This window comes from Vanellus vanellus, assembly GCF_965231255.1.
Source record: "Vanellus vanellus genome assembly, chromosome: 15".
Lineage (NCBI taxonomy): Eukaryota > Metazoa > Chordata > Aves > Charadriiformes > Charadriidae > Vanellus > Vanellus vanellus.
This window is the reverse complement of record NC_138920.1, coordinates 11,186,471-11,258,559: the sequence shown is the minus strand read 5'-3', so window position 1 is coordinate 11,258,559 and position 72,089 is coordinate 11,186,471. Positions and strand designations below refer to the sequence as shown.

General features: G+C 42.6%; 1 protein-coding gene across 1 annotated transcript; it reads left to right on the top strand.

Annotated features, from left to right (window-relative positions):
• Positions 1-14,259: 14,259 nt before the first annotated feature.
• On the top strand, positions 14,260-69,125 carry BCAS1 (brain enriched myelin associated protein 1; the record flags this gene model as incomplete). Its single annotated transcript, XM_082491194.1, is given in 15 exon segments — positions 14,260-14,320; positions 14,323-14,399; positions 14,401-14,500; positions 19,716-19,789; positions 19,895-19,976; positions 29,555-30,138; positions 35,696-35,851; positions 36,442-36,486; positions 40,819-40,959; positions 44,111-44,146; positions 44,487-44,690; positions 52,922-53,089; positions 59,331-59,396; positions 63,188-63,454; positions 68,910-69,125. Coding segments are annotated over 15 exon segments (2,136 nt in total). The 3' UTR covers positions 68,985-69,125.
• Positions 69,126-72,089: the final 2,964 nt, after the last annotated feature.

The window sequence follows — 72,089 nt, the reverse complement described above, 5'->3', positions numbered from 1 at the left end:
AAGGCCGGGGATGGATTTTTTTCTGGCAATGGAAGTTGCAGGACACAGATGTCAGAAACAGTTGTGTAAAGTATGTCCTGAACCTCAGCCCCTTGCTGACACTCGGGATTGAGGACAGATTAGGCAAACGCAGTTTCAGACTACCCTATACCAGTTGCCAAATGAGTCGAAATCCCATGGCAAGGTGATCTCTGCCAAATTCCCAGACAGTCCAACTCTGTTTCCAGTAATCCTAGGTTTGACATTTCAGATGGCCTTTAGCTTGGTGTCAAGGACAGCATATGGCAGAAAGGTGGTTTCTGCTGGGAAAATTATGGAAATTGTACTGGCTTGGAAAAAGTTTGTTGGCTTTAACAGGACTTCACTCGAGGCATTGAATTCTTTCTAATCCAGCATTCATAAACTCACTGCAAAACAATTATGCAAAGATAAACACAGTGGACAGCTACAAATCAGACCGAACAGGTTTGGAAAGGCAAACTTTCAAAGGATGAGTTGAGAAGCCCAGAAGTCCACTGTAATGTCCTTCAGGAACTTGAACCTGGATTTGAAGAAAATACCAAATAATGGACAAAATTGAAGCTTGCTGGAACAACGGAACCTTTTGGTGGATACAGTGCTCTCATTTGTTGGAAATAATATGAAAGAAAATGGCTTGGAATGTTCTTCGTTACTACAGTTACCTAGATGCCACCTAAATTATTGAACAATCAGACCGTGGAACCATTGGAATTACTATTCCAGGTGACACCTTTGGTCAGTCAATGATCCCTCTATCTTCAGGAGTGATCCAAACCTTCAAAGCAAGGCAGGAGACATATGGTTTAGCTAGGTACCAAACATGTTATTCCTTATTAGCCGTCTCTTAATCTCTAGTAAGAGATTGTCTTAACTCCTAAAATGTTGTATTTAACACTATTTCAAAAGCACATCAGCAGGAACCATTGTTATCCTGGATTTTTGGTTGTTTTGTTTTGTTTTTTTTCAAGTGGCAGCCTATTTCCTTTGAAGCTTTCTAGAATCTTAGCTTCGTACAATCTGTGGTTCAGCCTTTGCCATTTGTAATGGTCACTGTGTTCACCCACACACCAGCATTTGAGAAAAGGAGATGCCAAGCCTGAAAGTGCAAGGTGTGAAGTCGTGAAGGAGAGAGGTGTGGCAGGAACAACATTTACCAAACTGATAAACTCTACAGCTTATCAGGGATACAAAGGAGCCAAAGGGTGACACAGGTATGTATCTCTGAAATACTGCTCTAATGATTAAATCCAAAAAAACCCAAGTCCATAACGCTAGCTGTGACGGCTCACCTCATGACATGTATAGCTGACCTTACTAATCAGATTGATGGGGAAAGTGAAATGCAAACTAGACGCAGCGTTCCAGGCACTCCCCAGTGAGTCACTGTTGCAGCAGACAACACCAATGAGAAATGCTGATTGCCAATTTTCCATTCTTTCCCCAGATACTGCTTCCTTAACGTTGCCTTTCACAAATCTCTCTTTGTTGTGTTGTGGAACGTACTCCTCTGGACCGCTCCTTCCAGTCACTCATCTGCCTGCAGCTCTCACCAGCTTTCGGCGTAACTGGGAAACGCAAGCGTGCGACCCAAGCGAGAGTTTGGCCTCCGAGAATCCTCATCTGTAATTCGGAGACCACACTCCTTCCAGCTGCCTACACCTCTCACTTGTAACTAGTAAGGCACATATTTTCCCAAATCCATTTATAGAATTTGCAGTAGCGGCCCTTAATAACGGCATTGCCAGACAACAGGCTGCCATTGATTTAGGGCATTCTTTCCCTAAGTACACACAAGTGTGAGAGTTACGTATCCATCATCACAGCAGTGGTAATAGAGAATGACCTTTCGTCGGGCTCAAACGTCCTGTGCTGCAGCGCGTGGGCTCAGCCAATTGAAAAGAGATGAATACAAAGTGATTCAAGGAAGGTTGCACAGGCAAAGGTGTATTGAGCGTGAGCATCGAGACAAAACCATCCTGTGTTTAATAAGGATTATGGCAAATTATTTTCAGCAGGTAATTCTTACACTGGCAAATAAAGTGGGATGGAAATTGTTCTTAGATGTGAATGAAAATACTTAAATCCCATGAACAATTTTGGCAAGAAAAAAAACAGGGAAAAGTATTCCAATAAATTTTGAAGTTTTGTTTTTATTTTGTAAAGTCTTGACATCTGTTTGTTTTTTTTTTTAACGTATTGGAGTGGGTTATGTAATGCACAGTTTCTGATCAAATAAAATTTTCCAGATGACCTAGCTCGTTTGAGGATTTCTTTTTCACTTTTTTGAGAAGTATTTTCATTTTGAGTCATGTTTTCCCTCATTGAACTGCAGTGCTCATCATTCGGAGTTAGATGTTTCCCAGATCACCTGGTGAATGTGTGACACAACTACGCAGAAAAAGAAAAAGGGGTTCCCATCTTTTAGTCTAATACCCCAAATGGAAAACCTGGCTATCTGAAGGCATTCTGTCTTACCGGGAACATCTCTGACCGTTCACAATAGCGCTGAGTATGTTGAACTACTCAGAAATGAGCATTTGCACCCAAAGCATCAGCACTCAGGTGTGGCTTTACCTATTTGGGAGATCGGGGCGGTTACGCAGCACTGAGGTTTAGCTCCAAAGCAGACAGACTCTAAAACCTCTCTAGTGGATGTTGCCTTTCAAATCCCGGGGACTGTTTCGCTGCTGCCTCTTTCGGTCTGAAACGCGGAGCCGAGTGCGGGACTCCTCCCGAAGCGCGATCGAAGGCTGCCATCTGCCGTCGGGCTGCCGCGGGCCGCGCCCGCCGGCGCCGGAGCATCCCCGGGCTCCGGCCCTCCGCTTTTCCCGGCAGAACGGGGAAAATGTTTCCCTCAGGGTAAATTCACCCCCCGTTTTACATTTCAGAATCGTTGCAGTATGGAAGTTGTGGGGGGTTGTATATTTTTTTTCTTTGTCTCGTGCGTTATAGTTGCCATCTTCTTCCTAATTCATAATTTTTTTTTTAAAAAAAAGAAAAAAACAAACCACACCACCACAAAAGTAGTGTGGGTAACTCACTAATTTGATGATAGTTTCCAAATAAAATCTATAGGGTAAATTAGCTCGCGTACATGAATAAATTATGTCAGTAGCAGCAACAGCCTGATCTGTGCTCTTATTCTTTGGGGAAAAAAAAAAAAAAAAGTCTAGTTTTTTTTTTTTTTAAATGCTGCTGGGAGGAGTTACAATTTTTAATGTTATAGTGCCTTCAAACTACAGTTCTGGACTTGCATTCCCCTGAACTTTGTGCCATTTAAACACAGTGCAGGTTGTTTCCTACTCCATTCAATCTTATTGTGGGACTAAAGGCAATAGAAGAATGGGGCAGAGAGGAATAAAAGGTGCAAAGCAGACAACAGGCCACGTATAATTGTGAAAGGAGGTGCCAAAGGTTATCAACTCCCATGAGAAAATATTCTTACTACCAGCTGGAGAAGCCTGCTAAAAGGAAGATGCTTAAGTCTCCGTAGTGGAAGAGGTATTAGTGAAGAATTAATTTCTTCTTGTCTGTTTCTCAGCACAACCCCTAGGTAAAAGCTTGGCCGTCTTTCAGAGGGCTGCCTGAGCTTGTAAATACCCAGGAGGCAAAAATTAGACAGCCTGGGTGCACAAAGAGCTTTTTTCCTGTTTGTCACAATAGACCTATAGAAAGCCTGGCGCTAGTGGTAGTTTTAATTCATGTGATTTCTCACTAGCCCTGACTCACCTGACAGTGACTCAGCTTGTTCAAAGTAAACTTTCTTTTTATTGAAATGGCAGGAAAAAAGTGATGTGGAGAGCAGCCACCATTTAGTGCGGTGCTGTAAAGAGCCTATGAAGAAGCAGCTTAGAGGATAAAGAATAGTTCACACTGGGAAAAAAAAAAAACCAAAACAAAGCAGACGTAACTATGACAAAAAAAAAATGCTTGAAAGTAGAGACCTGTGGGGAAGAAGAAAAGCAGAACACAATCAATGAAAAGGCACAGGTAGCAAAGAATAGAAAATTCATCATTTGACTTATAGCGTAAGTCCATAAAAGGCTTTTAAATATATCTCAAGCTGCATTCATAAAAACAAGTTAACCTCCTTGTGATTTCTTTGGAATTAAGGTGACATTTATGCATTTAGTCTATGTGCATCATGTCCAAATGGGCAAAGGAGAGAAAGGTCCAAGTATATTTGAAATGAACTGGAGCTTGGCGGAAAAAGAAATATTGAAAGAAGTCTCAAGTCTTTATTAGAAGCCATAAGAGAAAGGTGTCAACAAAACAATCTCTTACACAACTCTTGCCCTTAAGCTACTCCTACAAAGGGCGGGTTGGGAGAAAAAACTGCTACATGAGTCAAACATTTGCCCTCTGTATTTCATATTTTTATGGTATGTAAGGAAATCCTCTCAATTAAATATTTTAAAGCCAGACTGTCTATTTTCTACTGTAAAATGGGGGAAATGCCAGGAACCGTTTGGAAGTGTTTTGGGTCCCTTGCAAGAGCATGCTGTGCAGGACAGCCCCCGGTGCCACATGCAGGGGCGCACTCCCCGTTCCCTCGGTGGGGAAGAAACACACACCCTGAGGCTTCCTGGGAGCCACCGAAGGGCCTCCGGTCTGCGCGGGGACCCAGCACCGTGCCACCCGGCTTAGTCACAAGCAGAGGCAGGGCTGGACGCTGGCGCACGCCAACTCCCCGCTCTGCAAACAGCCCCGTCTGAGAGGAGCCTCAGTAGAGGCTGTGCGACTGCGGGAGCGAGAAATGAGAGCGGAATAGACCCTTGTAAATTTGGGATCGCTGTGTTTTCACCACACCATCTCACAAACACCTATTTTGGTATAGTTCCTATTGTGCTGAACTTCTCTGGCAACAACCCACCTTATGCTGTTGTGGAGTTTTTTTACGTGCAGTTGCTTCCACGCAGTTATATCTTTACTTCACCCTAATTAGCGGTGAGAGCACCTAGGTGCAGCCACCTACACGTGGGGGCTCACGGGAAGGTAGGAGGATGCCCCGTCCTGCGCTCACACAGGCTGGTTTGTTGTACGTGGTGTTGCCGGCCACGACATCCCAGCCATTTTCAGGTATCGGTCAGTGTTTATTGCCGGGGAGGAGGGCTAACTCGCGTTTCTTTCCATGAGCTGTGCCTGGATCTGTGCTGCTGACAGTTCACCTCCCCACCGGAGGATTAAGCTAGCGGAGGCATTCCCTGCGTAGTCTCAACCCAAGCCAGGACTGCAGCTGGTCGGGAGACATGCTTTTCCAGCCCGAAGGCATTCCCTTTGGCACCGGTCCCAAAGGCAAAGTGCGATCACTCCGTGTTAACAAGACCGATAGGTGCTTTCACCCAACCCACATTTGCTTCTGGGCTTTATCTGACGTATAATTTGCTTGCTTTTGTGAGCGCTACTCATTCAGCTATAGCCTGGATTGTTTTGTCGTATTTCCTCAATGTCAATTTTTAGGCACATGAATGACTTTGTGATACTATACCAAGGCATTAGGGATCCGGACAATATTGGCTAGTGGGGGTGTAATAGGAGAAAATCTTAACATTTATGACTTTCAAAGTCCACGAAATCAAAGGGAGTGTTATTTTGGTCACCCGTCTGTATAATGAGCTAATTCCAGAGAGCCCGACTGCAAAAGATGTATTTTCTAAATACCACCGCATTCTAAATACCACACCTGCATTAGAAAAACCTGTGTCACAGCGATATCAGCACCTCTAACTCAGTTGCTAACATGCTTTAGAATTTGTTGACAAATTAATGCAGCATCTGAAGTCAACCAAATCCTCTGCTGCCTAGCAGGGAGCGCAGGAAGGAATCCCCACTGTTTGCCCTTGGAGGAATACCTGCTCGGGTTTTTAACCGGCAGTCAGAACACCACCTCTGCCCTCCAAAGCTTGTCTGGGAACCGAATTTTGGGTGTTGTGAGGACTGCAGTGGGGCAACAGGGAAGAAAAGATTTGGTATTAAGTTCTCACATTAAAAAACCTGCATCTTAGACATTTTCAGGTTAATTTGTGAAGGAACACGATTTAACTAGCTATTGAAGAGCAGGCGATCGACAGTGTTTGGGGATGCATCTTTGAAATGGGGGAAGAACAAAAGTGTTTGTGTTTCTTCAAGAGTCTGTATGTCTTTTTCTTGAAGCCCAAGAGTAAGGACTTGAGGTTTGGCTTCTCTTTGGACACTTGGGAGTCCCTTTGCAGTAACATCTTAGTGTCTCCCAGGCCTCTGCTAACTGATGCTGGGCATGTGGTTGGAGGTAAAGTTGTCATTCTGTTTTACAAGTGGGCAAAATGAAGGACAAAGTTGAAGGTTGCGTGGAAAGTACGAATCCCAAGCCCTGGCCACGGGGGACAGGTCAGATCATCCCCTGGTCATCGAACAGCACCCTGTGTCAGATAGGAACCTGTCCCTCCTGGAGACCTCCACTTAAACTAGGTGAACCTTCTTTGTTTAAAGTGCAAAAACCGATGTATGATTTTGAATGCAAAAGTAATTGTTCCAAGCTGCATCAGGCCTAGGAATCAATATTTTTTTTTACTAATTTTGAATTCGAATTTGACAAATTAAAATCAACTCAGTTTCATTTCTGCCCCAGAAGTATTGCTCCTCACTACAAAATTAATATCAGAGAGCTTTCGTGCAGCACTGATCACTTGTGGGAGGAATCACACTGGGAGGTCAGAGCTGATCTGCAGTGTCAGAGCTGCGGACAAGAGGAATTTGTTTAGTTTAGCTGCTAGCTTTCTTATGTGTAGCTCTCACTTTGAGAAGTCACAGTTTTAAATATTAAATTTAGTTATGAAGTTGCTATCTGGTAATATTATCCCTTTCAAAAATGTATAATATTACTGAGTTGGAGTATTACTGATTTTACTGATAATGAGTTAGAGTTAGACTGTAGATGTCTTGAATTGCAGTCTGAATTCTCAATATTTGATAACTCCTCTGCTTCTTTTACCTATTGACAATACTTTCACATTGATAATTGCTTTAAAAAAAATGACAAACGTATCAATATATTCCTAAATGCATTCTAATACAAGCACTACTGAATCAATAATACTATGAAATCCCAAGATGCGTGTCATATATTTTTGTACATAAAACAACTGGTTTCATGAATTAGGAGGATTTACAAGAAGTCCTCCCGTGCTGCCCGAAATTCCTGCTTTGTTTCTCCCAGCTGACTTGTGTCCTGTTTGCTATCTGCTGAGCTAATCTGCCGGGGTAATGTCACCGGCTTCCCTCGAGCTGTGCTGAAGGACAGGGCTGTTCTGCTGAAGCTGGGAGTTATCCCAAAATAGAGCTTTAGCTGGTAACGATCAAGAACTTGCTGAGTAATGTGGCGGGGTCACGGAGTTCAACCGAAGTGCTGAGGTGGTGACTTCAGAAAGGGAAAGGGGCAGTGCAGGAGCTGGCAGGGGTCATAGCTGAGATTTCAGTGGAAGCTTATCTCCAGCGGTAGCAATAAAATTATATAATATTCTTATACTTCACAGCCATTCACTGAAACTAATGTTTCCTTGCAGAGTTTAAAGCTTTTACCCCCTCAGTGTACTAAAGTTAGGGCTATCCATGCTTATGTTTTCACTTCACACAAGTTTAGCAAATGATATTTTTCCAGGAAGAAAAACTGGCTCCAGCTGTCCTAATCCCGCGGTGACCCAAGGGACCTCTCCTGCGCCAAAGAGGGACATTAACTCAGCACACCGCGGCAGCTGCAGGAATGCACAACTGGAGCTGTAGGTAGAATTTTCCCAGATCGTGCCCTGGGAGCGTGAAGCATCAAAATAAAAAAATAATTAAAAAAACCCAAATACCACTCAATATGGTTTTCTTGGGAGAAGTCCAAAGAAAAGAAAAGAAAATTTGGACATTTTCCTCAGCCCAAAGCCATGAGGGCAGCTGGTGGTGAAATAAGTCTTTAAGAGTAAGACCATGACAGAACATCAGGACCGCCGACACCGCTTCACCTCCGTGGCAGTCGGCACCAGGCGTTTGCCCAGCCGAAACCTGACTGTGGGGACTTTCCCTCTGCCTGAAAGCCAGCACTTATCCCCAGCTCAGCCCATCCCATCGTCTGCTGGTACAGTCCTGGCTCCTCCTCAGGACAGAAAAGCATCCTAGACATGATCCGCATGGATCAAGCGCCCTCTGAAAGATAATTACTTCTCTTATTGATGATGCTGCTGCAGGTTCATGCTGATGGTGACCAGGCTAGTTTCTCACTAAAGCGAAGAATGAAACACATAGTCTACAAAAAGCCTTTTTTCCCCTACTTTTTCTTCTTAGTAAGCCAAGCTCCTCACATTTTCTATTTCAGGCTTGGGAAGGGGAAGGGTGATAGACTGACGGGGGGAGAGCACAGCCAGCAGGCTGCAGCGTGTGGCAGCTGGCGAAAGTCGTGACCCAGCCTTTGCAGAAGCTGTATTAATGAAGTGAAATATTTAACATAGTATTGTTATCACCAGTGCATATTTGATGGAGACATAAAATGCTCATACAGGAGAATAATTGTGGTCCAAATGCCTGTCCCACCCACTAAGGCACTATGTGTACAATCACTCTCTGTTTCAATCCTGACACAGTGACCTTTTATCTGTTCTAGAAGCTCCCACATGAAGAAATAGCTGGTATATATTTGTAATTCTCCCTCTTTAAAAAAACAGTGACAGCAGCAACCTGGTTGTTTTGTGATGGGGGAAGGAGAGACAATAACAGATTACCAGTCCTCTTCCTACATCAGCACTGTGAACCACAGTCAGCGTCTGGAGGAACTGGAGGTTGCAATACGCAGTTTGAAAAATCGTGTTCAGGCCCTTTCTGGTAAGCAGCAGGAGCCAATGTTCCTCATTCAGCACGGCGCTCCAGCTGAAGCGCGTGAGCCAAATTCTGCTTTCCCATTAGCGCGAGACAGGAGGGATTCCGCTGGGTTTGGGGGGTTATTTCAGAGCGAGACCACAGCAACCCAGGCTGCAGCCGCGCTGGCGGTCCCCGCTGAGAGGTACGGGATGCATGGTAGCAATTACTGATGATTCTGCTTCCCTGGAGCTCCCCGCGCTGAAGCAATTATTCTCTCCTTTTCATTACCCGTTCAGACCGCATTGGCTAAACACAAGACAGATTCAACGATTAATATGGACTCCGTAAGAGACAGTGGGGAAAACCTACTTGCTGAAAACATAATTCTTCAGTAATCACTAGGAAGCGCTAACTGTAAGGGAGCCAGATCCAATAAAGCTTAAAACTTAAGCAGAACTTAAGCAGAAACAGTTTTCCCTGTAACTCTGAGTCAGGCATTTGAGTTTTGGAGGCATGTGAGTTTGGATGCGCCTTTCTTTGTCCAGTTCAAAACAACACCTGCTCTCCAAACGAGGGGGGTGTTTGCGTTGCTGGTGTGATGTGTCTGACTTTACCTCCGCGCCATCTTCTGAGCCCGCGTCTGTCCCTGGATTTCACTCCAGGGATCAAGCGTACAGGAATGCCAGCATCTTCTTCTGGGGTACACCAGTCATTGAAGCCCCAGGTCTGTGACACTCAGCCATTACGCTGCCTCTGAGTTTCTGGAAACCTACTTTACAGTGGGTTTTTGAAGTAACTTACATTGATCTGCTAATTCTGAACGTCAGAGGTCTCACTCAAAGTTTCCTAGAAATGCGAGGTTACACCTGAAAACGAAGAGCTGCTGTGTTGTTTGCCATCTGCCATCTGCTCTGAAGGGTTAGATGGGACGGAGTCTCTCCCTCTTTTCTGAAATGCCTGTGCCAGTGTGCAAAAGCTCTCACTGCCAGGACAGCCTTCCCCGAGATATGGTATTAAATGATGCGTTTGGCCAACATTTTCATTGGGGAAAATTTCCACTGGGATGTTCAGATGGTATTAAATGCGATTTGGATGTTCAGATTAAGCTGAAACCACAGAATGGTGGAAAGGGAGATGGTTATGTAGCTCCTGGTGGATTTGTTGAGTTTCCATGAGAAACGACTCTGCATCACCAAGTCCCCTTACTTGGGTGTCTGCTTCCTTCCAGGGCTGGCTGGGACCAAATCACCTATTTCAGACTTGCAGCCCTGCTGGCTTCCTTGTACCTCAGCCTGTTTCTCTGACCAGAGAAGGCAGAAACATACCCAATTTACTCTTTCCACAGTCTTCTTGCACAAGAATGAAATCGAACTCAAGGAACCTGGCATTTTTCACTGTAAACAAAGCATCTTTTCTTTCACAACTCATCCCTGTTTACGGCTGTCACTCAGCCACCAGTGCAGGGGGAACCCTGCAGACTCGGAGGTCGGCGTGTCCCCCCTCGGGCCGTCAGTCCGTCAGTCCGAGGCTGCCTGGGCGCTGAGGGCAGGCGGGTCCTGCTGGGGGCTGGCCCGGATCTGGGATTTAGGTGGCTCACACACATCTCCCCACTATGGGATCCGGGGTAAATTAAGCAATGCAGATGTTGGGCTGGTCCTCCCTCACCTGAAAGGAGAAGGAAGTCCGTGAGGAGGACTTCATCCATCCTCTTGGGACTGAAACGGGAGAGGCCGAATCAAAGTTTCATTTGTATTTTGTCTGAAACTGTCAAAATTTGACTGGAGTTATGCCTAATTTTTTTTGTTCTTCAGCTGTTCTCCTGTGGGTTCCTTCCCTCGGCTCTCTCTGGTGTTGCTAAAGGTGTATCGCTGCTCATCCCTCCTGCTCCGCTAAATAAACCCTGGCCGTAACAGCCAGATGTCAGTCCTCACCTTACGTTGCCACATCAGCCCCTTTCAAGACCACATATAGCGAGAGGAGATGCAAATATAGAGCAACATTAATCCGCTCTTCAATTGTCAATATTTGAATGGTGTTGGCTCTCATTCTGGACAGTAATCAAAGAAACTGGCTAATCATATATAATTGTTGGGAGCTCTGTGCCATTAATTAACAGGAAGTTTTATGCAGCTGTCAGATGCACAAGCTGAGTATTTCCTGCAGGGGAGAAAGATTTATTTGGTGACAGTTTCATTATAGATTCTGCATAGAAAAAATAGCATTTTGATCACTGAAAAATTATGAAAGAAGCACAAAGTTTTCTCTGCTTTGGAGAGGATTCTCCTCTGTGCCCAGCATGCTCCCGCCACCGCCACCCAGCTAAATAATTCCCAAGCACGAGGCAAAGCAAACTCACCGTGTGCACCTCTGGTCTGTCCTTGACGAATATATGGGATGTCAAAGAATAATAAAACCAGAGCTGAAATACGCCTCAAAGAATGGATGGATAATTGTCCGTTAGGATCACATAACTGGGAGAAATTAAATCGGTATAAACCTCGCTCTGATCTCGCTAATTTAATAAGGCTAAACCAGTGTAATCAAAAGAGCATCTCAGTGGCTGCACATCAAATTAGCTCTCAGTATAATTGCACTGACGTTGGAGGAGTCACAGCAGAAAGATATTTCCTCTGATATTTGCTGTAGTTATTTGTGTTGTTGCAAGTGCTGCCAGACCAGGTCAGAGCAGGATGAGCTAGAAGGAGGAGGGGAAGGAGAAACGGCTTTGATCTCAACGCGAGTAGCCTTGATAGTGTGGAAAGACCCATGGGGACACTGAGAGCATTCACATTGCCTGCTTGCAGGTATCCAACTCCTCTGCCAAAATTCAGGGATCAGACTTGAGAGAGAAAAGCACTTCAGACGGGTGTCACAACCTCCTGATTTGTCCAGGTGAACGCAGATTCACAGCACATCCCCTCACGTAAGCACTTATGGTAAATGCCCCAAACTAAGCGGTAACCTTTTCTTTTAAAAGTGTCTAAATTATTCCTGCCCAATTCAAGTAACGAAGAGGAAAAAACGCCTGGATGAATAAAGGCAAACACAATTCTGTGGAAAATAAAGGAAAGTGTATAAACGTCCTTCAGCAATACTGCCATCTGTTTGGGCTCGATTCTAAGAATAGCTTTTTTTGAGGAAAAGCAGTATTTTTATTCTTATATTCACAGCACATGCCATAAGGTGAAGTATATGATAATCCAGATTATTTTTTTCATGATGCACATTAAGTTTTAAAGGCTGTATTTGATGACTTTTCAGGAGTAAATAGAGCCATGGAAAGCAAAATATGATGCAAACATATACTGAATCTTAATGATATTTTCTTAAAGAAATGAAGTACTTCTGGAATGAAATATTTGTATCTTACATTTCAAAATTACTTCATGATAATATTTAAACCCAAGGAGAAAGACCAAAATATTAGAAAAAAGGGGAGTGAAAACTAGTCCAGAGTCACTGAATGGGTGACTGGTTTCACAGACAGATTGGTATTTTGGGCCTTAGCCCACAGATTAATTTTGTTGCCACCATCACATGTTCCCAAAATCAAATTCTTTCTCTGGACAGCATTATGAGACTGAACTTGTCAGGTATCATCCAAGCTTGTAGGCAAGGATTTGCAATGTCTAAGGTGATAAATTAAGGGAAAAAAGATAGAGAAGCCTGACCCAGTGCTTGAAGTCCTGAGGGAATCAGAATGTCCACTCATCCTCCCATGCACTGTGGAGCTGGTGGACGTAATTGGAAGCTCTGTTTTCATGCTTACAGTTTCTTCATCATCCTCTGGAGCATGTGACACCATTCACAACCAGCACACCCCCCTTGTTACAAATCTGTTTCTTTTTCATGGCTAATAACAGAATTATACTCAAAACCATAAAGCAGCACAGAAATAAAAGTGCCATGCAGGTGATGTAAGCAAGTCAATAGGGAAAAAGATCATGGGGATTGCAATGGTATTCCAGTTTATCTCAATCTCGAGACACACACTGTGCAGACAACGCACTGCTTGAAACAAGCTGATTAATACATTTGAACACTCGAAGCCGACAGTCAAACGTTGTACGTACACCAGGCTTGGATGAAAGGAAGCCTAAAGGGAACTTCTGGGAACCCCTGGCCTCGGGATATTTCATTAATAATTAAGGAGAAGTTGACATTGCGCTTTCAGTATCTTCACACGGTGACAGTGTTAACAGCATTGCTGCTGTCACCTGCTGCGCTGGGGAGGAGCGTGGTCCCTCTCGGAGCCTTGCAGCAGCAACTCCACCCAGTCCCCAAACTGGGTTATGGTATCGCCCTCTGTGAGCCTTTCACAACTCTTTGCTATTGCTTTCTCAAACTATAAAATAAGGAAATTTTTGTTGGTGTTACGACGGTCTGTGGGAACCCCAGTTGCCAAAACCAAGTTTTATTGGCTGAGGCGGTGTGAAAACCCGGGACAAAAAACCTTTCCCTGCTCCAGACACCCCCAGTCTGAGCGTGGGCTTAGTGACGTCAGGCAGCAGTGAATTGTGACAATAGGTTTAAAATATAAACAGTTAGTCAGTTAGCACATTATGGAAGGATATTAAGATCCACTTTGACTACAGCAAACAGTTATGTCATTGAAGATACTTGGGTTTTTTCTGCCATTGTGGGAAAAATCCGTGTTTGGAAGGGGATTTTAGGTGTTCAGTTCAACATCGCACTTTCCAACAACAGAGCGTTTGTGCTGGGCTGCCCCAAAGCCATAAAGCTGAGTATGCGTTTGAACAGGTTTGGGTGGCCAGAACGCTCAAGAACAGAAAATATTTCGAGAAGGTCTGGGAAGGTGGACTACTCCACCCCTCTGTGTTTGCGCCCGGTGTTTGTGAGCGCTGCCGGGGCTGATTACGGGAGACAGGGGCCGGGGCAGAGCCGCCGGCGCCGGGCGAGCAGCACCTCTCCCTGCCCAGCTCCGGCTCCGGGGCTGCGGGGTGTCCCGCCGCCCTCCCCCGGGGAACTCCTGCCGCTGCCCTTGGTTTGGCTTTTCTTGGGTTTGGCTTTTCTGGGGTTTGGCTTTTGCTCTTCCTCTGCCGCCACTTCTGTCCCACGCTTGAGTTTGGTCTTGCGTGTGCTCTTGTGCTTAATGATCTTGGGAGCTCCTACAAGTGCTTGGCTTATTTTGTTTGGGCTTTAAAGTACCGAATATAAATTTTCCCTTTCGGTGCACTGGCTTTTTCTGCAAAAGGACAGAAGAATAAAAAGCTCGGTTTCTACCAGCTGGGTCGGGATTGTTCACCTTCGCGGCATTGTTGAACCGTTCCCTCCCTGAAAGCCCAGGGTGTGAATGTTTGAACTATTTTGTTTTTCCCATTTAGCTACAATGCGGAGCGGCTGAAAGAATTGCATTAAAAACTGCCCTTAGAGCCTTAAGGACTGCAATTCTGCGTGTCCTGGATGCACGGCCAGCTGCCAGGTTGCTGTTCAAATTGTTCTTGGGTGTTTCTTGTTTGCCCTGGGTGAGTCATCTCAATCCTTCCTTCTCCTGTCCCTTCACTACTGTCTGTTGTGTGTCCATTTCTCCTCCTCAGCCACTGACAGTGCTCAGATGCATTTGTCCCCTGGTTTCATCACACCCAACACGTGTCTGAGTTACCTTTTTCTGCAGGAGAGCAACTGAGAGCTGCGCTGAAGGAAGGTAAGGAGACTTTCTAAAACCCTGTCCTATTATGAGTCCTTCCTTGGCTCCACGTGAGTCACAGCAAGAGCTCTGCCTTTCTAGCCGGACACTGAGGGGTCCCCATGCCCACCTGCTTTCCAAGGGGCAGGATAAAGGGCCGGGATGTACTAAAGGATTTAGGATCCCGTCCTTGCCCTGCGGCCGCAATGCGGGCTGCTTTTTGCATGAAATAATGCACGCCGGGTCCTTCCTCCGCCTCTGGAATATACTCCAGTTTATTTAAGTCTTTCCCCGACACCTGCGGAGCGGACGTATCAATAATGAAATGAGACGCAAAGCCAACTAAGTAAAGTTGATTACTTTTTCTGGCATTTAAGTACAACATATGGGCAGTTTTAGTGAGGAATTAATTGTGTACTTTTTTAATTAATAAACGCCGTGACACAGGTGGTTGTTATATTCTAGGTTGGTCAATACATTAGAAAGGTCAGGCTTGCCCGGCTTTTGCCAGAGTACACAGCAGATCGCAGATTTTGTTGTGATTTTCTGTCACGGTGTTCAAAGCTTTTACCGCTCTGCCAGGACCAAACCCAATTCTTTTTGAGAGTGAGAGAAAAAGGAGAATTTTACCAAGCCTTGAGCTCACACTCGGGGCACGCTACAGTTCATACAGAGTTTAAAAAAAATCTGAAAAATGCCATTTTGATTTTGGATTATTTTCTGCCTTACAATAGAAGCAGTGAAGCATAATTTGGGAAAGAAACTGCTTCAGAGCTGTGTCTGATCTGGAGGCTGGCAGTTCATGTTCCTTTTTAAACCAGTCGGGCTGCATTCCAGCTGGTCTGAATGAGCCCCCCTCGAGGATAATATCCTTGAAACTTAATCAAAAAATCTGTATCTAGAGAGGAAGCCTAGGGATGAGAATGAGCTTACTCCGGTTCCTCTTGACTTCTAAGGGTTTCCTTCTCAATTTGAAAAATGTTCTCGCATCAGCATCGTCTCTTTTCCCCTCTCAGTTCCCGAAAATTGTCTTGTCTCTGTAGTCGTCGTCAAATCTCCTCTCGTAAAACAGACATGTTGCCGACAGCACCTCCCAGGTTGGGTGGAGGTTTGCTGCCTACTCACAGCTTACTACGGAGACCAGCTCGGTGCTTTTCAGACACAGAACAAAAGGCACAAACACGTCCTGCCTGGTGATTGTACCACTCATAAATCACCATGATTAATAACCACGACAGAGCAAAAACACCCAATGGAGAGACGAAGTCGGCATCCCCAAGAGATAGCGTGTGGTTCACAGAGGGCCTCAGTGGTTGGCAATGTCTGATTCTATCCATGGGCAAGAAGTGCGTGGGCAGATCCCGAGAGCTCCCCAAGACTCGGGGTTCTCAGGCAAGTCACAGCTCCCTGGGCGTCCGCAGCATCTTTTGACTATCCGTTTGCTTGTGTGAGGATTTTAGCTGTGTGCCAAAATGGGGCTTGGTGCTCGGCTCCTGGCAGCCCAAGTTTAAAATGGTGGTCTTTGTAAAGATATTGGCGAAAAAAGACACCAAATGAGAGCTTTGTGGGTTTCCTAAAACCTTCTGGGCTCCACTTTTAATAACTTTAGCTTCAAGAGAAGGTGTTTCAAATGAGAGAAAAATGGATTTGTTAGGATAAACTAGAGTCCTGAGCACTTTGGGGAAAATGTGACCGTTTCATGTTAACGACAGAGCTGGAGCAGAGCTCCTTTCTGTAAATCTAGAGCCACAGGCGGGTGCGATAACATGCAGCAGCAATTTCTAGATGCGATGGCAGAAGCCAACAGCTGTGCCATTACTTGCTTGGAAACTTGAAACTCTGCAAATTTGATACCATTTTGTCTGTGCATATTGTCACTTCGGCTGATACTCAGTTTTGTCTATAGGTGGCAGTGACCTTTCATTTTTTCTGTAAATTAGGGCAGAAGCTATCATCTATACCTTCTTAATTTTACTAAAGGATCTGGGCCAGGACTGTGAGGCTGTGCCATTGACTGAGCTCTGCGCCCAGAGGAATGGCCACAGACTTGTCACCTTTCTTCAGTAGCCTCTTTGCCCCAGAGCATGCCAAATGTGTAGTTGTAATACTGCGCATACAATGCAAAAACCAGTGCAATACGATAATCAATTACTGTTGCAAGGAGGGAAACAGTCTGAAGACATATTATATATATATATGGAGAATTGCATTTGGTGTTTTGGGATCACATTCCCGAGAGGGCTATGTAGCAGGTTTTTCCCATTTTTAGCAAAAATAGCCGCCAAGCCGTGTCCAGCTTTCTATGAGAGAGAGGGTTCCGGTGAGTGAAAATCTTTTAAAATTCCACACGGCCACTATGTGTGTTTTATTTCAGTGAGAATTATAAACTTGATTGTGGAGAATGGGTAATCTCTCCTAAAGCGAAATATGGCAGAGATCCGAGCCCACGACCTCTGCTCTGTATCAGTCAAAGATAACTTACCTGACGTGAGTAGAGCTGCACCGACAGGAAACCGGAGTAATTGAGAATCAAGCTACAAATCATTGTCAGAATAAAAAAAACAAAGGAATTTGCTTCTCTGGCTCCCCGCAGATATGTACTGCTTTTACAGCACATGTGAAAAAGGAAGCACGTAACCTGCAAATATTCCATCCTCTGCTTAAGTTGTCTTCTGGTATAAACCAGGTGGCCTTGTGAATGGAAAACAGAAGTAAATCCTCCAGATTCAACCAGATACTAAATTTACCATCGAGAGTAAGCAGTAGGATTTGAATCTTGTTTTCTTCTTTTCCGATAGGATAATGCTTAAAGTTGCTAGGAAACAGAATTACATAGCAAGGACAAGAGGCCATTGTACATCCATGGGGAAACGCTGGCTGTTTTCCACCATAAATCAGAAGTTCGGATTTATGGTGGAAATATCAGCTGAGAAGATAAAATCCCTGTGAAATAACTCTGCGCTCTGAAATCAAGACTCAGTCCTGCAGCCCCTATTTATGCAGCGACTCTCAGCAGTGCACAGCTGCGGTTCACGTTCAGCATCAGTGGGGGCCGTTCAGTGCCCAGCGCGGCACTAAGCACTTCGCAGAGAACAATAACCATCTCTGGAGAGAGGCCCAGCTTGGACTGCACATCAGCTGGGATGCAACATAAAACAGAAGCCAGATCTGGACCATCCCTGTAAAGCAAAGGTTTGTAGATTGGAGTTAGGAAACAGCCAGCTTGAGCTCTGCGGACAGTGACTGGAAGCAGACACCTGGGGCTGCGGGCTGAAAGGAGAGCTGCCCCCAGGTCTCACGGTCAAATCCTAGCGAACATGATTTAGCAAAACTAGCCTTTTCCATCTTTTCTCCAATAGCCAAGAGATGTTTAATGAAAACGCTAAAGAAGTTGCTCTCCTCCACACCTCTGCAGCTTCCCTGATTCATGCAGGCACAAACCGGAGCAATAATAAACCAGAAGAGCACCTGGTACCCAGGGTGGCTGGGCGGGACATGCGACAGGATGGAGGACAAACCTTATGAGGAACGACTGAGGGAACTGGGGTTGTTTAGCCTGGAGAAGAGGAGGCTGAGGGGAGACCTTATCACCCTCTACAACTACCTGAAAGGAGGTTTTAGAGAGATGGGAGCTGACCTCTTCTCCCTGGCGACAAGTGATAGGACAAGAGGAAATGGGTTCAAGTTATGTCAGGGCAGGTTTAGATTGGATATTAGGAAGCATTTTTTCACTGAAAGGGTTATTAAACATTGGAATAAGCTGCCCAGAGAGGTGGTGGATTCACCATCCCTGGAGGTGTTTAAGAAAAGGGTAGATGAGGTGCTTAGGGACATGGTTTAGAAGTGGTGGTGTTTTTATCAGGGTAGGTTAATGGTTGGACTTGATCTTAAAGGTCCCTTCCAACCTCACTGATTCTATGATTCTATGATTCTATGATTCTATGACAGCACAAGCACTGCGGCTGGAGCTGGCTCCAGCCCTCTGCCTTCTCCTCTTCGGAGACTTTCCTCTTTCAAGGTGTGGCTCAGAATAGTTTCTCCTTATTATTTATTTGTGTAGCTTTAGCAGTAGGTGTGCATATATATCCTGAGTCAAAGTCAATAGGAACCTTCCTCTTGACTTCAGTCTGGTTTGCCCTTCAACCATGTTGCAGGGAATGTGTTTGGCCCCAAATAATTTAGAGTCCTGAGGCACAGCAAGTTCAGAAGGTACATAAATGTATTTTAAATTGATGGGAAAAGAAAAGAAAAAAAAAAAAAACAAAACACAAAAACCCCAACAGGTTTATGTGTAGTTGTACATAGGAAAGAGGCTAAAACTGAATGAAATGCATTGCTCCTGAAACAAAGTTTAAAGAAATCAGAACAGTTTCACTAAGTGTTGAATTATCTAATGCACTAATAGTAATTAGCTAGCTAAGATGACGTCTGGACTGCAGTCAGAGCTGTGACTCCAGTGGATATGAACATAAGAAAGCCATTTTAACCCGACTGGCTTAGGTAACAGTAGCGCTGCCCCTGTGGCAACACAACATGATGGGAAAACGCATCCAGGACCCCAGACGAGTGCTGCGGTGGCTGGTTCATGTTGTCTCTGACTTGCTGCAGCTACAGGCCTGGCAGTGCTTGAACCAGACGAGGAAACGCAGCTCAGTCAACTGGTGAAGCTGTCTAGAGCAGGCAAATACGTCCCCAGCCACAGGTGAGAATTTGCCCCGGAGGATTTGATAGACACAACTGCAGGACATACAGCGCCTAACTTGCAGAGTTTACACGCATGACGTCTTTACGTGCTGCCTCTTTTCTCTCTTTTTTTTTTTTTTAATGAAAACCAAGCAAAAATATAAAACTCCACCAAGCTGCTGTGATTTATTCATACATTTTGGTCTTTTTTACTTTATTCTGCCACTAACTCCATGTTAGGACATCTACTGAGTCCTAATGAAGGATGCAGGTGTGATTGCATCCAGTTTTCCTCAGCAAACAAGAAAAGTTTGTTCGTTTGTACCATTTTTCGTGAGCAGCTGTGAGCCCCTGCACATAGCTGGGTTTGGGTGGGACTGGTTGGTGCAGACTGATGACCAGGGCAGGTGCTTTTGGGAAAGCAGGTGGGGCTTGTTAGGAATTTAAACAGCCTGACAAAGTCTATCACCATTGGCTGTCTCTTAATTTGAATTAGGCAGTAAGTTCATATAAATGAGTAAGAAGGGTTTTTTTTCTTTCCACCTTACAGGAGCTATGGGGAATACAATGAGTGTCCCAGAGGAAGCTGAAGAAGACAATACATGCACAGTAAAGAGCTACCAGGTAAGCAAGAGCTGCCCACTCTCACCTTCCCTGGGTATCGCACATTGTGATTTTCAAGTCCTGTGATGTACCCAATCCTAAGAACTGTATTATTTGCTGCTTCAGGCTCTATCTGAATCTCCTGACAATATTAAAAATGGATCCGCTGCATTTGTTCAGATTCATTCTCCTGCAATGAATGGTGAAGGTATGTACTGGGAAAGGGTGGCATGTTCGCGCTTCTGTCAGCAGGTGGGCAGAGGGAGGTTTACACTGGAGCAATAATAAATATTGATGCATGGTCTCAAAGTAAAAGATGAGCTTGTTTCAGCTCTTACTTGTGAATCAGTACATGTGGTTTTTCACAAGCTCAAAAGTTTAAAGATAATAAAGGGTAAAAAAGGAAAATATTTCCAAAGTCCTCTGGAAGCTGTTTGTTTAGTTGTTCTAAGAATTTGGTTCTGTATCCGGTCCACAAAAAGCGGTTTTATAGACTGAAGGTTTTGGTTGGCGTGAAGCATCACAGGGCAGGAGTGGTTTGGTGCTGGTGCCCTTCAGGGTGCTGCCCAAACCTTGGGGTGTCCTGCGATAAACTACCCCCGCTTGGGCTCTGGTGGCGGTAGTGCCTCTAACAAGCCTTGGGGAACCGTTGCTGCAAGGAGCACAATTTGGGGCTCTTGAAAGGGGCATAATGCGAGGATCAGTGGCCCGTTAGTGAGGTTTTGTGTCTGGGGGGGACACAATAGAATGCTCTTCTGCAGCCTGCAATGAGAGGGCGGTTCATGTGGTGGAAGGGAGAGCGAGTTGTCTTCAGATAATGTCATGGCATCCCCGCTGCTAGCGGGGAGCTACCAGGCGATGTCGTTGTACTGGGATGCCAGATTGGAATACCCATTGGTGTGAAAAGTGATAGTCTGGAGGGGATGTAGGAGACTGCTAAAAAAAACCCAACCAAGCACGCAAGGGGACTGGATGCATTGAAAAAAGTAAACTTATGCAGGCTAGAAATTAAATGTGTTGAGCTTTAAAGTATTGCCCAGCTCCTATGGAGGAGTAACTCTTGTGAGGCTGATGTTTGTGCTGTTGGTCAGGCTGCTTTGTTTTGCCAAACCCATCCTCTGGTCACAGTGGGCACGACTCTGGGACTGTACAGAAAGCGGGCTGTTATATGGAAAGCTGCTATAATTTTCTGTTTATAAAAAATCAACAGCGTGCTCTAGACTTCAGGGTCTATCCCCAAACTGTCTAATAACAATGCCTAAAGATAGGCAGGGTGGAACAGTACAAAGCTTTGCAGAAATGAAGTATCATGGGATGGATAGAGCAGCTAAGATGGTAATGGGCCAGAAAAATGATTATTGTGATGCTCCAGGTAACACGGATCTGCTCACCAATGAGCTCAGTGCATCTTGTTCGATTTAGGTTTTGTCAGGAGCTTGAGGAAGGGGTCTCAAGGGATACCTGAGGACAACAGGAGTTCAGCCTGCTCGTCTGGCATTTTAGCTGTGTGGCCTGAGGGGGGCTTGCCAAGTGCCCCAGGTTGTGACAATACGGAGTGCGGGAAAGGGTGATGGCATCCTGCAAGCCCCAAAGAAATGTATTAGTGTAAACTACTGAAAGCCCAGAGTAATATTGTATGAAGGTGACAAAGAGAAAAAGAAGGGAGTAGGAAACTGTTTGGGAGGGATTTCTTTTAGAGACTGCAATAAAATACTCTTTTGAAACATTCTGCATGCACTCAGTCTTCTGGGGGTGTTTTGAGCAGTTTAACATTAATTAAAAAAAGCAAAATTCTTTGCAAGCTGGTTACAAAACATGGAAATAAAGTTAAAAATAAAACAAAATCCAGGTCCTAGCTACATGTTCTCATCCAAAAGATTGTAAAGTCTTAGAAATCACCTCTGCATTTTTTTTGTGAAACCATATTTCTGATCCTTTCAGTAGCAATTTCAACAAATGATATGATAGAAATGTGAGCACCGCTTTGTTCATCTAAACATTTCCATCTTGTTCTCTGCTTTCTGGTCCCGTTTTCTTGAGTGAGCACATTGCTTTGACTTCAAAAATGCCAAACAATTATTTGTTAATGACAAAATATGTGTAGGGATATTCTTTCTTCTGGAAGAGAGCAGAGTACACGTAATCTGCAGTGAGATCTCTGTAAACAAAATTTAACTGTGTCAACTGCCTGTGTTTGAATTCTAGAGAATTTAGGGTATAGCACAGTAATTTATGGAGCTAGATAAGCAACTGCTGGGAATACAGCATGGCTGACAACATTATTACCGAGAGGTCAGCCCTATTTACCAGGATTATTCAAACTCTGTCACAAGGCTGGTGGTGTAACTCTGACCACCTCTCTCCTGTTACTGTTATAGGATGTATTAGATATTGCTCAACTACTGCCAGGGCCACAAAAGCATGGTGCCGGGGGGACAACAACTTTCTCTTTCTCTGTACACTAATGACATAAAGTTGATATGCCCCTATTATGTATAAGCTGTGGGTGTTAGTGTAGAATAATTGGTGGAGATGTGGGTGAATCACTATTCAGTAAGCATGTCCCATTTCGGACCTCGTTGGGTGGTGTTCCTGGCAGGACAGCAACCAGGTTTTCGAGGGATGTCACGGGTGGCAGGCTGGACCCTGGGCTCCCTGTGGAACAGCCCCTGCCCGCAGCCGAGCCCCACGTCCAGAGCTGACGTCTTGAGAATCTGGTGTGAACTACATGGCCTGAGCATTAAAAATCTGGCCCCGAGTAGTTTTGGAAAGTTATCTCCACATATTCACGGGCAGTTGCTCTCATCCACAGACACGTGTCTCTCTCCTTATGTTTCAGCACCTCATTAATTTCTCCTTCCACCTCTTGTTGGCTTTGGAGCCTTCCTGAGCAGCATTCAGGCAGCTCTCATTTGCTGCAGTGATGCTTCAGTTCACATCTCTGCAGCTTCGGCCACATTAATTTTACCAGTGTTTTCCTTGCGTTGGATTTCTTTCTGTTTTCAGAATACAATAAAAACCCAACAATTTTCTTCAATCTCTGTAAGGAAAAAAAATACTATTTTCTTATTCATTATTAAGAGAAGCCTCTCAGGCTGTTACATCCCATTGAAAAATCGAAGCGTAGCCCAAAATAATCAAAGGCTGGTATGGCAATATACAGATGGTACTGATTACCGTTCAGAATCCCTGTTCCATGGCTAATTTCCTAATTCCATCTAGCTATAATAAGTCAGTTTAAACGATTGCCTACTAGAAAATAGAAGCCTGTAGCTGTGTGTTTCTACTGGTGTAAACCAGCGGATTTCTGGGAAGTAAATAAAAGCCAGATGATTTACACTGTCTGAAGACCTAGAAAATAAGTGTACATTCTACTTTTTATACACAAAATGAAGCATACGGCATTGTGTTACTTAAATGGGTTACCTAATTAATGTAATTACTAAATCAGTTTAAGTAGCAAGTTGAAAAAATGGACTGTCCTGTGTTGATATTATTTGTATTTTAACTTCATTAATCTTTAAAAAGCAGTAATAATCATTAACTACTTGGATACCACAGAAATCTCACTGGTTTGTGTAATGTAATCAAGGTCTTGGTGAAATAAAAGTGCAAGTGCTGTTTGGAGATAGAAGTTATTCCTGTAGAAAATGTAGTTGGTAGTATTTCTAAAATGAAATAATGCAAGAAGTAGTACTGTGATCTATTTTATGCACTTCTGCAGAAGAAAAAAGAGCTGCAAAAAAGGCAAGTGAAGCAAGGGGATTTTATTAATAGTGTTAGATGTATGTTTGTGGTCTTTGTCTTGTTAGTTTGCATTTCTGTGATTGCCCGTGATCTGACCATGTGCTGTGCATTAAATGGTATAGTTGATAAATGAGCCTATGAAATCTATATCTGCTAATATAATGAAAAAAGAATCCAGAGAGTTAACTTAATACAACCAGAGGAAGTAATGCTATTTGGAAGAGCCCTGTCACCATCTGCTTCACATCTGGGGGAGCAGATTGGTGACTGGTTCCCTACATTGGCTGCTTCTCCTCAAACAGGCTGACAGATGTGTGGACTTAAGGATTCTTTCCATGACTTGCCTTTCCTGCCCCTATTGATTATCAGGGCTGCAGACACCGCACAGTGCTAGCATCCACCTTCTCCTCCTGTAATGCCATTTAAACAGCAGTGGTGCCCTTACTGCTACTTGGTGACGTGTTGCTTTGCAAGCAAAAGGGTCGCGAATTTGATCCTGACTTTTCCTAATGCTTTGTGTTGGCCTTTTTGAACTTTAAATAGTACAGGTACTTGGTGGACAACGGGTAAAGGGAAGAAGGCTAGAACTAAAAACTGTATATCTGAGATTTGCCCTACACGGAGCAGAAATGTATCAGGAGGGCGAAATGGGAAAAGTTTGTTTGTGTTTGGGTAGTAATTGCATGCAGATTAGAACAATGACTCGCTTATAAAAAGAAAGGTTGCATCTTAACTGAACTTTTCTTCTTTGTGCAATTCCTTTGTTCCAGAGGATAAATCTGATTCAGCAAATTCTGCTACTAGCCAGTGTCTAACAGAAATGGGTATAGTGCTATAACACTCTGTGCCTTTAAGGTGTGGAACACAATGCATTTTAGTTATTTTTTTTTAAAGAATGATCATGGCTATTCTTGCTGCTAGCTTCCCTTCCCCCATTTCCATTAACTTCTGTAAATCTGTTATGTAAATAACAATGCTAGTTAACTCGGTGAAACAAAATTATTCTTGGAGCATAAATGTATTGTCAACTTCACTTGCATGGAATAATCAAGAAGGATTGTAAAAGAATATTAGTATGTTAGGTTTTTTTTAAGAAAGGGTGAAAATGTCTTGTTTTGGAATCCTCTAATGCTTCTGAAAACTATCATTTAGTCTTGTCACAACAGTTTTTGGGGGTCCCCCACAAAAACACAAGGTGTACTTGAAAATATGAAAATTCTACTTCTACTGTAGCGTTATGATACCAACCCAGTTCTAAATAACGCAAGAAAAAATTAACCGACACAATATATAAAAAAAATTATCAGAAATGTAAATTAGAAAATTCACTCTTTGTTTCTAGGTATTTAGATTTTTAAGCCTAGTATTTGCTGCAGTAATTCATTCAGGGCTATTATAATCCATTGCGCTGACCTACACTGATGGACTTCTGAGTGCCAAATGTTGCCTTGTAGCCCTTAATGGTTCCTTCATGGGCATCAAAATCTATTGTCTCCATGATTATCTGAACTCCAGGGAACAAAGTAATTGCATTGCTAAGTAAAATATCTGTTTGTAACTGGCTTGTAATCAAAATAGCCAAAGATACTAAGACCACAATTGTAGCTAATGGCTTGCTTAGTTCACTTTCAAAAAGAACCTGATTTTTTTTTTCTATTGTCAAAAGAAAAAACATCAGAAAACATTCTCTCCCAGCATTTATTTTATGGTGTGTTCACATGGTAGTGGCCTACAGGAGGAGATGTCTCTGCTGAAGGCCTTGCCAATTCACGTTGTTCCTCATTCAACAGCTAAAAATTACTGGCACTATGAAAGAGTCAGTAGGAGAAATGGCAGGAGGTGAGAAGCTGCCAATGTAAGACATCACAGTACTTTATTTTATATATTTCCTACGTGTAAGTATTAGCCGTGAGGGTGCATATAACAAGTGAAACCAGACTAGCAATCAAAGGCTAAGGAAAAGGAGCGTGTCTTAAGAAAGCATCTGAAGGGTTTGACTTGGGCAAACTGAGCATCAAAAATAGATGCCTCCCTAGTACGTGGCTTAGGCTGCCGCCAGGAATGAGAAGAGCAAACTGAGCTTCAGAGAAAATCAGGCTATAGCGGAGGAGGGGGGAAGGCAATCTGGAAGTGCTGGACGGAATTGCTTTTGGTCCCAGTTGAGGGAATTTGGCTGCCATCTGTCATGTGCACCAGGTTGAAGTCTGGTTAAATTCCCACTGATTAGCAAAAGCATATCAGCTGACAAAAGCTCAGGCAGCCTTTTCATTTATATCGGACTGGCGGCTCCGAACTTCCCTTCGTGTCAGCCATATCCTCAGGATTCCTGCCTGCATCTGCCGTTCCCTCTGGCAGAGTGCTGCATCTTGGTCCCAAACACACGTGAAAGTGGTGCTTCACTGCAGGAGCTCTACACCGATGCTTTCTGAGCTCTGCTGCCCGCCTGTGGGGTTCTGGGTACATTATGTCCCATAATGAACAGAAATAATTCCATTCCTATGTGGTTGGTTTTGCAGCTCGCACGGGCGACTCAAAGCCTGTGCTCGCCTTAAGGCTTTGGCCATTATAATGTATTTGCTGGCTCTGTCTAGTAAAACCTAAGCACTCATTTTTTTAAAATTCAGCGCCAGTTCTGCAGACTGGCTGCCATTCTGTGTCAGCAATCGTAGTGCTGCTCTTCACTCTCAGCCTATGGAAGTGCCTAAAATCCAAAGGTCAAGGATGTAAAAGGAAGGGGGAGAAAGTCTGTCAGCAATTACTCCTGAGCAGGGAGATGGTATTGACATAGCATTGCACTAACCATTACTCTCCTCTGAGGTTTTTCTTATGAGTCAAGGGAAAAAAAAATGTCAGTTTAGTATAGCAAATTTCTGAAAAAATATCCTTATTTTGGGTGTGTTCTTGCAGAAGAGGGACTTTGTGCAGCTATAGTCTTGCTTTTTCAACATGTCCTGATGAAGTGAAGGGAAAGGAAGGACAAATCTGTAGTGTGACTGTCTTTTGTTAAATACTTGAAAGGAAAAAAGTCTGTGTAGTAGTAGTATGAAATGCAATCTCACAGCAGTGCTGTAAATTGTATATTGATCTTTGTCTCGGAGCAGTTATTAATCTCATTCAGAGTGAGCAGCTTTGATCTACTCGCAGACCTGGCCTAGAATTTGGGAGGTTTTGCTTCTATTCGTAATTCTGCCTCTGGATTGTGGAATAACTTTGGAAAGAATGGCACTTCTGTGTCTCTTTAAAAACAAAAATATAATGCACTTGTCATCCGAATACTGTAATTTCAAAGCCTTTCTCCTTCAGATTGCTGTGAGCATGGCATGAGTCAAACTCTTCTGTCCAGCCCACCGCAGCAGTGTCTCCTCTCTGGTGGTGGGATCTGCTTTGCCTGTGTCTGAGCAGACTTTCCCTGAAAGAGTTTGAACTGTTTTGACACAAGAGACACGCTGCAGAGCTCAACCGGTGATAGCTTCCAGGTCTTTCATTCTTTCCATGATAATTAGAGATAAAAGGAGCTTGATAGGTTCATGAGCTACTTCTTGTTTGGTTGGCTCTCTTAATGATGAGCTTCTATTCCTATTTTTGTACTAAAGACAGTTTTCCCGTGTTTCTTTTTTTATCTGTTACATAAAGCAGAAGTTTAGTATCTATTACAATTATTTTCCAATGGATATTGTTTCTGCATTCTTTAGCTGGGAAAGCTTTTGCTTTTTACTTCCTTCCCAAGTTTCCAACTATAATTAGAAGTGCTTCAGTCCTTTTTCGTGTAGTACTACAGGAGGCTTAGGAAACTATAACTGATAGGTAGCAGCCCTGACAGAATAGGTGGTTGAGTAGGTAGTTATTTGTACCTTTTCTTTGCATGTCGGTATGTTGAAATAGGTGCTCGTGAAATATTGCAGGAGAATATTACCGGCAAAGGATTCTTGCCGGGGTGAGTTATTTTCTTACATGAATAGTAACAGAGAGAATCCAGGGAAAGAAATTCTCTTTATTAGAGCGCACACAAAGAAGCGAAAATCTCTTTACCTGGACAGAAGGGGTTGTACTGAGGCACTCTGGCGCCTCTGCGTGTTTGCATATGCCCAAAACACAGTAAGAAAGCAAATGTCAGATTAAAACTGTTAGACGTAGAGAAGCTGGGAGCCAGCTCCCCAGCAGCTGGTAAAGCGCTGGCTGCGGTGGCGAATGCTGACACCGCAGCCCTGACGCTGCCGGCCGCTGCCTCCGCTGCGGCCACGTATTGCCGTAGAGTCACTCGAGACTCACGCCGGCGCTCCTCTCTCGGGTTTATGGAAGCTCCCACCCCCTGCTAGTCAGGGGGCCCGGCGGGGACTCTGGGCCACCGAGTTCAGGCCGTGGGGAAGGGGATGTCAGGGCTGGATGTCACCAGGACGTCCTCCTGTGGGCGCTGCTGTGGGAGGACAGTATGAAATGGGCACAGACCACGTTACGCAGCGCCTGCCGGTGCTGGCCTGGTGTTATGCAAAATCCTCGCAGGAACGGAAAGGATTGGGGTAATTGGGGTAAGCAGTGGAAAGCCAGGGTGATTTTGCTGTGCAAAGCAAAGAGGTAGTTTTGAAAGCTGTGATCTAACAGCGTTCTGCTTTCCTTATCTTAAAAAGGAATTTAAAAAACGAAGCTGAACACTGGAGATGTGTACTGAGGAAGACAGGCACTTTAGTCAGGTTTTGTTGGTATCTGGGGTTTTATTTCTGTTAAAGCAAATGTGACGGGCATAATATTGACTAGACTATTACAATTATCATTGGAAAAAATTTAAATTTTACACTGAAACTGACAATTTTATAATTCTAATTTAGCAAGCTGGTTTGAGACTGTCAGCTTTTCACAGTTATAATTAAGTAGATCTAAATTCATCCTTAATCTGTGGTGGTGATTGACAGGGGAGTCGGATATATCTTCTAGCCAAAGTAGAGAAGAGAAGCTCAAGCTGAGGGGAAGCTGTAAGGTTTACCTCTCGACAAGCCTCCTCTTGTTTACTGGCGTTTCACACCACATCACTTGTGATTCAGTCTCCCATCCACAAAACAGATACAAGAAAGATTTGGTTTTTTGCTCTTGTCTCTTGTTTCTTTTGTCTTCTGTAAAGCAGGAGCCTTCCGCTCCCGTCTGCATATACAGTATTAGGGATTTTCACCTCAGCTGTATTATCAAAGTGCCATTGTAATATAAAATCATAAAATATACTTTTAAGATGAAAGATTTCTTCACATCTGAAGTATGATTGCCATGTGTGTACACAAAGGGGAATTATTTGTGAGAATTTTGAGGGAGGGGAAATGTGATTCGGAGCCATTTCTTGGGGGTAAAAAGAGCCAGAAACGTAAGGCTAAGACGCCTGGCTCGGACGTGATTTATAAGTATTCAAATCGGGCTTAAACTAACCTACAGACAATAGAGGAGGAGCGCAAGTAGAAACTGCGCTATGGAGAGTAGGCAGCGAGGCAAGGAACAGCGCTGGAAATACGAATGAAATAAGTTATGACTGCAAAGCCCTGTGGGGAGTTTGGCAAGTCAGGAAACCAAATTAGTCCTCGCAGTTTCCGTTCTTTTTCCCATTTAGCTCTGACAGAGGAAAGCATAATATATTAATATGTAACTTTTTCTCAAGTTTTATTGATTAATATTTTTTTTTTTGCATATCACTACTTTAACTTTAATTGGAAAGTAAAATATCCTCGGCATGCCCGCTGGGCGAAGTAGTGAAAAACCCGGGCTGCTGTCTGACTCTGGCAGGTGAGAGGGGGCTGTGGGGATCATAAAATTTGCACTGGCTTCAATAAGGAGTGACAGGAAAGAAAATCAGACAGGCAGGTCTGACAAATGAGTGGCAGCTCGTATGTAGCGCAGGAAGACGACGGGGTCTCTAAACAAACTGCGCTCTGTGTGGTCCTCCCCAAGGCTCCACGTTTCAGAATGAGTTTATTAAAGAGCGAGGTCACCACGATTAATTGTACAACCAGTATAACTCCTTTGCTGTGCTGGATAATTACTGTTTTATGCTTCTGTTCCTAGTGGATGCAAAGGCAAGTGTTGCACGGGATAATGTGGCCGTTTCTTCCCCGAAGACAATGGAGCAGAGCCCCGTTCCTGATGCGGGCGGGCAGAGTCTCGGGAGCGCTGCCAGGAAAGCTCTGCCATCTGCTAAATCCCGCTCTGTCTTCGCGTTTTCATGGTCTGTACCAGGGCGTACTGAAGATCCAGCTACGGATTCATCGGTTGGACCGGCAAAACTTGATGTCAGCTCAGAGGCGCCCGGAGTGAACAAAGCTCCAAGTGACAGCGCGGAGGTTCCCGCAGCAGCTGCGCGGGAGGAAGACGCGCATAAAAACCTGACCCGGGCCCCGTCGGCAGCGTCGCTTCACGACGTCGATCTCGCAGCGTCAGGGACACCTGAGGGAGAGGATGTGGCCGCCTCAAAGGCAAAGCAAGTGACCTTCTTTGACAGGATCTTCAAACTGGAGAAGGGAAAGGAAAGGAGTAAAACGCAAACTGATACCCGGGAGGAAAGGCAGACTGCAGACCTCCCCGACAGCCGCATCCCAGCGAGAGAGGCTGCTGCGCTACAGAGCACATCAAACAGTGTCCCGCAGGGGAAGGCAAGTGCTTGAGCAGGAATATCCATTTCGCTCTTAATGAAACCTCTTAGGAATATTAATAGCACGGGACAGCTTGATGTCATGATGGCTGTGTGAATGAATTGGTGTCGCTCTTAAAGCGATTGCAGGTAACCCCCGTGGGGTGGCTGCACAGAGGTGGGAGAAGGACCTATGGTGGCGTGGTAATAGCGCTGACGAAGCTCATGGCGAAGTGCTGGCGTCTGCCCTTGAGTTTAAATTCATTTGTATTTCTCCGAAAGGTTTGGGCGAGCTGGCTGTGTTCATGCTCCAACTGCCAGGATGATGAACAGCAGCCAGCTGCAAATGAAAGCAAAAATACCTCAAAGTAAAATTTTTTTTCTTATGCTTTAGGAGCTTGGAGTTTGACGCTGGATGAGTTTAAAGAAGTTCTTTAGCATGCTTTGTGCCATTCTTAAAATAGTCACTCTTTGTCAGCAATAGCTGCTTGTTGCATACCCTAAATACCAGAATAAGGACTATTACGCAGTAGCAATTTTTGTGCTCTTGGCTATTCTGATTTATTATTTTTTTTTTCAGCCAAGGAAAAGTGGCCCCTTAGAATTGACTTTACAGGATGAGAATGTGATATAAGAAATTAAGTAAGTTAGCTGAGAGAGCATGCTAATCGAAGAAAGGAGCTGAAAACAGATGTGAGTTTAGGTTTTACACTTCCTACAAAGTTTGATACCAACGAGTATATTATAGGATTGATTTTCAGGTAATTAACTACTGAAAAAGTCCATCCCCTGGCTGGGGGTAAGTGCCATAACTCGTATTGGTTTCACTGGCGAGGTGCCAGTGTACACTACCTGGTGATCTAGCTCAAATCCTGTCCAATGTCAGGAAGAGGAGGGAGAAATGAGCTCCGTGGCCCCCTCACCAGAACTGATGTGTAAATGCCATTTTATAGTAACTCCTCTTATTGGCCTAGTTCAGGCTTACAAATTAGACTGCTGTATGATCCCGTTCTTTGAATAGTGTTGAACATAGTTCACAACATCCTCACTGCCTGCACTGACAACACTGCAGGTTATCTCGATCTCTTCAACTTCTATTGTTCTAATTTATCTTGTGTCTCCTCAAATTTGAAAATCACAGTTCTTGTGTAAACTTATAAATTGTAATATTTTCCTGAAGATTCAATTGTAAGACTAAACAGTTGCATTTTTGACTATTGCCCTTCAAAAGCAGCGCCCATCGCTAGTATTTCAGACAGCTATATATGTGCATTTAAAGAATCCGTAGTCTCAACCTAGCAGAACATAAAGTCATTTGCTACATAAACAGAACAGGGTGAATAATTCGGGATGAATAATCTGTTCAGTGCATACTGGCACTTCTGTTTGTAGCTTATAAGGCTGAAGCTTTTCAACACTTTAAATTCCTGCGGATATTTTTGACTAATATGCACAAAGAATAAGTTTTGCCTGTAGCTCGCAAGAATTGTTCCTTTTGCAATCAAATGAAAAATTCATAATTTCTTATTTTGCTGTGATTGCAAACTACAGAGCGTGGAAGGTCACAGTTCAAGGTCACAGTTCATGCTGTTGAAGTAGTCTGGTGTGAAACTCTAATGAAATAACAATTTGAAGTAGCTTTAACAGGAAGTCAGTTGATTATTTGCTACCAGCAGATGTTTATGTTGGGAAAGCTCAAGTCAACAAGTGTTTGTAACGAGCAACTATCAGAAATAATAATCCAAATCTTATTCTGTCACTTCAAACAGATACTAGAAGAACTAGTCAAGCTTTTTATATCAATAATGCCTAGCTTTCCCATTAATTTTGAATTCTGGTGCAGTTTTAATGTTATACTTATCCACACCCTGAACCTCACTAATAGGAATAGTCTGGAAATCCCGGGCACTCATCAGCTGTAGGTTCTGTTTGGGGGGGTGTAAGCGTTCGCAGGATCCTAGCCCACGCAACAGCTTTTTGGCGCCTGGGGACCTGCTTGAGGACATGTCCCCTGTTTAACAGAAGTGCCTGTACATCATCTACACGTGTGCTTAAAGGTGTAGCACTGAAAATCTTTGAGGACTCACAAAACAGGGGTTCAAGTTGCTCAGTGTAAATGAGTGGCAGAACCGTACCACAGGGGAGAGTCAAATTTAACCTTGTCCTTGAATTTCTGGACTGTAATTTTTGTCTTTCGTTCTTCAAAGATGAAAAGGAGTATATGTTGGGGGCAGAGAGGAGTTAAGGACCTTTTCTGGGAAAAATATATCGACTAAACACTCCTGATACGTTGCCAACCTTGCTTTAAATCAATTTCTAAAACAAAGGCTGTGGCTCTGCCTTGCAGCACAGTTGCCTTCTGTTCCCGCTGAAGTTGCTAGTTCTCATGTAGGATGGGAGACTGACCAAGTCTAATTTAATTGCTGTTACTGCAGTAACTACAAACTGTTACCAAATAATCATACTAAAAATCCAGATACTGCTGCCAACAGCTTCTTTTTTTTTTTTTTTTTTTTTTGGTGGATTATGACTTGTAGTATCTGTAAAAGCTAAAAGCAAAGTTTCCCCGAATTGAGTGCCAACACAAAACAAACAGTGTTGCTGGTAAGTAGGAGAGAGGCTCCACAGTTGTAGCTTAAGAGCTGCACAAACATTCTGTGTTTGGTGAACCACTCTTTATTTTTGTGGTCTACAAAACTACATTCAGAACACAGCATAATTAAAACAAGGACAGAATTCATGAATTCGTGAAGCATTTACTATGTAAGCCAAAGAAAAGATAAATTATATGCCTGAAATGTTTCACTGAGCCATGATTCATACAAACAAAAGTGCTGGCAGGAATACATTCTTTTGATATGTTTTTCTAATGGTCGAACTGAAACTACAGTATAAGTATTTAAGGTGTTTATTACCCCCCAAATTTGGCTCCTCAAAGAAATGAATTGAACATTTACATAGTATCTGTTAACTTCTAACTGACTTTCTTCTGTTATTTCTAGAGGTTTTCTTTCATTATTTGCCTCCAGGGCTTTCCACAGCGTACTGTGCAGTGAGCTGCTACAGAGGATTTTGTGGTTATTTGACTGTGGCTCTGAAAATGTGATACCGTAGGACTCCACATTATCTCTCCCTGATTTATATGCTGACGGACTGAGTCTGTGCCCTTTCCTACAGCAGTGCTCCCATGAAAGCGCAAGGTGGATCACAGCATCTATCGAAGTCCAGGTCCGCGTTGTGCCTGGGTAGCTAACGGCAGCCTCGGCTTGGGAATGCTGGAGTAGGGTTCCTCGTGCAGTAGTGGGTCATTATGGGGCCCAGATGTGCTCTGCAAGTCAGAGTTCAGGGATTTTGGGGCGGCATCACACCTCGAGCTCTGCACAGTCTGCAGTAGCTTTTACATCTGCTGGTCAAAGTGTGGCTTTAGCAGGGCCATGCCCTGGAAGAGCTGGTGCTGCCAGTGGTGGTACCCATCACCTCTGCAGCTGTCCCGGGTGGTATCTGCTGCTGGTAACAGCTGCGTTGGCTCAGAGCTTAGCAAAAACATCCCTTCCTCCTCAACAGAGTTCGGGCTCATGTGTGTGTAAAAATAAAGTTTGCTTATTTTCGTTTGATAACATGAAGTAGTGGAGAGTTCGATGGCATAAGTACTTCAGTAATGAAGCTGGTTTTGTTTTCGCAACATATCTTCTGCCTCCTGCTTCTTTGGTCTCTTGTCTCGCGCCTTTGTTGCCCCTTCAATATCTGAAGCAGAGCCGGCATTTTTCATGTGGCCTGAGCTCCTTAGATGGCATCCCTGGAAGCAGGGCTGCTGGAGCTGGCGTGGCCACGCATGTTCTGCATGGGACATATTGTTCTTGGAGCCACTCTGGCCTGTAACTGGCAGCTGGACAAAGTGGTGTGTTAGACCCTTGTGAAAAAACTTCTAAATAGCCTGTTGAAGCACTCTGAACTACTGTGCTGTGTTTCTTCCTGGGTAAACTTGGAAAACAGTGGGTGGAGAATTAGACAGAAGTCTGTTCTTGCAAGTAAAGTCTTCTGTATTTTAACTCCTTAAATGCTGCATGGAGACTGGCTGCTCCACGCTCATCTTTCTCGATGTCAAATTAGCCCTCTGAAGTTTTCACTCACTTGTGCATCTTTAGTCTACCCTTTCCATTAGTGACCTACAGATATATGTCCCCTCTGCAAATCCTATATAAATATTGTTTGCAAATCTCCCGGTACAGGGGAAAGCTCTCAAGACTACAGTTCAAAATTTTCCTCGTAAAAATGGCTCTGAACGAGTACCTCTAATTGGCAGGTCAGGAAAATATCCTTGGTGCCACTTAAACCTCCAGGCAGGCTTTGAGAGGCAGTGATCAAAAGATGCATTTTACTGGGGACACCTAGATGGGCGCATCTGTTTTAGTTCTTGTCCTTTTTTTTTTTTTTTCCCTGGAGTAATGTGGGCATCTAGCATCCTCACTGCTGCTTCTCTAGTCACTGTTTCTTAAGTGACCAGATGTGTACAGCTGTCTAAATAGTTAGGGATGATAACTTCTCCTAAAGAACTATGGCACTGCTATGATTGCCCGTTCAATACTGTCTCAACCCCCCTACCAAAGTCGAGGCCACTGTAATTGATAGATCCAGCCCCGCACTTGCAATATAGACAGATAGACAAAAGGGAGGAGGATTATCAGTAATGGACTCGGATATCATTAGCTAGGTGTAGGGTTGTTTAAATATTAAAAAAAGGACATGAGGACTTGTCTCAAGCTGCTCTGTCATGCACGACGTCTGTGTTGGCTTTACCTGGGCAGGCTCGAGGCAAAAGTGTCCAGACTGGCAGGCAAACTCGGGGTGAAGGGGCTCTCCAAAACTGGTCTAAGAGGAGGGTTGGTTGGTTTTGTTTGGTTTTGGGTTTTTTTTTTTAAAAAAAAAAAAAAAAAAACCTTTGTTAGGTGTCTGAACAGAAACTGAGTATATTACATACTTGTGAGTGCTTGAGCACTGGAAAGCTATTTTGGGGCTCTGGGAACCGTAATTCTAGGAAGAGAGGAGGCAGCTCCATCTGGCTCAGAAGAATTACTTTGTGTTGTTGCTTTTGTCATTCTTTTCATCTGTACCATGTTTGTGTTTGCTAGATAAAAATTATTTCTGGAATTGCAGAACACAGAGTATCGGAAGCAATCTTTGTATGATAAAATCATGGCCACCAAAGGCCAAAATTTCAGTGTTTGTTCCTATTCACAAGTTCAGCCTTGAAAAGAGAAAAGTGGTGTTGTTTGGGATGCCGTGTGCACTTTACTTGTGTTTGTTATACTTGGTAGCAGAGAACAACGTTCCTCCAACCAACGGCAAATGCTGAATATATTAGAAAAGAGGGAAAAGAGATGTATAAATGCTCAATTGTTCTGAATATGTAGGCTGGAGAAGTATGGTTGGAATTGGGGTTGTGACTCTCAGAGCAACATAACGCAAGTCACAAATGTTACGCTTGCATTTCACTGGAAATTAAGCAAGCTAGGATTGGGGAAACTCTGCCCTCTTTTCTTTCTTTTCTCTCTTTTACTTTTTTTTTTTTTTTTTTTTAGGAGATAGATGCATGCAACCAGAAAGACCTACTGCAGGACTCGGCACATGTCAACGGTCTCACTGCTGAGCAACCTGAGAAGGCAGAGGTAAAACAAGAGAACCCCCAACCAATTGCTGCAGTAGACAACTCCGTCATGAGTTTCCTTAAAACACTGGTAAGTTTTTGCCTTTCCTTTTCATCTCTAGGCTATTTGCTTATAAAAATCCCATGTTGGACATGTTGAACTAAGTGTACCGTGTTTGCTGCCAAGGGCACTGAGAAGTAATGAAGCCAAACAGGTGCCTTGGAGGATGGCTTGAGAGTGGTAGAGAGATGCGTAGGAACACTGTGGTTATGATCAAATGATGATGACCTACTCCAGAAACTTCCACTTCTGCACGATATTTGTAGACCTGGAGATATTTAGCTGTCTCAAATATTTTCTGCATGTTGAAACTTTTTGTAAATATCTAAAAGTTCATTTTTACAGATGAATTGGATGTATAAACTTAAATAATATAACTTTTGTCCAGATGTTTTTCATTTTAGCTGTTGACTTCAAGTTGCAATCAAGAAACACTTATATTATAAACTTTCCCTCATGGGGAGGAAAAGCAATATTTGTACTTTCACACTTCTTTCACAACTGTGCTAGAAAAAAACTGCTTGTTTCAAACAGATGAGCTTTCAGATCTTTTGAAAGACTGAGTTGGGTGTGACTGGTGTTGTCTTTTTTTTTTTTTTTTTTTCTCAAATATATTTAAGGTCTCCCCAAGCAAAGCTGAAGCCAAAAGTGATTCTGAAGACAAGGTAAGCAGATTCCTCTTTCTGTCACTGATCACTAGATGTTTTTGACTCGGGTATTTTTCTCTTCATTGTGTTGCTTTTTCCCCAGTTGATGATATAATTTGAAGTAATTTAAAATATTTTTCCCCTGAATAAATTTGAAAGGAAGATGAACATAAACAGTACAACTCTTTGTATTGTACATTACAATCAAGATCTGAACTGTGGTCTTTTCTGTAAGGCTGGTGATGACCTGGTCCTGCTCTGGGCAGGACTGGTGCCTGCAGGGAGGGCTGTCCTTCCATCACTGCTCAGGAGTCTCTTTCACATGCAGAGAGGAGGATTGGGGAGTTTTAAGCAGGGTGTATCAAACACTCAAGCTGCTCTAATACAGCATGTCGGGTTGATTGCAAGTGTGTGTGAAGTTCCCACCAGGAGCTGAAACCCGTATTGGCCGGACAGGTACAGAACCAGTCTGAGAAATGCCCCTCTATGTAATGGGCAGAGGTGGCCCCCTGCTTTCCTTTTAACAAACTGTTCTTGGCTTCCACTGGCAAGAGGAAACTTGTTTTTAGCATTCATGAGCAGCAATAGTCCTTTATATGCAAATTCAGAGAAGTTTCATTATTATACTTCTATTTTTTGAGAGAGATTGAAAACATCAGATTGACCCAATGTATTTGCCATACTTTAAAACAAACAAAAAAAAAACCACTGGGGAAAAATATAAACTGTAAAAATTTGAAGCTGAAAACTTAATCTCTTAAAATGGAAGAATGTACGTTTTCAAAGACTTCTCCTTTCCCCCTTTTTTCCTGTTAAGTTAGTGCCAAAACTTAAAATAGTTTCAACAGAAGCAGAACTAAGATGATTTGTATTAAGCTGCTTTCTATCTTCTGGTGTTCCAGTGGACTACAGGCATGTCACTGTCTGAACAACTGGGAACTTCCAGATTAAATGTCCTTACACATTGTTAGGACCAAAATAACTAAAGCTTTTCTCGCAATGCCTGTGATAAAAATTAATTAATGCATAAAGAATAAAGCCCTAAAAAAAGGAAATGGACTTTCCATGCAACTATTAAAAATCCCAGTTGGCATCTACATTTTTGTTTTCATCCCATTTTTTTATCCCTCTTGTCCAATTTAAATTTTTATACAGCCTGGTACTAAAATGGTGAAGTCAGTCTTCCCAGAAAGCTGATGAGTATATGGGGGGACACATCTGTCCCTGATTATAGCTGAGTAATTCTGTAAATCGTCAACCAGGACTTCTGAGATATCCAGAGAAGGCAGCGATCCAATTGCACTGTTCCAGTGAGACTTGTAGCTCTTGCAACAACTTGCGAAAAATCCAGTTGTTCAGTCCTGTTTGCATACCTGACCTTATCAAAGGCGCCCATGTGCTTCTGTAGCAGGTGACTGTTGGTGCAGGTGCGCTGTAATTTGGAAACAAATATGCTGTTTGGGTTTGGTTTGTGATCACGCCTGTGAGGGTCAACAAACCCAGATGACTACCAGGATATGCAAACTCATTATAGAGAAGATAAATGGGAGTTGTTTTTTCATGAAGAATTCCTTTATCTTCACTAGTGTTTTCCTGATACAAAGATTTTTCACTGTATTAAAGGAAAAATGTTATAAAGGTTAATTTGACCACTGCTATATAGAAAAGCTGCAGATTTTCCAGCTAATATTATGTAATTAAATAATGGTCGTTTTTCCCTTGAGAAATAATTTCTGTGCCAGTGGTAAAGATGTGCTCCTAGGTGAGGCTTTCCCCTGAGTGCCGTGGGGCTCTGGCGTGGTTTGGCTGGCCTGGGCACCGCTGTGCCTTTGGCTCCTGGTCCCACTCTCATTTTGGCTGCTCGCTCAGCCCCTTCGCACGAGGAGCTGGGTTTTATCACACGAGGGCTGGGACGTTCCCAGTGTCTCCCAGCAGTGCTCTCCTGTGGCTCAGAGGACAGCCGAGCTTTATGGTGTGGGGGAGAACTTTGTAGAGTAGGGTAGATGGTTGGACTCTGATCCCAAGGGTCTCTTCCAACCTAGACAATTCTATGAGTCTATGAAATCTGAGAAAGAGCTACAGCCCGCTGCAGCGTGGCATAGCAAAAAGCAAAAAAGCACTCCCTCCCGCTGAAACGCAGAGCGAAGCTGAACCCGGCGTGTTTGCAGCAACGTGCTGTCATCGGCGATGCCTCTGGCTTTAATCAGCTGCCTTCAGCAGCCCGGGCACACCCTTAATGGTTGTCACTCCATCCATGTAAACACAAGGGTTTCATGTGAGTTGAGTCATACTTCCTTGGATTAATTGATCCTCTGCAAGTTTATGCTACCCAGCACAGTGCTCGGATCGCATCTGCCCCGAACCACCTCTTTGACCCTTCTGTAGCAGATCCTGACTTGTTCCTGCATCGCCGTATGTTTGGGAACACTGGGAATGGTACAGAGTACGAGGGAAAATGGCCAATTTTGAGGCGACTGGCCACAGCCTCTTCATAGTACAAAGCACTTGTAGGAAGGATGTAATTGCACTGAATGAAACCGTAATTGCACTGAACGAACAGTCCTGAGACCAGTGTCTCGACTTCACATGCCCACACGTGTTATGTTCTGGGTTCCGGACCTTTCCTCCTGACCTGTTAGTTGTGGTCAACCACAGTGCTTGATACTTCACATTTTAAATACGGCAGGCTGATTGTTTCTTTGGAGTTTGGGTCCCTTCACATTTCTGCCGTTCCTGGAAATTTTTGCCAACTCATTTTGAAGCTTTCTACTAAGATGGAAGCTTTTCTTTTTGCCTTGTTCAAGTGCAAAAGAAATCGGACTGAAGCTTGTAAAAGGATGAGCTAATTACCTAGAGGGTGAACACTGGGGTCATTTTTCATTGAAATACAACTTTACAAATTTTTATTTCTTGACTATATATTAGTCTGATTCTTAATTAAATTGGGATTTAAATTGCCTGAGGGAGATCGGAATGAAGTCCAGGATACTAGCAAGTAGTAAGTAAAAGAAATACTACATTCTCCTTTATACTAGGTAACCGAAGGCATCTCGCTACTTTAAAACATCACACTGTGGCACTGAAGAGCGAAGAATGCTACCCCATATCGTTTGCCATTTGTCATATGTTATGGGCATTTGTACACTGCAGTTACCATAGAACAGCCTCTTGTGTACCTCCTCTCAGTTAAGCAGCCCTGGAAACCTCTGGGTTTGTGTCCCCCTCCTTTTTTATTTTTGAAAAGATGAGAAAGGTGAGGAAGTAAGGGGAAAACAAACCCTATTTTTCATGACATGAAAACTTAAGCTGCTTTTCCTCCACTGATAAATCCAGATGGTTGTGTTGAAGACTGGGAGGGCGAGGGAGGGGACAGCAAGAGTGACTTGAAGAGTGATGTTTTGAGGAGGTACTTGAATTATGATTTAAAAAAAAAAATCCAATGCTGTGAAAAAGTAAATGGAAGACTTTAGCAAACATTAGTCAAGTTTTTCCAAGACTTGTAGAAATGCTGTGTATTTGAATAGGCCACCTCTACCCTACGCAGGGTACCTTAGTCTGCAGTGAGCTGCAGGGAGTCCACTACCGCTTTTAAAAAATAACCTGATACTACTTTTTTCCCATACAGACATCTATCACTGTTTCTACATTTTATAGCCCTTTGTAGTGGATTTTTAAAATGTGCTGCCTAGTTTTTTAGAGGTTTTTCCAGTCTCCAACATCAGTAGGGAATGATTCCCAAAACAAGTGCCTCCTGCAAATGGAATTAAAAGGAAGCAGCACTTTCTGATTCAACGATTTTGGTATCTATCATTATTATTTTTCTGATACTTTCTTTTCTAACCAATTTAATGAACATTATTGCAAACTTGAAATAGTGTATGTAGCGTGTACTGTGAATAGTCATACTCCCATTTTCCTAAATAATATATTATGCAAAACATTTTAAAGTCCCTATAACACTGCAATAAAAAGGATCTAGGTATTTTCAGAGACTTATGCATCTGCCTATTTTAAACTCACAAATCCCAAATTTAGTTGCTTACTCATGAATTTGAATACAGAAGTCTCAGTCTTTGTGGGATTTGGGGTTCGATTTAATGAAGAATTTGAAGGGCAAATTGTGGTTTAACTTTTAGTTAACTGGATTGTCCTAGCTCTTATATTTATTTCACTACTCATGTGAAAAAGTCTGCGGAGAACTGAGTAATTAGAAGAAAACAGAATTTGTTGTCCAGGGCAAAAAGGAAATGTTTGGTTTTAATACTACACGTATGAGTGTTTGAATGTTTTTCGTGAACCAAATGAGAACTTTGCAGTAAATACTCAACTTCAAATGCTGTTGTACAAAAGGGACCGAAAGCGGAAAAAGGCCATGGTGGGCAGCCTGCTCCGAAGACAGCGGCAGAGTCCCAAACTAAAGGGGCCAAGAAAAAGAAGGCAGAGAGTCCCAAGCTAGGACACAGTACCTTTAGCAAACTCTTTAGGCACAAGGTCTGTATGAAACGCCAGCGAGAGCAGAACCCTGAGCAGTAACAGATGGCTTCTGTCACAGAGAGACGTTATTTAATTGGTAACCGAAATCAGCATCTGGCCAGCTGTGCGGTGCTCCAAAAACTACTGGTGTGAGCATTTGTGCCACGCGTTAGGGAAAACAATCTTCATCTGCAGTGTTTCTCTCGTTACACCATCTGTGAATTCAGGATTCTGAAACGATTCCTCTACCCTTCCCCGCTACCTGCTTCCCAGTTACACTTACTAATGCCGACTAAACTTCCCTGGCCGCTTAAAATAAAAATAAAACTAAAGGTACTGGCAAACAATGAATTATGCCGATACGAACGGTGCCTGCCATTGTAGGACAGGTTTAAGAGCTCATCACTCCAACTACAGTTACAGCTTTATGATCTCTGTTGCCTTAACATGCACTGTCATGTGGTTAAAATTGGTGATTTGGTGAACTGGGGCGTCTGATACGGCACAGAGAAGGCTGGAATGTGGAATTTCCTTCAGAAACAGTTGCTTTTCACTGAAAACAAGAGAAGTAACTGTTGATTCAATTCTAGGTTTAGTTTGGCTTTCCAAGGATACTTTAAAGTTGTTCAAAATGCACGCTTTTTATACAAATGGCTGGTTTAGAGCGTATTAGCTTTTATCTTTAAAAGTTTTCAGTTTTTTAATCAGCTGTAGTCTCGAGTTTCATATTTGGACACTTCTGTGTTCTCTGAAGATAATCTGCCATGATGTTCTGCAGCAGGGAAGCAAAGAATTGTAGCTTTTTAGCCCAAAGAATGCACAAGCAGAGACCCTTCCTCTGGGGGAGGAAAGTAATTAATATTTAATGCTCACTCAAAACACCCACATGGAATTTCTGGTGAGTAGGGGGCTTTATAATCAAGGGCACGAGGCAAAGGGAGTTCTTTAAGATACTTTCAAAACAAAAATGTTCTTTCCACTGTCTCATTTTTGAGATAAAAAAAATGCCATCTGTGTATTACTGCAAGAATAATAATCTTCCCAATGGTTTTAAGTCTATAGTCCTTGCCAAAAGCTTAAAGTTAAGATCTCGTCTTGTATATAGTACATTGGTAGCTAACAGTCTTGATATTTAATACAATTAAAATAAGAATTATTTGTTCACAATGCATTAGGGCTTCCTGGTACAAACCAGCCCTGGCTAGCATCTTCTAAGGTGCTGAGTCTCTTCTCCAATAGTTCAAAACCTCACAATGAGTTGTTGGGAGAGTTGATTGGTTTTCACTAGGCTATCTGACAGAATTTTAAAGACTTTTGGTCTGGAATGAAAGCAGTTATTTTAAAGGAATGCAGCAGTGAATTTTTACACCAATAAAATCTGTCTTATAAAATGCCATTACTTTTTAAATAGTTTTTTCTCATTTCTAAGTTTATTTTCAGATTTTTTCCACATACAAAATACAGAAGTAATAAGTAGGGTATCATTTATGACACACTAAGAATAAAGGAGATGGATTAAAATGGTGCCAACAGTTTGCTTGTAAGGCTGATTGAAAGTGGAAATTCAAATCAGAGCGGTGATGTGACAGGCAAGCCCTGAAGCTATCACCTGTAGGGTTTCGTTTTTTTTTTAAAAAAGTGGTTGTTTCTCTCTTTTCATTTGAGTTTCTCTCTTTTCATTTGAAATACATTAGCATGATGTGTCAACTAGATGAATAGGTAATGAATTCCTTTATTTGAAATGATCATTTTAATATAGTAGTCATATTTAATTTTAAGCACTTCACTCTCTCCTCTGAAAGTTCTGTCGCTGCAAGTCTTCCAAAATGCACTTCTCAGTACCTCAGTTAAGAAAAGATTTACAAGTATGTTAGCAAACATTGCTTTCCAGTCTCCTGTGTTTACATAAATACTAACTTTAAAGCAACTTTGTGAATGTTGTTTTCAAACAGCAATGTGCATCCTAATAGAAATCCGTAACATGTGAGTGTGGATGGCATTTGACAGCTGGGTCCCTGTTGCTTCTTTTGTTCCCATCCATGTGTGTTTCCCTTGCATTGCACGCCGGTTTTCCAGTATAACTCTACTTATTTATGGAATTTGGACTTGGAGGGGTTAATCACTTATTTTCAGCATTAGTACTGAAGCCAGCTCGTGGCATTACGTTACTTCTTAGCACTTGCTCTGGATCTTGTTCATTGGAGCTAACCACAAAAAGAAGTCCTTGGCTCCTGCAAAACACCTCTCGCCTATTCACACAAGAAATCTGCAAAGCGTGTGGCAGGCTGCCTAAACCCAGGGCTGCTGGGCTGCTGTTTGAGTTTGTGGCTTGCTGCGCCTCTTTTCGTACAGCTCAGACACTCATCTTCAACGTAAGCGATGTTGGATGTTAGGGTCAATAGATACTGATATCCATCACCGGCCGGAAAGGATTTTAATGACCGCGATCCCTCCTGGCTTCATGTATTTCGATGAAACCGGGAGACCCATCACTGCGAAGGATTTTTTACAGAAGAGTAAATCCCCTCTAATGCACAAAAGTGAGTGCATGGACTAAACCAACCTCCAGCACCTGCAGAGCTGCTCTTTGTAGAGCTGCCACTCCTGCGTCCAAGTTATAAGGCCGCTGCTGTTCTGTGCCCTTCCTTTCCAGGCAGTCCTCGGCTGATATCTTGTATCCCTGAAAGCAAAGCCTCCCGCCTTGGAGGCAGTGTTGGCACATCCCTGACTGGTACGCAATTCCCCCTGTGGGAAAGACCCAGCTCCGGTTTGTGTGTGTGCACTGGAAGTTGCATGTGCAGACCAGCTCAGAAAAAAAAAAATTATGCTAATACCTTAAAACCCTGTGCAATGTCTCACCTGGAGAAACTGGGAATTCATATGTTAAATGAACATATTTTTGAAGAACCAGTTGAGGACTGGAAGCACAGCGGCCCGAGCACAGAGCGATGCAACAGCCGGCTGCCGCAGGTAGAAGGTTGGGAGCCGGCAGCCCCATCGGGCAGCCGCGCCTCTGCCGCAGCAGTTCCCATGGTGGCAGGAGCCGGGACTTTCACCAACATTCACTAAAAATAAAATAATTTGTGACACAGACAATTCCTGAACTGTGTAACTGTGAGCGCTGACATTGCCAGAGACAGACTTGTCTTTGTGTTTTGTTTCCCTCCAGGCTGCAAAAGAGACCCGACAGACGACTAATACCAAAGTGAGTAGGATGATTCAAGTCATCTGTATGAATAATGCAGTCAAAGGGTAATTATTCTCACTGTCATTTTCAGTCTCAAAGACGGTGGTTTAATTTCTTAATCAGTTACTCATCTCTGTTAGGAAGGATGAGTTGCTATGTAATTTGCCTCCTCTGTTCAAGACATGACTTTGTTTGTGAGGACAGGGCGGTGCGGCGCAGGAGCGTGTTGCTCGGTGTGTCCCGTGCAATGGTGGCCCACCGCACGCTTACCTCTCGTACCGGGTGATGCCTGGACGTGCTGCAAGTATCGTGTTCTTCACACGTTTCCAATGGCCTGTGTGTTGGTGTTTCTTTCTAGAGCACTGAACAGCAGCCTGTTACCTCTGTAAAATCAGACAAAAACGTCCCTTCCTCTCAAGAGCCGCAGACAGCTAAGCAGAATATAAAAGCCCCCGAGCCTGCAGCCCCACTGCAGGCAGCGGCCACCGAAGCCCCCAAAGAGGTGACGAAGGAGAAAGCAGCATCCGCTCCTCTGCCGCTGAGCAAGCTCTTTTGGAAAAAGGTACGTCTCTGATTTCGGAGCTGGTCCGTCCCACAGCTCCATCTCCACGCGGCGCCTGGAGTTATTGCTAAGCACAGCTACGGTAAAGCATCAGGGCTGCCAAGCTGAGCGCGTCCCACGTGCCGCCTGTTCGAGGGGCGCGAGTGGTGTATGCGGCTACAAATGCACGCGTGAGCTTTGGGCGGCCGCGCACGCGCACGGCTAAGAACGGCCGTTAGACTCCTGCAGAAGAGTCTCCTAAAACTGTAGTCTTTTAAAGCTGGCTGTACTGTTTTTGAATGGTACCACAGAAGAAGGAGTATTTCTTTGTGAATTCGAGACACTTGTTAAAAATCCTACACGGGCTGTAGTATTCTTTACCAAAGTGTTGGTATAACTGTTAACAGAGTTATAGCTATAAAAATACACTTAAGCTTTATGAGAACTGTTTGATTTAGTTCTAAACGTCTGAAAACCTGGAATCTGGTGGGTTTATTCTTACTCACTAGAAAAAGTTTCATACCAAAGTGGAACGGTCATTAAGTTTGGGAATTGAGGTCGATTGTTTGGGAAGACATATTTTTCCTCAGGTTAAATAATGACCTTAACTACAATTAGGCCCAAGTTTGAAAACATGGTTCCTGTTTCTATGATCCTCAGTGCTTTATAAGCTGAGGGCTTATTCTTTTCTCATTTCATTTAAGGGAAGAGCTGTATTAAACTTGACTGAATCGCTGTATGTCGGATAACTGCTTTCCTGGGCTTCTGTTCAAGTTCAAATCCCAGAAATGAAATGCTTCCAAGCAACAGATGCTGACGGAGCTGCCAGCCCTGCAGCCTCTTTAGCTGTATTTTCCTTACTGGGGAGGGATACTGGAGATCCGTTTGGGTATGCTACTCAGGTTAAAAAAAAAAAAAAAAAAAAAAAGGTGGTGTTGGTGGTGTTTAGCTGTTTACAGAGTAAACATACTTGAAAACAATCTAATTTTTCCTGTGGAACTGGCTGAATCAGGTACTTGGAATGAGAGGAAAGTTGTGGAGGAGAGGGAGGGGTTTTATATAGTTGTTATTGCTACGGAAACCTCCTCCTCCGTCTGAGTAGTCTGGCGTACTTGAAAACAGAGATGAGAAGCAGGATGTATGCTGAACATCAGGATGAAATAAGAAAAAAGAAGAGGCCTTCTGGCAGATGGCTGTATGCAGTTTCAGTGTAAAAATGAGTAATAAATCTGGTCTGAAGTTCAGTATTTTTATAATGAAGTAACAAGGCCTCTTGTGTATTTGAGAAAGGAAAAGCATGTAAGAAGCGAAAGTTTTCTTGCAGAAAAATAGTGAAAAATCACTCCGGGGAGGGAGTGACTGGTGGCGATGACAGGTTTCAGAAAAGATATGAATCTGATAAGGTTTTGGTAAGACTTCAAAACCTTGTTTTGAAAGATTAACCCAAACCAATGTAGCTATAGATATCTTACTGCTCTGTATAATGTAGGCTCTGCTCACAGTAACACCAGCTCCCCATATCTCATAGCTAAGCTAAACGAGGTCTAGGTAATTACCCTGTGTCTTTTTAACCTTGCAACAACCTTCAAGTGAAGTTCTGGGATCTCGGCCATCTCGAGGGTATAAACCTTGTAGCAAAGCTCTCTTTCACTTCTGTTTGTTCATAATGTTGGGTTCAATTTATCCTACATCATCGTTAAAATAAAGCTGCTTATATCAGGGAATGGAAAGCATAGAGAACTCTCTACAACTCCAAGCAGGTTATGGTTACTACCAAAAAAATTAAGGGTTAGTTAAACCATTAACCCAAATGCACTGAACTACAATAGCGTGTGAAATATGACTTTTAACTTTGGAAAATGAGGCCATTTCTGCTTATTTAGAAATTCTTGGGTCTGGAATCATCCCAAGACCAAAAGTTTTTGCAAGATTTCTGCAGTAGAAACTGAATTTGGTCCTAAGGATTTAAAAAAAAAAAAAAAAGTCTGCCTGTTTGAGCATTGAATCCTCATCTGTAGAAGGGTGATGTTGCTTTACTGGATTTTCTTGACAGATAATAACATTATATTTCCTTTGATAAAAGACCTTGGTGACCCAGTCAGCTTGAAGCTGGGGAAAAAAAAAAAAGGTGGTAAAATAAAAAAAAAATGTCCTTAGACTGCAGGTTAGCCTCAAACTCAGGTTGCTTTGAGGATTCTGTCTTTTTTTTTTTTCTGCAATGATTTTATCTCTTTCTGATGCTCTTTGCCTTTTTGCTAGGACAGAGAACCAGCGCTAGCAACTGTTCCAAATAGGTGTATAATTCAGGTGTGTAATTTTTCCTTTTGACCTAACAAATAGCGACCACATCATTCAATAGATGGAGGATTCAGATCCTGCTTCTCTCTTTGCAGGCACTCTCTCAAATATCTACCTTCTGATGAGCTTTCACTTCAAAGTAAAGCTAATGAAGTGCCTGTCAACACTTTGCAGTTAATGCTGCTGCTCTGACTACAGATGAATAAATATGTAAATGAAAAAGAAATAAGATCTTTATTCAACTCCTCAGATGGAAACCACTTCGACTGTATTTGCCCCATTTCCTGATCAGTCTGCACAAAAATTTTCAAACTGTTACTCAAATGTTTGTCACACTAGTTTTTTTTTTTTTAAAAAAATACTAAGGAATATTAATAGAAAATTACAGTTAGCAATCTCACATATTTGTGTTGGAAGCCTGGTTTTCAAGACTTTGTAGATATCTGATGAGGGCAGAGAAACATGATGCTTCGTTTATATCTGATCAAAGAGTGCCAGTAAATGATGGAGGAAAGTGATTGAGGGAGCACTCTAGACTGCGTTGTGAATTATCTTTAAAAGGGGATATATTTTTAAAAAACTAGAATTTTAAGCTGTTGCAATTCTGTTGCCATACAAATGCAGAAAAATCATGGCCTTCTTACTGAGAGGTATTTATGTGGTGATAATACAAACAGGAAACTGGTTAGCTATTAAGTGAAGCAGAATAACACCTTTTATTGCTGAGCCTGCAACCATACTCTTCCAGAGGAAAGCAAAGATAAATATTTGAGTGGAGTGTGTGAGATAAATGTTAAAATCACCCAGGACTTATCAAATTCCCGTATATTCCAGGATGGGAGCAGGTAAGCTGTTCCCATCCTGGAATATAGCGCCTGTCAGGCAGGAGGGAAGGAGTGTCTGGCCATTTGTTGCTGGGTAAGTGGATGAAGAAACTCGAAAGAGAATTCCCCCTGGTTGAGGGAGTGAGTGGGCCACTAAGCAATGGGCTTTTGGGGGCCATTTCACTGCCTGACTGCTGGCACAGCTGCCATCCTGACACCAGGGAGGGCCCTTAACCTCCGCAACCCACCCAATAAACCCAACAGAACTTGTGAGTCGGGACCACCCTTCTCGGCTGTTTACAGATCCGTGCGATTTTCACCATAAGCCGACAGTGGTTGATGCTAATTGGTTAATAGTCCGAGCTGTTATGGCTCAAGATCTGCTGAGTGGCACCTTCGGGCAGCTGCTGCAGGTCACGGGGAGCTTCAGCGTGGAGGTCCGAGAGCACGTGGGCGGCTGACGCTGAGCTACCTTAACTGCAGCAGCCTCTGTCCCTGTGCGTTGGCAGAGGAGGGCAGGAAGGTGGGTCAAAGCCTCTCAAAGCCTCTGTGCTTCCTGCCCGCCAGTCTGCGAGCAGGAACGGATCTCAAGCATGACTGCTCTTTTAAGTGGAAATTTCTTGAGCAAAAGGTCATCTCTCATCTACGTTGTTAAGAAAAAAGAAAAGCTGCTTGGTAAAGGAGGTATGACCCAGGAAAAGCAGCAGAACTCTTCCTTGAGTCTAATGGAATGCAGTGGAGAGTGCCAGTTCAGACTCCGGCACAAGATCAAAGCAGGGTATAGTGTTTACCTCAGTTCTGAGGAGAGAGGCAGCAAGAAAAGGAAAACTCTCGTCAAAGTTATCCAGGTCACAAAATAAGTTACACGCTCAGAAGGCAATGATTTGTATGGTCAGGAACCTAGATAAGAAAATGGTGTAGTAATAGTTCACCAGAACAATAGCGGAGTTTGTAAGAACCAGAAAGAGGACTCAAAAGGTAGAGACAAACTTTCTGCCATAACTGTTCAAAGTAAGCTTAGTACTAGAAAAAAACCTGTCATTTAAGAGATGGAAGGATGCTTCCCGAACATAGTGAAACAGAGAAACTAGTAAAATACTCTTATCTTTACTGGTTGTGTTTTATAAATTAAAACATCATTTTGAAAAAGAAAACAAAGGTAGTTCTGTAATAGGAAGAACAAAGGATGTTGCTCATCTTGTTCCTTCAAACAACTGTATCTTGAAATTTTTCCTGAGTTTGGCAGAGTGCCTTCAAAAAAAAAAAAAAAGAAAAGAAAAAGAACCCCAATAGCACATCTGTCTCCACAGCGCATAACAGCAGTAGCTGCTGACTTAAGCTGAATTTAAAACAATCTGCATCTAAGGAAACTGGAGGCAGAATTTGGACCCACAAATCCAGCAACCTCAGCTGATGCAATTGATAGGTGTATAAATTGATAATTTACATTTATGAGAACGCTTATGCATTAAAAACACATAAAGCTGATAGAGCTAGGCTGTTTGCAAATTATTCTTATATACAAACTGCCGTTTCCTCCTAAAACTAGTCACAAAAGTTGATATAATTTTTGGTTTTCTCCCAGGTGAAGTAAAGAAACTGAACCTGTTTCTCTAGAGAACAGTTTAAGTTATAGTAACATCATTCAAAGTTTATTGACTTTATCTTTGTCACGTCCTTCCTATTATACTTTCAATTCCAATTATATACTATATACTTTCAATTTCAATTCAATTGCCAGAAACAGCTTGGCGATTCTCTTGGATGCACACATGGAAAATTTTCTTCTAGTTTCCTAGCGGAAACATGAACAAAATTTAAAAACTCTGTTCTTAAAAGTGTCAGAAAACCTTCTTAGCTGGCAGGGGTTTTCCCCTCCACTGAAAGACCACGCACAGGCGTTCTCTGCACCTCTGAAGTACACCATGCACCATGGTCATGTGGCATCAGTCTCCAAGAAACTGCCACCTTGGTCAGTCTTATTTGAGATGATTTTGTGATGTCTCTCGCGTTTCCTTGTGTCCCAACATATCTGAATACTCTGATGTGATTGCACAGAAGTTGCGGGATCTCCAGCCTTGAAGATACTGAAAGCTTGACTTGACAAGTTCCTCGGCAACCTGATGCAACTGCTGCTTTGAGCAGGAGGTTGGAGTAGGCCTCCAGAGATGTCTTCGAGATCACAAAATCGTAAAAGAAAATCTTCAGCATCAGTTAATTCAGTCTTACAGAGGGAGTTGGGTATACAAGAATGACTCCTGGAGAGAATTACAAGAAAATAATCATAAATTTTTTAATAGCAAGCCCAAGATCTCAAACAAGATAACCTGTAACTTAGACAACAACTTTGATATGCCTAATAGAGTACCAAACTTAAGTACCTGCATTGGTACATTGGATAGCTAAGTTTAAAAAAAAAAAAAAAAGTAAGAATTAGCTATACTAAAACAGGATTTAAACTTTCCTAAAGCCTCCTATGGAATCCATCGAGAAGTCTTTAAACAAATCAATTGCTCTGAGTAGTTGACTATCACTTAGCTCTTTTCTTTATTTAAATAGACGGTGCTTTTTGGAGTTTAGCACTTCGCCCCAGGACGCGTTTGTTATCAGTAGTGACACTAAGGCTGTTGCACAGACATAGCTTGAGAGACAAAACTCATTTGGGTTGCAGCTGTAACAGCGTAGCAGTAATATCATCCCAAACTGTAATCTTTGAATGATGAGCTCCCAGCAGCTAGGTTGCTGCTTTATTGAGCCACTGTTTCAATTCGTGCAATGAATCATTTCCTTCAAGCAAATAGATGGCGAATTGATTGTATGTATGTGTGAATAGGCAGAAATATAGATGAAAATTATTACAGATTGATTATCTCCAAAATGTTCATAAATATAAATTGAATCTACAATTCCATGGGGAAGTGGGCTGTGCTGCAGTCATCTCAGGCAGCAGAGAACAAGGAATATTTATTCCCTCATCATTCTTCTCCCCCCACCACCAAAATGTTCATTTCTTCCACAAGAGGAGTAAAGACCAAAGCAAAATCTCTCATGCTGCTGCAGAAGTCCATGGTGAGTCCCCGTCTTGCTGTGGGTCCCTCCAACTCAAAAAGAATATGATAGAACTAAAAGGTATAATACAGAGAGAAAAATGCATAAATGTATTGAATGGTTTCTGTGTGAACTACGCAAATTAGGATTATTTTTTTTTGGCTCAGAAAGGAGTTGGCAGAAAGGAAGATGGCAGCAGCATACAGAATGACTACTGTAACATAAGAGGTGAACAGGAAAGATCAGTTGTTCAAAATAAAAGCAGTAGAGAGTATCAAATGAAATTATTTGGTGACAAATGAAAATAAAGTACTTTTCAAAAAAAAAAAAAGCATACTTTAGCTGTGGGATTCTTTGCCACAGGATGGTGCTGGATGTCAGGAATTTCTGTAGGAAAAAATCCATCAAGGGCTATTAAACTGAAGATACTACATGGGAATCACCGAGTTGAAGACAATTGGAAAAGTATATGAGGGCAGTAGTACTGCAAGCAGCTGCCGGAGGAGGCATCCGTATTTAGCACCCTGAGTCAGGATATGGGCCTGGGCTGAATCTTTGGTCTTATCTTTCAAACTGTTCACGTGTTCATGTGCCTAAAATTAATTGGGTGAATAACTACGAGCACACATTAAATGTAAGTTCCTGTAAGTACAGTGAAAATTGTGAAATATAAATAGTTGAGATTTATTTACAGCAGTTCTTTCCTATAGTAACCATAGTATATGTTTCAGCTATGACAATGCTGTATCTTTAAGCAGCAGCACGTGTTGAAATGCCAATACCTTGGGTAACTGCTGCCGTTTGATTCAGTATTGGAGGCTGAGAGTGTAACTTATCCTGCTTTTATAATGGTCTGCACCTTTCTGCAAGAGGCTGCAAAATGATAAAGGGCTCACTTCGGGTCAAATTACCTGGTTATTAGCATAATAGCTTCCCTTTATGCCAGAAAGAAAGATATCTCTTTATACAGTTATGGTGAGATGGGAATTAATTAGCGGTTCTTGAAGGCACAGAAGAATGTTATTTACCAGGGCAGAAGAGTCAGCTAAGGAAATGTGAGTTCAGGCTCCTGCCCAGCTGTGCCTCCACCTCCTACAGCAGAATTGGGCCTCCTGTTCATCTGCAGTTCTTGTTGTTCACGTTACCACATCGAGCATTCCCAGGATAGCCTTGAGAGGGCTGTGGACGTGCAGATTGATCAATAAATCTTATGGGGATCTATATTTTAGAGGAGTTTGCAAACCGCGTGCCTCCGGTTGAAGTACTAGTATAATAGAGGGAACTTTCCAGCCATTCACAAAAGCTCAGCGGGACCCAAAATCTTTCTATAAAGGCAATGTTGCTGAGTACCCAGCAGCCTTTCCTGAACTCAAATGGGGGTCAACACTATCAAAGAGGGTGACTGCAACCCATGGGATTAGGTGAAGTAGTAGATGGGCTACTTAACTACCTTGTACCTTGAAAAGTCACTCATATCTTTGTGACCGGGAAGAGGAGTGGGCGCTGTGAGCGTGACCGGCCTGAGAACGCTGTGGCTGGGAGGTTGCACTTCCGTGTTTCGCTAAGAAGGGTGATAAACAGAGTTTTGACAACTCGTAAAGTCCATGGTGCATTTTAATTACTTAATCCTATTCTTTCTTCGGTGTGCAAACTGCTGGGTACGATCTTTCTCTGATTTTACCTGAGTGTCACCTACTCACGGCATATACTACTGTAAGTGTAAGTAATTTTGTTTAAGGTTTATCATAATCAAAGACAGCTTATTGTTTGGGAACTGGTACTGAAATCCAGGAAAGTATTTCTTCAGTTTAAACAAGTGCTTAAAATCCCACCAGTTTATACCCTCTTTTGAAAGGGATGAATCAAATTCCTGAAGAAAGCTGTCCAGATACCGTGACACTGAGAGTGCTTTCATGCCACGTTTGTTTATGATGTATCAACTTACTGTATTGCTGCAGTGCTTTGATTGTAACCTCTTTAAAAAAACAAACAAACAAAAACAAAAAAAAACAACCCCAAACCTAACTGAATACGTCTGAATTTTTTTTCCACTTTCTTAATGTTTGCCCAAAATAACCCCAGAACGCATCAGAAGAAGCGGAGATCATAAGCAATGAAAAAACAGACACGTCTTTAGAAGCTGTGGCTCCTGAGAGAGACGAGAGTAAGAGCCCAGAAGCTGCAGAAGTGAAACCTAGGAGAGAAGAAAGTAAAACCCCCAAAGCAAACCTGAGAAAGTTTTTCAAACTGGTAAGCGACACGCTCAATTTCAAGGCTTAAGAGTGATGTGTTCATTGCACGGCCGGGGGTGGTAATCCTCCAGAAACCTTTTGAAAATAAATGTCTGTAAGACTGCAGGAGTGAAGCCATGCCCCTTTCCGGGGGTGTGTGTCACCTTGTCCCTTGTCCCTGCCGCCCCCTGTCCCCCCCCGGAGCCGCCGGTCCCCGCGCGTCCCCCCGCGCGTTCGGCGTCCTGCACCTCCCTCTGGCGGCTGCGCCGGGCACAGCCCCGGGGATGCCCCCCCCTTCCAACCCCCTCCGCCTCCGTGAGCTCCACCTCGGCCGGTTTCCCCCCCTGCCGAGGCGGCATAGGGCAGTTGAGGGGGCTAGAGCCAGCATTGCCACCGAGGAAGCCATCAGCTTCACAAACCCCTTCCACCGGGTGGTGTGAGACCTGGGCAGATGCTCCGAGAGGAAACTGGCTACTATTAGCCATGGCAGTATCAAATGTCCCTGCGCCATACCGTTGTTAAGCCCTGTGCTTGCTTCAGGGGGTCTTATTTTTAGTAGTGAAACTTTTTTTTGGCAGCTTATGTAGGTTAGCTAAACTGGCACGTAAAAGGATACAACTGCTGCTTCAAAGATGTTATACAGTAGGTGGAAAAAAGAAAGGCACAGAGTGGAATTTAATCCTCCTTCCCAGAAGAGTGGAGGAAAGAAGGAAACCACTGAGGTGATATCACGGCCGGTATCGTCTTGTGGTTATAGGCATGACGAGCTACCCTGATGGATTTGTGTACAAACAACACCCAGACAGTACTCTTCAAAAGAGTCTAGAAAAGCAGCCAAGAAAGAAAATAATCCAACTCTAGAGCTAACCCTTGTCTGATTAAAATTGTAGCGGGCCTTGAGGATTTATATAGCAATTGATCCATTTTGGCGAGGTTTACAAATGTGTATGGAAGATTTCTATTTTTAATCAATGCTGGTTTATTTTCAGGCAGCTACACGGTGTGGGTGTCAGAGCAGCTTATACATTAAGATGCGAAAAATGTAGTTTCTTTTAACACGATGTGACAAATAGCCCAGGTTGTCCGAACTGTCTGCGCACAGGTACTTGCTGGTACATACAGCTGTGAACAGTCACATTGTTAAAGGTTAAAATTCATGAGTCAGGCCGCAGAAAGTACACGCAACAACCCAAATCCTGATTTATTTTTCATTTCCAGAAGATTGGCGTTTCTCTTATTTTTGGTGGTTTGTTAGCCTCAGCCCAACCCATGATGCGTGCATTTACTTTTTGTTCATCAGAGTTACTTTACTACACCAGGACTCTGGTGTATTTGAGAATCCAAGCTAAAATTCTTAATATTAGCCAAGAATTGTGCACCTAACATTCCTTTAATTCCACATAAGATTTTTAAAAGTTAGTTTGGAAAAATCTCAACCTTATTCCTGTATCTGGGGGGACTTGTGGTCATCCTGCATAGAGGCTCGTCACCATGGCACATGCTAGGCAATGCAGGAGCAATGCATACCAAACGCTGACGTCTGTGGCAACCACAACTTCAAACCATATCACACTACCAAAGAAAATAGCACTGATTAAAAAATAAAGCTGTTCCACACCCATCTTAATCACCATGGGAGAAACCAGAGCTGCATTAAAAGCCATAGCTGTATCGCTGCTCTAATCCGAGCAGGGGTTTGATCCAGATTTTGGCCTAGAAGGATGGACCTAGTATGTGGGCAAACATCTACCCGCATGGGAAACAGGATTGTATTAACTGTGTAACTCGTTTTGCAGCTTTTTGAGACCTTTCATATTCATCTGCTCTAATATTAGCTATCAATTTCCAAACAGATCCTGGGTTATTTTAATATATTTATTGTCCTTGAAGTATGTCCCAGGCTGATTCCTCTGAATAACTTTTGGATTACTGGATCACTGCTGCGCTGTTGCACAAAACGGGAGCTATGCGTCTGCCCTGCAGCTTCGGGCCAACTGGGCAATCAGTATTTCTGATTCCTAGGGCAGACAGAAGGATTTTAAGCCACTGCTAAACACGTAGCTTCTGTAAAGCTTTTGAACTCGTGGTGAGTGCTGAGAATGCGCGAAATGTTTGACTCCAACACAGGCGTGATTTTCCCACGAGGAAAAGGGGGGAGGACTCCAGGGCCGTGGGGCCAAGAGCTGAGATGAATACTGTGGAGATGTCTCGCAGGGCCCTCTCTGCTCAGAATAGCTATACTGGCAGCCTGGGCACTGGAAGGTATAATTTCCACTTAGAAAAGGTTTATTTCCACTGTGGTTTTCCCTTGAGGTCTGGCTACCCTGCCGTACCAGTCATAACGTGGAGGAATTCCTGGGCCAGCTTTGCAACAGCTAGCTCGCGTCCTGGTAGCAGCGTAATTCTGGCACCGTGGAGCTCAGAGCAGAGTAACTTGCACATCTTGGGGGCCTGCCACGTGCAGCCTCCCCAGTCCTCATGCTAACGTCGTTAGTCTGCTGTTCATACTAATGCTAGTTAATTTAAAACTAATATGGACATATGGGAGTTTACACTGCAGCTCTGGCCACGGCATGAATGTGCGCTTGAGGAGCACAGCCAAGGGCCTGCCATCGGGCCATCCCCTTGTGCTTCCTACCTGCGTGAGGAACTCAGTCCTTAGCACCTCTTAGCCAAAGCACTGGGGATAAAATGATGTCTTCACATGGTGGCATCTGTTCAACCACTTTCACTTGCAAATCTGGGCAAACCCCAGCCAATGCCTAAATGTACCTCATGGTGTTCCACCTTCCATAGGTGACACTGGAGCAGAAGGCTCTTGCAGGTGTGGGAAATGCCTTGAAGTGGCATCAGAGCCTGTACAAAGCGTGTCATCCATGTGATGCGGGTCACTGACTCATCCAGCAGGTCCTCCTGGAGCCCTCCTCCTGCCTTGCTGCAGACGGAGCGGGCCGGGAATCCCTGTAAGATAGGATCTTAACAAGCTCAGGACTTGCAGTCTCTGAAACAAACCACGCTTGTCGGTGGGAAGAAACGTGGCAGGACTTCCCCGGTAAAACCCAGGCTCCTGTTTACTTATATTCTTTATTGTTTAGTCTCCTTTATGGAGATGGATGGATTATTGCTCTGGCTGCCGAAAGAGATTGACTTTTAATTTTACATTAATATGATTGCCTGCTGGGTTTCTCTTCAGCCTGCAGAAGATGATCCCAAGGTATTCTGATATCATCCACAGTTATGTTACACAGGTTAACCACCCAGGTGCCTGAGAAAAGGTAGCTTATCTTCTTCTTAGGTGTCAAGACTGGGACTAAGAAAATAAGCTTAATTCTACTTCGTCTATCCTGAGCCTCAGAGAGTCGAGTCAGTAACTGTCCGCGTGCCTCAGTTTTGGCATACTCTGCTCAGAGAGCACAAGCACAGGCTGATGGCAAGTAGACATTTAGACCCATAGCGCTGTAGTAACGCTGTTGACGCAAGGATCGCCGTGGCGGGAGCTAGGAGTAATTTACTCTGGAACAGTGTGTATCTCGAAGCCTGCCCGCTGACTTGCTCGGCACTGCTGTCCCTTCCTATTTGTGATGAATTGTTTGCAATTGCAAAGGTCACAAAAGTCATTGCTGTGGTTAAAATGGAAGAGGGTTAACTAAAGCTGTAAAATCTGTTGGGAAATTAGAGAAAGGTATAAAGTGTTATTTTAAAGCCCTGTGATTCGGTAAGAGTTGAAGAAATACCACTACTCTTTTCTCTAACTAGGCTACACCTACATGAAGGTGAAATCCTGTGCTGCCGGTTGAAATTCACTCATACCTCATTAATCAAGATCAAATAGCTATCTTATTATTTACAGGGTGGGCTATATCAGGACCAGTGTAGATGTCTTGCTAGAAATGGCTACAGCTGAGCTATTCACCCCAGGTTCCCTTTAAAGGCGCTGAGCAGAGGTGAGCAGATCTGAGAGCCCTTAGGATCTAGCACGCCTCAGACAACGTGAGCTCTGAAAGTTCCTGGTTTTCTCCATAGAATATAAACAGGTGCAAAGCTAGGTAAGATAAATCCCTTCAAACGTCTGTTTTGAGATATTTTGTGGAGATAAGAAGGGTATAAAATGGCATATTTCATCAGAATGAGCAGAATTACCAACTGTAAACTGAGGCTGTAGCCTTTGTCCTCAGCTGGGAAGTTGACTGGCAGCACAGTTGGCCTAAGATAGCACTGAATGTGGTCTCTGCAAATAGAAAGTTCTTTTTCTGGATTAATGAAGATGCTCCCAAGGAGCATATATCTTTCTGGAATAATAAAAAAAGATTATTTCCAAATTGTCTGCAGTGTCTGTGCTGGCCTACTTCCCCACGTAAATAAACTTTTACATAATAAATAGCATTTGGAATCAAGAATAACTATTTTATGTTGTCCCACCTTAATTTGCCTTTATTATTTGTGAAAATGTAGCGAGTCTACTGCTTGTCCCCACCACCCTCCTGCATTTAAAGAGGTGCTGATCCACCCTTACTGCTGCGGGAAGCTTTGGGCAGCAGCAATCCGAACTGACCAAAGGCAAGTTGGGCTGCAGTGCTCCTTGTGAGAGAGACATCCTTGTGATCGGTACATATACGTTTCACTGAAGGCAAGAGGGACCTTTGTCTACGTAAAGACCTCAAGGTCCTTACTCTATTATTTATGTTTTGGTTAAAAAAAAAAAAAAAAAGAAAAAAAGATGGATTACTAAAGGTTGGCTAAGGTAGGGGGTTTGCTTTTTTTCTTGTTGTGTTTTCTTTTTTTAGGAAACAAGTAATGAAGTGGTTGCTGTTATAGCATAAACTTTTTTTTTTTTTTTCTGAAGGCATTTAAAGACTTACTGAAATAGAAATGCAAACTAGATCTTATCACGATACATCTTCATACACTCTGGACTGAGTTTCTATCCTGTAATGTTAAGACAGACCACACTGTGCTTCCTCCCCCCCCTGTTTCTGCAACCTCTTACACAGATAAAGAGTCACGAGCATAAACATGCAAGAGACTGAGCAGCGGTATGTTCCAGAAAGAGAATTTTTTTCCCACAATTTGTGACAAGTAATGAATTGTCATGGAGTGGTTTAGTTTCCTATCATGCTGCTGCTACGTATTGATTTTCTGTGGTTTTATAGGGAAATCAGACACCGAAATAGGTCCTTGCAATAACACCGTACATAGGATGAAGCTGATACTGTTGTGCTGCAAGTAACAAACCTGCGAGCTGCAGAAAACCACAAATCTGCCTGATCTATCTTTAGAACAAAAGTCACATCCTTTCATTGTTTTCATTGAACTTATGCGATGAAAAATGACATTTAAACTTGGGCACTTTGAAATTCTCGAGTTTATTTTATGCTTTACTGCTAAGCTCTGTGGCTTATATGGTACTCAGGAGAATACCACATTGAACCCTCTACCACGCTTTTTAATTAAAAATGTACTTTTGTTTCTTTTATATACTGATTGTAACTAAACCTTAATCTAATCGTTGAGAATCTTGTAATATTTACTCATTGAGCTACTTTTGTCAAACAGGTTTTTCTCATTTTTCAATCTAGATAGAAACAGGGGCTTGTACCTTAAAAACATATTCCGGAGACAAGGTTTGTTCTGAAAGACCTGGCAGTGCTGCAGCCTCAGGGTCTGCTCTGATTGTCTGTACTGGGAAGAGTGGGGACCAAGAAGGGCCATTACTTAGATGCAGAGAGAAGGCATAAACTGGAAAGCAAAAATTGCAAAAAATGGAGGCTGATGATAAAACATAAAAATATATCCATAAAGCTGAGTGGGTTTTAATTATTCACGGGATACGCACTTAGTCTGATCGTTAAATAGAAAGGAAGTCCCACTAGATCTTATAAGACAGATTTGCCTCTGAAAAGCAAGCAAAAGCTCTTTCCTAGAAAACTACAGCGGCCGGGCTGATAGCATGGTCGTCTTTACTGGCTGATACGATCTCTGGTCACTGAGACCTCATTCATACTTCTCAGGCCTTAATGGGAAAATTGACTTGCAAGAGACAATCACTTCACACAGAAAAGAACGAGCAAAAATCTACCTTGGAGACGTGGATATTTCAAAAATGTTGGTAGAGTTTCTGAAATGTCTGGTTTTGTTTCAGTGAGGTAAAGGGTATCCTTAAATCAAACTCTGCGTTTTTGTGATTCACGTGTGTTGTCATATTGAATTGATGCCTCAAACAGGAACGCAGTTAGAAGTCCTATAATCCTGTGTTATTTTAGTCAGTCAAGGGTGATGGAGGGACAACCAGTTCAGAAGAGGTAAATGGCCCGAGCCCCAGTCACCAAGTAAGTGCCTGGATTTTTTCATCTTTTGGTGATGGGTTGTTGTCACCTACTTCCATACAACTCTGGATTTTGCAATGTAAAAATCACTGAAAGAAAAGTGCTACGTGCTCACTGAGCCTCATATATTTACATATTTCTTTACTTATCTATTTATTGACCTATTCATACTATTAATCAAGGTTCTAAAGGGTCTCTATTAGATTTTTTGAAAATGCCTTGTTCCCGGTATTCCTTTTCTTAAAATAATTAGTGATTCTATATTCAATTTAAGTCCTATCTCTCTTGCTGTCATTTTACTTTCTGCACGTACCTTGGCTTAGGCAGTGAAACTAAATACACACCACTAGAATAATTTTTACTTGGTTGATTTACTTGTCTCCTGAGGAAAGGATCATTTAGGTGGAAACTCTATAGAAGAGAAATGAAAGTGAGAATGAAAACCCTTCACTGTAATTTAACAAAAGCCCCGAAAATATTTTTTTCTTATTCTGTTTCTGTGTCTTTCATTCTATGTTCATAAAAGCTAAATCAAAACTTCGGATGTGACCTTTACATTATATTCTTGATGGCTTTAAAAATGCTTCAGAAAAATCACATTTTCATTAGGAATACAACTACTGTTACCTTTTCTGAGAGTCAAACCCTCATCTATTGCAAGTCGAGATACGAATAATTGCATTCAGTAATGAGCGATAAAACGCAGGTTCTGTCTATAGACACGGGGTTTCCTTTGCTTCTGAGAGCAAAACTGAGGTTGCATTGAAAACCGAACTTTCAGGATTTTCTTTTTTTATTTCCCTTTTTTAATTAATAGTCAAATTATTTTCTCACTCTTCCTATTTTCATGATGTCCTATGATACTAAGGTTAATCTTGATGAATTATTTCTCTAAAAGCATTCCGAATAGAGGAGGTCTTGTCTTGTGATGTTTATTCTGTATTTCATACAACAGCTTTGTGAAACGATCTGGGTAAGTGACTAAAAGTTACGGTCCTGGATCTACTTTTTATTATTTTAATTAGCAGCCATTTTCCTTCCTTTTTAAAAAAAAAAAAAATCTATTTATTAGTCTACCTTCTCTTGCTTGCACTGGTGTAAATTAGCACAGTTTATTACACAGAAGAGCTCAAGGAAGACTGTATCTGCTGTTGACTTTTTCTTTTTATAGAATTTCTGTGAAATGATCTCCTTAAATTATGCAATTGCATCTCTGGGATGCTGTGGTTCTTCACTCTTCATCACTGCCATTCTGTCTTCTACAGAAATACGTTACAACACCGATCCAAAATCTGCGGAAATTTAGGGGTCTGCCTTTTGCGCTTAAAAAGCAGCCCTGGATTACAGTCTCCTGTAACCTGATGGGGAGAAACACTGCCTTGTTAATCTTTTTTTTTTTATTATTTTCAGTGGTACTGTTAACATTGAGAGAGTAAAAGCAATCTGTCAGGTGCAGATCACCCTTTAGAAAAAGAAACATTAACATGTTTCATTATTCATAGGCTTCAGTTTGTATTTCCTGAGCTGCTCCCATCAATATAAAATATGCCAATTTCCTGCCTTTCAAGGTTAATATGAAACACCTCAAAGAGATTTATCTGATTGGATTTTTTTTGCCTTATTTTCCCTGGAAAACGTATTATGAATATTTTTTTTACAGTGTTTTGTTTGACTAACATCAAAGGCCCAAACCTGCTCACAGAAATAGTCCTGTTGCATCCAGTGGGGGTTTGGCTGCAGTACGGTAACCATCAGGCACCTGCACAATCCACACGTGCGGTGAGGAAGACTGGGCTCTAATTTTACACCCGCAGAATAAACCCACAGATTTCACAGAGTGTTAATAAGGGTTAGAAGTTGTTCTGGCACCTTTGAACTCAGACGTATCCAGTCTCATAGCTGTATTTGGGTGTGGTGGTTATTTCTGAATTGAATGTGCGCGTTTGCGATTATACGAAGAGAAGCATTTCAAAAGCGAGATAGGGCAGATAAGAGTAAGGAGGATCTTGTCAAACTAACCCATGGGTTCGGCAACTGAGAGCTTCCCGTCTGATAGTTAAAGGGAGTCAGAAGGAAAGGGACAGAGTCAAATTTGGGTTCACGAAGTTCTGTCCGTCCTTGTGCGGGGCAGGAGAGCTCCCGCGTCACTTGGGCGCTCGCAAGTTCAGCCAAGCGGGTCTGTCTCCTCGAGCGAGGTGAGGAAGATGCAGGTTGTGTGTGGCGTCTGTGCAGCCCCAGACGGCAGTTCTGTACTCTGACGGTATTGAATTGGCTTTACTGAACTATTGACACTGGGACGGTACCTGCCTGTGGTGTAGGGGGCTCCTGATCGCCTGCATCTCCAGCTTCCACGTGCTGTCTTCACGCATCTCCTGCAGAACTGGAGCACAGACCAGCTTTATTACTGTATTTTTTAAGTCTAAAAGCAGACAAATCCAAATGTAAGGAAATATATACGTATATACGTCTGTCCTTTGGAAAAAGAAATAGTTAATACAAACACGTATTTTGTTGAGGACTTAACCTAACTGGTCAAGACTGAATGTATAAAATGGTTGCAGGTTTTTTTGAGATTAGGTGGGGAAGAAAGATGAATCAAGTAAAAAAGGCCAATGGTAGCATTGCTACCCCCTGTCATTCTTGTTTCCCCAAAATTAGAATGGCTTGAGGTTTTGGGTTTTTTTTTTTACATAGATATGAAAAGTGTATTTGCATTCTGTTTCTCTAGAGTTTCTGATTTCAGGTTTTTCTCTGAAAGCATGATGTCTAAAAATGTATTTGTTTTTATTGAAAGCTAATCTTGTCACGTAAGTGTGTAACCCTAGGCCTTTAGAAGATCACCAAATATTTCAAGACTACTGGTAATATCCCCAAAGTTGGAAAAATTGCACAGCATTAAGCTCTAGGCTGTGCCTTGAGGGCAGATGTAAGATTTCCAGCTTTTCAACATGGTAAATCTGTGTGCTATTTTATTAATTATGTAAATAAATAAGGCAATATGATTTTTTTTTTGGCATAAGAAAAAAGAAAATCCTATTTTCAAACAGATTTCCTAGCCAAAACATATATAGTCACTTGCTACTCTGCAAGCAGTGGCAATTTTATTGTCTTATCCTTTCTTTGCCAGATCTGATTTTTCTCCTGTGAACTTCAAACACAGTCCGTACTTCTCTGAGTTTGGGAATCTTTTCCTTTACTATAAATAGGTGGTCTGTCATTGTGTCTGTCTTCGGAATATTTGCTATCTCTTCTTTTGCACTTGTATGTGAAATTTTCTATGATGCTGTGGCCTTCCATAGCCAAACCCTATGCTGTTATTCTTTTTGGTGAAGCGTTGTAGTTTTATAGCAGAGCTGGTTTTATCCTTTGCTTTATGGTGTCTTTTACTTCTTTTCTCTCCTAAATCTTTCCCTTGCACTTTTTGGTTGCTTGCACAGCAAAAGCTGGGGGAATCTCAGTTGGCAGTGCACGCTTGTGACTCTGCATCTTTCCATGTATGATCTCTGCCTCCTAAAACAGCTTCAGCATGGACACACACATAAATAAAGCGAGTCTATGCGGGGATGGTTTGATCTTGCAGTCTTTGCTCCTGTAAGTAATTCTATCAGCTCCCTGGGAGTCCTTCCCTAAGTCAAGGCTGCAGGAGTTCGTCCCAAGCTCTGTAAATGAAAACGTGTCGGACAGCAGGATTTCTCCCTGCCAGGTGGCCTTTCATTTTTTCATATATTTATGGATCGCCTTCCAAAATGTTTACATTTCGCACTAAAAATAACCATTGTTTGAAACTGCTTTAGACATTAAACTCCACAGAGAGGCCAGTTGCCCCAGCCGAAAGTGAACCTGTGGGCCAAAAGAGCAAAGAGGGTTCGAAAGACAAGAAGTCTACCGTGGAGCTGAGCAAGCAGAAAGGCAGCAAACAGGAAACCAGGGAGCAGCCAGACGCCAGGGAGCAGCAAGCAGCCGAGTCCGACTCCATCCAGAACGGAGGAGACGCTTCGAAGGAACCCTCCTTCAAGAAGACAGAGAAGAGGCAGTCACTCGGAGGGTTTTTTAAGGGCCTTGTACGTTAACTTGATCTTATCTTTTTAGTCTTTTTTTACAGCTGATTTAAGCACCCAGCCTGCAAGCTGTTAGCTGTGCGAGATTTGTGCTCGGATGGAGCGCAACCTCACAAGCAGCTTGCAGGACTAAGGCCGAGCAACAGCAAGTTTTTGGGCAAAGGCGAGAAAACTTGGGCCTCGGGGCACTGATTCCCAGGCAGGTATGGTTTACTATGGGAGAGCCCTAATTGTTCCCACACCCCTGTTTTAGAGGTTCATGCCTTGGCTACCGGGATGACTCAACTGTTACTGCAGCAGGTACTGAACCACCTACAAATTACGGTGTGTTTATGAAGGAAAAGTGGAGGTGGTGCCGGTTTGCCAGAGTAATGCCGTGATGGTGGTTCAGCTGCTGCTTCAGAGCAGCCAGGACATCCCCACAAGGCAGGAAATCCCTGCAAGGAAAAAAAAAACAAGGTAGACCACTGGGTGGGTGGGAATCAGCGTAGCGGTCACCAGAGATAAGCGCCTCGTGTCAGCGATCAGTTATAGAGTAGTTAAAGCACACAAAAAAATGCACGTGCTAATTTTTCTTCCTGCTTTTCTTTTTTTTTTGCTAAATCCTACCCTAAATTTGCTGTGCACCCTTCACTGAAAGCTGAAATGTAGAAATGAGATAATTCAGCGTACTAAAACTCTGAGTTTCTATAAGGCTTGGTGTTACTGATGCAACTAGTGGTTCCTCAGAGCATTAAATAGATGGAAACTTTTTCTTTCCCTTGTCTGTATTCAGGGGCCAATGTAGAAACAAAAAAAAAAAAACCAGGTTGGACCTGGGACTGCCTCTCAAGCCTTGGCAATAGGGCAGATTCCCATTACTTTTTATAAATCGATTGGAAGGATGCACTTTGCTCCTCTTTTCTCACACTGTCACAACAGCAGTGAATCCACAGAGCTATAGGGTCATTTTTAGCAACTTTTGGAAACCTTGTGTGTAAACTGGGCTTCATCACAAATTTCAAGTGATGCAAAGAACCTAAACAGATTTGTCCATTACCTGCAGTGATTCCTAGTGAATCTTGCTCCCTGAGAGACATACAGCTTTTCTTCCTTCCTTCCTACCCTACTTCTAAGGCTGTCAGGAAGGAAAAAGGGCTAGGCAATCTCCAGGTCTGAAAGAAGAGAAGTCAAGCAATAGAGATCGAAACGGTAATGCAGATTTGAAAATTAGCCCTGTTAGGACACCGGGTTATAAAGTTAGGCTGCCATGCAGACCAGTATGACTCATTCAGAGGCAGATGTTTTTCCACATCATAAGAAGTGTTTAATTTGCACGCATTTCACAGAATTACTAGGTATCCTACAGAGGGCAATTTGCATTACCAAAATAATTACATATTAGAAGGGGAATTAAGAAAAAAAAAAAAACACCTTTCTGCAATATTGATTAGCGACAGTTCAGCCACTTTTGCTTTCTGATTCAACCCATTGTTCCAGGGTAAAATCCTGGTCCACTGTGAACCAGTGGGATTTTCCTGTGGTTTCGATGGAGCAAGGAAGTCCTGGAGCTCACCTGCAGTAACTACCAACTTGCATTGGCTTGCACTCACCCTGGCTCTCAGTGAAGTCAAGAGAAGAAATCTTTTTGCTTAGCACAATGTGAAAAAAGCAGGGTATTGTTTTAGGTGTATCTGTGAATTATACTAGCTCATCAAAGTTATCACACACGTGTGTGCTCATGTGCTCTTTTCTTTCCTCACCCCTTGTGCCTCCAAATTCTGTATGAAATTTCCATTGTGCACAACATCGGTGCACGTGTGTAACATCTGATCCACGCTCACAAGCGTGGTGTGTAGGTGGTGTATCCTGCTCTGGGTATTGGCAACCTCCCCCGAGCAGTGAAATCAGTTCTGTTACTTAAACCACTTAGGTGATGTAAAAGACCTCTTACAAGAACTGGAGGGGAGGAAGACAGCCACGTTTTTCTGGCATAGGTTATCTAGAAATGGGGCAAATGTTAACTGCCTCTATTATTTCTGGAGATAATTGAGATTTGTTTCTCTGTTCTGGAGATTTGTTGAAATTGAGCACTGACAGCCCTCCTTTGTCAAAATTCTCACTGTAGCCACTGTGTGAGAAAGGGTTTTTCTGTTGACAATTGCACTTTATTTTGTATGCTATCATTCATCCAAGCTGTACCCAAAAATCTTTCATAGAATTTAACAATAGACACAAATTTAGAATTATTCCAGAAAGGGAAATATGAGGAAGTACACGCTAGCGAGGAAACATGCTTTCAAGTGCAAGTTCATAAAAGACAGAGAGAGGCAGGAAAGGTGTCTCTGACTCAAAGGGCAAGAAAAAGCTTTTTGATCGAGAGGAGATTGTGAAGAGGCAGAAAGACCATTTGGGGGGAAAAAATGCAGCATAAATGTAGAGGAAGTAGAGATGTTCTGTGAGATATTTTTGCTTGCTCAAGTAGTATGCCAGACAGTTTGGCTGTATAGTCCCTTATCTTCTGTTGCAATTAGAGGCCAGTATTCCTACAGCTTCCCTCTCCCATTAACAGAAGATGGCACTTAAAAAAAAAAAAAAAAAAAGTAGTTTTTGATAACAGTAGAGCTGATTTGGTCAGTTTATTGTGCTATTGAACTGGGAGGGGAAAAAAGAAACACAACAATGAGGTCTGTGTATGGAAAATATCTCACAGAAAATGAATTATCCCCAAGAAGATTACCCACACCTGAGAAGCCTAGTTCTGCGACGCTTCTAAAAAATAATCTACACATCTCCTAGGTGATCATACTACGTCCTAGGAAGGTGTAATCATTAATCTAAAAGTATTAGATCACACACAAACCAATGCCAGAATTTCCATTTCAACATAACAGCTCAAATAACTGGTAACAACTTAGCAGAAATATTAAGCTTTATGCTGATAAAATGGAAGCAGAAGATTTTTACCAGGGGATCCAGCAGACCTTACTTGCTCACATACTCTGTGCCCACCAAGCTCCTCTTAAATTGTGGCAGGCTATTTCAATAGCAGCTATTTTAACAGCACTCTCTCCTGAATCTGACGATTCCTCTGGGAAAGGGCACGGAGTACGAGGATGTCATAGTGCGGGAATGCAGCTGATGAGAACACTTCAGTTCAAGCATCTGCTCCCAGTTGGGCTAACAAGCGCTGAAACTTTCGATACCAATGGAGCCACTTAGGCAGGCAAAGAGTGTTACAGCCCGGCTGCATGGTTTTAGCAGAGACGATAAGGTCCAGTGGTTGTTACTATGGTAAAAGAGATTAATTTATAAGCTATATAAAATGCAAAGGTATTTAGTGAGTCTTAGAAAGATTAGATTAGAGAGAAAAAGGAAAAAAAAAAGATTAATTACATTGTTTTCTGAGCTGGAGTAACTCATACTTAAGTTGTCAGAAGCTGGGAGTGCTTAGCATGTGGAAACTATTCTGACCTATTCTGATTAGAGTATCTGGTATACTGACATAGACTTCTCCCGAGCACAAGCTGGAAAAAAAACATATACTCCAATACCATGACATTCCTCTGTGTGCCCTTTAAAGTGCTCTGCCCAAAATAATATGTTTCAGCTTAGTTGTCACAAATGCAGGCAACTTCCACTGCACTGAAAGGGGTTACACAAAATAACCGAGAACAAGACGTGAGCCGGTGGTACCTGTGCTTCTGAATCTGAGGGCAGAGCTGGAATTTGTCCGTTAAAAGGGCAGGAACAAAGTTCTTTATTTCACGCTGGGCTTGGAAATTCCAGTTTAACAAGAATCATCTGCCAGTCTCCCTGAAAGCTTCCTGCTTTAATCAGCAACCACCTTGAAAATGGGCGCAGCAGGGAGATGGTAGTATAAGCAAATAACATATGATACCTCTGAAAATGTGCTAAAAGAGTCAAAATGGGGATTATCTCAAATGAGCTCCCACTCCTGTACTCCTCCCTCCACCCATTTATAGGAAGAATGGCAAATCGTATCATCTTGTTTCCTCGATCAGTCTAGAAATGGCTTAGTGTCTTCATGCATCAGATAGGAACAGCTACAGCTGACAGACTCCATTGCTCTTGTAATGTGAGAAATCTTTTAACTGATGTGTAGATTTTTAGGGTTGCTGGACAAATTTGGAATGACTAGCTCATTTGGTATTGTTTGATGGATATTAGAAAGTATTACATTTTTTTGTGTTGTCCATTTGCTGCTACATGTAAGTGGCCAAAAAGTTTTATTCTGTTCTGGAGCATCTTCCAAGCTCAACATCAGTGCAAGCAGAAGCAAAGCCATTGCAGCCACCTGAGCTGCACAAGATCACAGTTAGTTTAAACAAGAGATTCTTTTAGTCCATTGTGATTTTTGGCTGCTCTTTTTTACACTTAGATTTTTCAAAGGTGAAAAGTTAAAAGAACATCACCGAAGTAGAGTCTAATCAGTATAAAAAACCCCACTGTTTTTACTTCCCTGCAAAGGATGAGGAAGTTGAGATCTTTCACTCTCCCGGTCTGACACAGAATAGTCCTACAGTGACCCGAAGTGATGAGTCAGGTTTCCAGTGTGAAACGTATACTGTGTGAAAGGACAATTCGCATATGATTTTGCACAGTTCCTATTGTAGGGAAAGCACATAGCAGTCACCTTTAGCTTTGTCATGCTGTTTTTCTGTTTAGCATGTAATGGTTTAGGCATCTGGCTACAAACAGGATTGGTGTTCTATGCTATGTTAACAGTGACCTCTGAAACAGTCTTTGTGGATCCATTTTGCTGTCATGTCCTGAAGTTTCAATGGCTTCAAGGCCAATAAATTCAGGTTATCACGTCTTAAAATAAAGCCAAGTTTTTATCAATTACTGGTAAAAAATTTAGTTGGTGTAGGTAGATCTATGCATTTCCTTCATCTAAGCCGGATTAGTGTCTTGAATTGGTTCCAAAACCAGAATTATATTTGTAGTATAAAAAAGCTTTATCACTATAACATTGTCAAATACCTGTCATGCATGAAAGTATTTAATGTTCTTTTAACTTAGAGCAGAGCAAGGCTGGCTATAATACACTATTAATCATGCTTGAAGGACTCTTAGCGTGGTTTCAGTGAACCGTTTAGGCCAGGGAAATTTTAGAGAAAGTTGTGCCAAAACTACACTACTGCGAGTACACAGCAACATGTCTCTGGTACATTAGTCCAGTTTCTAAAAACAATTGCTTTCCATGCTGACTGGGGAAATGATATTAAAATAGCCAACCCATTTAGGCAAAGTTGCAGGCAGTAGCTTTCTGGGGTTGTCATGATGCAGATGGTGCTCATACGCTTATGCATATTAAATAAAAGGCAAATTAAGAAAAGCAGAGAGGTGAAATGAGTGGAAAATATCTGCTAGCAAAACGCTAACGCATAGTCCCAGCCTTAACTGTTCTGAAATATTTGAAAATGTTTATAAATTTCTATATGTTATTCCACAGGGCTCCAAAAAGATGTCTGATGCAGAAGTGCAAACAGATCCAGTGTCTATCCTACCTGCTGGGAAATCCAAGTAATGAATACACGTGGCTGCTGAAGGATCAGCAGCTCTCTGTAAGCTCCCTTGCAGCAGAGATGACTCATTATTTTCCTTTACATGGCTGTCATCAAATGCCTGAGGCTAAAGCAAACACTGGTGTATCATTTAAGGTATATCATTTACAGGGTTTGTTCATTAGATGTTAGAAAGCAACTCTAAGGATCATCAAGCAATGTGTAGTACGTTTAAAGAAAGGCCATGCGGATGATTTTAAGTCTATAGAGGGTAGAGTATGTAAGGTAAAAAAGGGGCGGTGAATTAAATAAATGGCAGAAAAAAATGCATGTGACAAAGGAACGCAGGTCGTGCAGCAAGGAATGAGCAGCAAATCCTCAGCTTTAGAGAGCTTTAAAGCAGCCGGGGGGAAAAATCTCCTTTGATAAATGTTATACTTAAATGTAAAAACAACCAAGTCACCTTTTGTGGGTTTCAATAGAGCTGAAATTAGCAAAAAGTTTGCAGTATAATAGAATCAGTGGTTATAAAGTTATGCTTCATATTGGTTATTAATGTAAATTAAAACGCTAAAATGCAAAGGCTTTCCATGTCTCAATCCATGATTGAGACAACTTCTCTCTTGTCTTGGTGAGGTGGGATAACAAATTAAAAGCTATTTAAGGTTCTAATAGGAACACAAGGGGGCACCCGCGTCCCCACCGTAGTCCTAACTCCAAGGCTGTACCTACAATCCTGTTATTAATGTTTTTCAGATGATAGGAAGCTTAGTTCTTTCATCAGATATTTGTTTATATCCATACTTTTAATTAACCCTAATTAAAAAAAAAAAAATCCAGGCACCTCCCTGCTTTACAAGACTTCTGTAATAACTATAGTTAATAAATTTTACAGAAAATTAAGATTTCTGTGGTTTATTCAAACTTGGGCTAACCTGGACAGGGAACTGTGACCTGACATTTTAATCCACACTCGCATCTGAATGATACAGTACTGTATATTTTGACCTCCTTATGATTAAATAAATGAATACTTATCCTTTCAAAAAAATCATTTGCTGCTTTAATCTTAAAACAAAGTTTGTTATTTACATCCCTGTTTTCTGATGATTGATATGACATAAAGGCATAAATCAACACATAAAAAGCCTGCCTGTGAAGTTAATTGTTGTCATTCTTTATTTGAGTAAAGATTACAACTGGAAATGAAGTGAGAATTCTGTAAAATCTGCAGACTTACATTTCTAACTCATCATAGAAGACAGAGGTAAAAGAGCCTTGTTTCTCCATACGAGCCGTTGCAGGTAGGTGGTATTTTTGCATTGGCCTCTGCAAACCTGTGGACTTGCAGGGAATGACCAAAACTTGCCGGTGGTTCTACACGCAGGCAGCAGACAAAAGGACCTTTAGTTATAATAGTACTTTCTGTTCTCCTCCCTAGCACAATGGGCCTTTGATGACATATAAAGTGTTATCAGTCAAGAGATATGATGATATGCTTACAGATTTCAAACCAGATTCGTAACGACCCACTTCTACATCTGTGTAGGACCGGTGATTTCTGTGCATCCCCATTTATGGTAGAATGAGGGAAGAATTGGACTTGTTATATCCAGCTTTGCTCCACAAAAAAGTCTCAGGCTTTGTTTGTGCTACAAGACTATAGAACTTTAATTAAATCAATGCATGTAAAGCTACGTACAGTGAAACAACCACCATGGTTACATGCTGGTATGAAAGTGCCAGATGTCAGCATAGCATGTGTTATCAGAAAAGAGAAATAAGCTATCATGCTATTTGCTGACTTCATACTGCTGTAATTGCCTCTGTATTAGAATAGTATTTAAGCAATTTTCAAATAAAAATATGCTCTGGCTAATTAATTATATTAGAGACTGTATATATATTATTATATGATAGACAGTGCAGATATTAATATTATGTTATGGATACATCAGCCCTTCTGTGCAAGAGAACAACTCTTCCTTAGTCCGCACTTTAGGAGCAGGTCTGCGTTGATCGAGCTCTGTGTAACTGGGGCAATTAGGGCTGCTGACCACGTGATTTGACCGTCTCACTTGGCACTGGGGCTAATTTCGGGAATCAGGAAATCCTCTTGGCAGAAAAACAAGAAAAACAGTAAGTTTGGCTGTGGATGCCCCTTGTGCCACTGAGCTATTATTGCAGATGAAATAACGGTTAGCGTTGGCACTGCCTCCCACATAGAAACTCCCCGTTTTGTTTGATTCCTCTCTGATAACAGGAACAACACAAACTTTGAAGAAGCAAGTCAGCCTTCTCATAAAGCAGCAACACATGGAGCCCCAAGAGGAAGAAAGGTCTTAGGAGATGCATCCACAGTTAAGTTGAGCTTCCGCATTCCACATGCCATATAAGAAACATAAAAGTACAGCTTTTATGTTCAGGCCCGGTAAAGCTTAACAAGTCGTTTGGAAATCAAAGCTTTGGAAGAGGCTGCAATCCAAGACAAAGGAAAAGAGCAGCCAAAGTAATACATTGCACTTAGACTCTGTTGTCAACAAATAAGCTCTGGGTTTATGCATAGGATCTTTTGAGGGGAACTGAAGCAGATCAGACTGCTTCAAGGATCTTAAAGTGTGTTTCACATAGGCATTTCAGAAGAATTTAAGAAGCTAATGCAACCTCATAAATATAAAAATCCCCGGGAACGGATTAACATTGCTACTTTTTGTGTAAGAAACGCTTCCCTCCAACGGACAGATGCTCATCCGTGAAAGCGCGCGCGCTCCGCGGTGAGGTTCAGGGCTCTCCCGCACGTGTCTCCGGCGGAGCCCTCGGTGAGCCAAGCTCGCCATCGCAGCACGGGGCAGCGCGCAGCTCCGCGGCGGGTTGGGAGCCGCGGGTTTTCATAACCTGAAAGCAAATTATCTCCCGTGAGAGCATACCTGAGCACAATCATTCTTCTCTGGAAGCTGTTTAGATGTTTAACTCCACTGCATTTCAAGAAGGTTTTTGTAGATAACTCCTGGCAAAACTGCCCTGCGCTGGCTCTGACAATGCGCAGCCTGAGTAGAACAATGTGATTTCTGGTATTAAACAGTCCACTCGTTAATTCTGCGCGTAACCAGCAGCTAATTACCAGCACA